This window comes from Vigna umbellata, chromosome 1, assembly GCF_029865625.1.
Source record: "Vigna umbellata cultivar VRB3 chromosome 1, Vumbellata_1.0, whole genome shotgun sequence".
Classification (NCBI taxonomy): Eukaryota; Viridiplantae; Streptophyta; class Magnoliopsida; order Fabales; family Fabaceae; genus Vigna; species Vigna umbellata.
The window spans coordinates 70336753-70408841 of NC_142165.1; the positions used below are offsets into that span (position 1 = coordinate 70336753).

Genomic DNA, 72089 nt, shown 5'->3' on the forward strand with positions numbered 1-72089 from the left:
TATATATGCATTTTGATAATTTTTTTAGTTTATAAATTTATCTTGTTTTCTACCACAATTTTATCTTATGGTTTTTTCACATTTTTATGTCATATATACTTCAACTCATCTCTCTTTCTTAATAAAAAGCAAATAAAAATGACAAAAATATATAAAACTTTAAAAAATATATAATAATATAAATAACAGTATGAGTACTCGTGCGATTGTACGCATCAGCCTAATGCTTATTACGCAAAACAATAAAAATAAACAAAAAAAAGTTGTATGAGTACTCGTGTGATCATACGTATCAACCTAGTGCTCACTACGCAAAATAATAAATTAAACAAAAATAATTGTATGAGTACTCGTGCGATCGTACGCATCAGCCTAGTGCTCATTACACAAAATCTAAACATTATATCAAAATACCAAAATAATGTAAAATCTCCAAAAAACTAAAAAATATCAAATTTTCATGCATTTAATCTATGCTAGAACTAAGTGATCCTTGATTCTCCATCAAGAGTGGAGATACATAGGAGCAAGGTCAATTCTTGTCAGGTTCACCCCCCAGAAATCCAAAGTTCACTTCCCTAAAAATCCAAAATAATCTACCAAACAATTTTCTAAAAAATTTCTCAATTAAACTTTCCAAACATAATTTTCAAAAGAACTACGTACCCCTGATTTCTCACACGAGAATACGTAGGAGCAAGGTCAATCCTTGTCAGGCTTCCTAAAAATAAAAAATATTTTTCTTTGATTTGTATTGTCTTACATTGTTATTTTCGGGGAAAAATGACATTTTGAAAACCACATCAACTTTCCACATTTGATTAAAGGTACTGCCTTGGGGCAGGCGTTGTAGGGTTCTAATACCTTCCCTACGCGTAACCGACTCCCGAACTCAAATCTCTTATTTCGTAGACCATGTCTTTATTTTATGGTTTTTCCGTAGTTCTCTAGAATAAACTATGGTGGTAACTCCAAACTCTAACTTTCAAAGATTAATTATTTTTAAAAGTCTCGCCATCACCCCGTCACGATCCTGGTTGCGACAGACGGCGACTCCACTAGGGACCCATTTTTAAGAGAGTTAGGCCATTTAATTATATATGCAAAATTTATTTGGTTTTTCATTATGTTTTTCTTTCCCCCTTTCTTTTTGGGTATGTATATTATGCCTGAAATAATTGCATGTGTGTCTTTACTTTATTTTGATATTTGAAATTCTTGTATGTGAATATTTTTGCTTATATTTTATATGTGACTGGATATTGAACCCTAAGGTAGATAACATGTTATATATCTGCTTGTTTGTGTTTATTTTGAGGGTGTTGTTTTTGTTATGCATTATAATCTCTCTTCACACACGTATTATGCATATCATGAGTGAGGCCTTATACCCGAGTTTGAGCACAAATTAGAATTAGAGAGGTTGTATAATAGTGTCACTCTGGGATGTACTTCCTGTTTGGCTATCGTTAGAGCTCCAGCCAGAGTCTGTTCTCGTCATTTGTGTCTTCACACCTAGTTAATTACTCTGACTGTTGTGAAGATGCAGTGAAGGGAGCCATAACTCTGGTGGTCTTAATATTTAAGTATTAGGGAACCATCCTTGTGAGTGCATGTACATGACCTTAGAACTTTAAGTGCTTAACCTTTGTTAAGGTATAAAAGGGAGCCCGTTTTATCGTTCATTTTTCATCTTTTCTTTGTACATAACAAATAGTTGTATCGTGATGTTATTATTAAAAAATAATAAAATATGTATCATGTTCTAATTCACGTGTATTTGTTTAACATTTAGCTTGTTATCAAGTTCATGGAATCATTCTAAAAAAATAATAATTTTTTTTATAAAAATAATAATTTTGAAGCAAAATAAATATTGTTTGGTCCAATCACTTAATTAAATAAAAAGAAATAAATTATTTTATCATTATTTTGAAATATTTATTTGACTTTCATGATATGAAAATGTTCAAGATCATCACTTTTACATTGACTTCCATCGCCCAGTTCCGTCTATAAAAGAAAAATGATCATACAAGGGGCATTACTCTTAAATGATCGCAAGCAAGTGTCTCTAAAAAAAATATAGATGTCTACTCAATAGTCCAATCAAATAACAAGCGATTTCGCTTGATTAGCCATCCGGCTTTATAGTGCCTTTGCTCAACATGGTAAAAAGTTCTAAAAAGAACTCCCACTAGTCACCACTCGGCCTAGAATACGCCGTTCGGACCAGAGAAGAACAACGACTTAAAGCACATTGAAAATAAGCTCCCCAATACAACAAGGACGGCCTCTCTCAAGCTCATATAAGTCCTATAGTTAACCTTGGCTAAAGCCGAACGGTTAACTCGGACTTGGGGGGCATATGTATGGTATATAGTATAGGCCGAACGGTTAACACTCAGGACCGTTCGATCCATCCGCTACATCAACAATGTTAGGACATAATTGGGCCAATGTTTAAGTTATTATTGGGCTAATACTCCAACAGACGATAAAATAATCAAAGATATCTGATTAAAGATATTGATAAGCCGTTTATGAGTAATTAACCGAATCTAAAGGTAAGTTTGTTTTTATTTTATTGTATCTGTGCTAGTTTAGGATCCATGAGACGACTTATAAATATAAGGTCAAGGCCAAAAGCCAGGTACGTTCGACTAAATCCAAAATACTCAATTGTGGTAAATAATTCACTAAACTACGCCTAACTTGAGCGTTAGAGTGTCTTTTGCAGGTACCACTGGTCAAGAGTGTAAACAAGCGGAGCAGGAGACTCAAGATTGGAAGATAGGAAGATTACGTTAGAAAGGTACATATCTCAGCCTTACACATATCCATACAAAAACAACCTTCATTCTCACAAGTATTCTTTGTATTTCAAGATATAACAAAAACCATAAAGAAACGCAAAACAACCCACCAACACATCACATAGAAAAGTTATTCACAAAATAAAAACTTAAAATGGAACAATCGTAAGAGACAAACTTTTCTAACTACAGATCTCAAATTAAAGACCCTAATAGTCAAAACGAAGAATCATATTTGTATGACCTATTGTCAAAGTTTCAGATCGGTTTGATGATTAACGAAATGAAAATCCAAATTTTTTTGAGATGACTTAAAGTAGGAAAACATAACAAATCATTCAAGAAAACCTCTCTACCAAAATCAACTTTGACACCCATTCAATGAGCTATTTGCTCGCCGAATGAGTTTGTATGACGCATAAACTCAAATTTTGCAATTGGATGGTTTTCAACACAACATAAAACTTCCTCACATGTTTGAATTCGTTTATCAACACTCCAAAGATAATTAAAATCCCTAGTACTAGTTATAACAAGTCAAAATCACAGATTTTACAAAATAGAATTCCAACATTTTGAATATTTATACCATGGAGTATTTATTACCAGTAAAAAGTTAAAATTAAAATTTAATTTATATTTTATTAAGTTAAATTTATTTTAAATCAAATTTTATTTTATATTTTATTAAGTTAAATTTAATTAAAATTAAAAATTTAATTTATATTTAATTTAATTTATATTATGTTTTATATTTTTATTTATATTTTATTTTAAAATTTTATAAAATATTTTTTTAAATAGGTAAGAAATATGTACTATTCATATGTACTATTCATATTTAATCCGTTGCCCTCCCTAATTCGAATAGGCAAGGGAATTTCTTTATTGTTGGTGCAAAACGAAAATATAGAGGTGTAGGAAAAAAAACTTTCTGTTTTTTTAACCAACTAGTTTCTTGTGATTTCATTGTATATAAATAGGCCCTTTCTTTTTGTACCCCAAAAGTTTGAAAATACTAATATTAATTTAGGCAATGAATGGTTTTGCTGTGTATTGTGGTGGTAGTTGTAGGTGGCTGGTGGTGGTTGGCCTTGTAAATGCATTTTCAATGAGTCTCTTAGGTTTTTGTTTTTCAGTTAAGGACTGGACAATTAAAAACCTTAAATTAAATTTTTTATTCCAACCATGACTACAGCAAAAACACATTAAAATCTTAAATTATACATATATATTTTGGTGTCTATTGAAAAGATGACGAAAAAGAAGAAGGAAGCATCCTTTCTTGCCTTCTTAAATGAGAGGATCCAAATTGACGTAGCAAAATAGCGTTGGTTAAGTAAAATAATAATCAACCACCCACCATGTTTGAATTTTTAAACCTTCAAGGAACGGGTCACGGATCCTTGGAAAACCATACGAAAACTCGTCTTTGACATATCGTGTCTTATGAAATTTTTAAGGGTGTGAAGTTGGTACTTAGTCTTTATAAATTTTAAAATATCTCAAAACATTTAATTAAACTAAGACAAATATTAGGAATAAAATAATATTTTTTGAGGGTGTAATATTATTTAGTGAATTTTGTTATGGTGCGAAGGGGAATTTAGCAGACCCCGAGAGAATTTAGCGCTAAAAGGAAAACAAAATAGAACAGAAGGGTAAAACCGTCAAAAGGCGAATTTGAGGGTTGAATCTCTTGGCTTCAGCGTCGTTTGGAAGAAGCACCAAGTAGCGTTTGCGCCCGAGAGAAATTTTCATTGGTTCGTTCATTCGTGTTTAAAAGCAATTGGTTGACAGAGAAAGAGAAGAAGAAGAAGAAGAAGAGGAAGCGATTGCATGAAAAATTGAAGGATGAAGGGATGGGATGGGATTCAATCTTCTTTATCTTCTCGATCGAGTTCCACGTTGGGCCATCAAGCTTCCTCTCGGTTGGGCCACCAACCTTCCTCTCGATCTGTTCGACTCGGCCGAGTTCAGCCTCAGGCTCCGACTCACCGGACCATCTTCTGCAACGATCGCGAGGCCAATTTTCCTATTCGATTCAAGGTTCAACCGTTTTCCTCTCCGGTTTATTATTTGTTCTTTCATTTCGTGTTTGTGTTTTTGTGGTTGGTTGATGCTTTTGCCTGATTCTGTAGTGGTTGAGGATGCTTGTTCAGTGTTTGCTTGAGTGAGTTTCTTGATTGCTTTTTTTTTTGTTAATATTTAGTTTAGTCAAATATCGAGGGTTGGTTCAGCTTGAGCTTTGGTGAATTGATGTTTCTGTGCATTTGACTATTGAGTTTTGTTTGATCTTTGAAATGGTTTTAAGAGTTTATCCGTGTTAGTGCTTTCTTGGACTTCGAAACTCTCAGATTAACTTATATTTTGTTTTTACGGGATCTATCCCACGAAAGAAGAGGTTCTAATAAAACCTTTAGGGTTTTCTTGAGGATGCCTATTCACTCAGTAAGAGTCAGTAAAATGAAATACATCCACATGGGCGTTTGAAATTTCAAATTGCAATCAAATGGAATCACGAGAAACAGGAATAGGGACTACTTGGTCTTGGCATTTTACTTTTCTTTGAAGGAGATGTTTAATTGAATGTTTCGATCATGAGGTGATGTGAGATTCGAGTGGCTGCATCAATGTTCGAAAGCAAGTTGTGGTAGCTCCTACTGTAAAATTGAGATGATGGTAGGACCTTCCTTAGGTGGTTTGAGCATGTATAGAGAATACCTGTGGAAGCCCAGGTAAAGAAACAGATCCGATGGAGGTTACTCCTAATTCTAGAAGCTTAATATAAGTGAAACAATTACGACAGATTCAGTAGCTAATGTTCATTTATAGACATGCTTTGCATCTGAACTCTTTGGTGTCTTTTGATTCATATAATTAATTCCACCAAAGTTGTCATCGTGATGTGTGCTAAAGTGGCACTATCCTGTTGCATCACGTCTGTACACTGCTCAATTGAAGCAATCACATCACAGATTGTGGTCATGTTTGGAGTGGTGCAAGTTGCAGCCACGTTTGTGTATATTTTGTGGCATTTTACTTACAGTGACTTTGGTTTATGGTTGAAAACCCTACTCTGCTCCTACAATACTATGTTATCCAAGGTTTATTTTTGGGAATAATTTTGTGATTTTGCTTCACTTATTTGGGGTTCGGAATTGAAGCCCTTTTGTAAAACAATCGTGTACCCTTTTGTTTCTGCAACATGACTTATTATTCATTGGCGCAGTCTCCTATTTTCTGATGTTTTCAGCACCTTCCTCATGTTGCTGACCTGCATTACCTGGCACTGATCTGACATTTTGTTCTGTGGTTTTTATTTAGTTCTCTCTCTCACTGTTCCCTGTTCTCTCTTAGAGATTGTTCTAATCTTTTGTTTTAAATTCAGAGTCTCTTTTCTTCTTCCCTCTTATTTCTCGTTGCCTACACTTTCAGAATAATCAAGCCAGCTGGGAGCACGCGGTGCTACCTTATGTTCTTTGCCACCTTTATTGCTGGTGGTTAGATCCAGCCCTCTTGTTTGAAACCTTCTCTTGGCTTGACTGTTTTCTTACTTGATAATTGTATTTGCTTTCCTCATCCATCTCTATCAAATGTTGTTTGAACCTTATCTTTGTCCCAGATGAAGTCTTGTTCAATCTATGGTCAGGTGCAGTTTGGTTTTTATATTTGTCCCAGGTGCAGTCTCCCTCCCATCTTTATCTTATTGCAGTCTGGACTCTGTATTCACTTCTTAAGTCCCATATGCTTTGTCCTTTTCCTCTGCCACTATAATAATTGCGGAATATTTCCTTTTAGAGTGCTTGATTCTGATCAACAAGCTTTAAAGATTAGTAAAGTTTAGCTTGAGGGTTAGTGTTAGAATATTTAGAAAATACATCATAAAATCTTTTTATATATTTTAGAATATTTTAGGTTTTTGTAACTTTTGTTTTTAATTAGAAAATGCAAATTACTTTAATTTTGTGTTGTTTTTTAAGGTTTGTATAGTAAATATAAAAAACATAAAAAAAGTTGTTTTCTCACCGTTCCTTACAGAAACTTTTGAAGATAAGGAATAATGTTTACTTTTAATAATTTAAATTGGAAACAGAAACATTTTTCGAACCAAATATGCCCATTGCTGAACTCTTGGGAGTGTTTTCCTTATTTCATTATATTTCCTAGTTAATTAGAATTCGGAATCTGGTATTTAGAATAAATAGGGATCAATGCTCTTTGTATTTTGCAACACATCATTAGATGAACTATATCAATATAATACTCTATTATTTAGAGTGTTCTCTCTATTTCATGCATTACTTAAATCCCTACAATTCAATTGGAAGGAATGGCATTTGACGTTTTGAAGATTGTTACATTTTCATTCATTGAGTCTGTATGGAAAAACTTTTCTAAAAACACTTATAGGAGAAAAAAGCAAGAAGAAAAAGCTAAATAAACTTGTCCGTAAGCTAAAATTAGCATATGCACAATTTAAAAATCAAAATTTATAGAAACTACGAGAGAACCTCTATTTATTATTTTTAAATAAGCCACTTTTAACTTCTAGAGAAACTTATTTCACTTTCCTTATTCTTCTGTTGTTAAAGTGTTTATTTTTCATGAATGAATTTAGTTTTCATGGGAAAGGGCATAAAAATCAGGATTTTACCTTATCTGAGAAGTGTGAAATGAACTCAGCAATAGAGAAAACTTTATAACAAACTGAATTGTATGAATTCTTCACCACTGAAATAAGAAGCTTACAAGAATATTTATGGGTAACCGCATGCAACAAAAGATATGCATACAAAACAGTAATAACCAACAGCTCTAACAGAGTACATGCATGAAAACAAAATATAGCTTTAGTAATAGCTAATAGCTCTAACTGAGTGCACACAATTTTTTCGTACCCTCCCTTAAACTCAAGGAGAAGATTTTTCAGAAGAAAAACACTTCACATCAATCTCCATATGTTTACTGCAATCGTGAAACACCACATTTTGAGCAATAGATGGCGCTTTGGTTATCACAAAGAAGAACCGAAGTAGTAAATGAAACTTGCAATTCAGTGAGAAAAGTACAAATCCATGTTAATTCAATAGATGTTTGAGCCAAACTTTTGTTTTTGGCTTCAATACTATAACAAGCAGTAACTCTCTGCTTGTGAGACCACCAAAATATTCAATTGGAACCAAGAAAGATGGCTGCTCTGGAAGTATAGTGTCTATCATCAATATTAGAGACCCAATCAGGATCACAAAAAAGGCTTTCAGTGACAAAGGTTGTGTAATTGACACTTGCTGGAAATGTAGTCCTTGGAACAAAGTACCTTTTAGATGCTCTAGTTTGTGTTTAATGAAAACCCATTGAGAGTCTAGTGGTCTGGACATAAATTGCCAGACGTTGTTAATAGCAAGCTGATTTCTTCTATAGTAAGAGGGATATATTGCAAAACACCTATCACTGAACAATAAAAAGTAGAATTTAAAAATTATTTGGCCCCGAGCTTTGATAATTTGCAATTTTAAACCTTAGGGGAAAAATTGGAACGAGCTTCTGCCATGTGTTTTGTGAAGCAAGTCTCAAATATATTTGCTTTGAGTCTTAAGAACAAATTTATTGGGTAAATATTTAATTTCAAGGTCAAGAACATTGTTAGAATAATTACTGTTATATATCATCATGAAGGCTTGTCTGCTAGACCATTAATGAATTGTACCTAGTTCTGTACCTAGAGGTCTAATGTAGACTCTTGATGTTCCATGAACTCTTGTAATTTCAATATATATAGAAGATAATGAGAGGGATCAAGCCCTCAAGAATATATTTTATCAGTTTTAATCTCAAGTTGGTATCAGAGCAGGACCTGCTCTAGTTTCTGTCCTGGGTTGTCCACCAGCATTGTCATTGCTGTTCGCATCTGTCTGGTGCCCTTTGTCGTTGTCCGCGGTTGTCTTGTCACTATTTGCAGCTATCAATTGTAGTTTGAAGCTCTTCAACTTGGTTCTCTGCCATCTTGCATCTGTCCGCTGTCTGTCGCTGTCCGCCACCGTCCGCCGCCGTTCGCCATCACTGTTCCGTCTGGCGACTATTGGATCTGGTTCGTCTCTTCACGCGACAACCACCCTCATTGGTTGTTGGAGTCTGATTCTCCTCTACGCTCCGCCACACGCAACTTCTTTGTGCGCTGCGAACAGATGCATATTGTTCACGCGTTGCCCTTTGCTTGTCGGAAAGTCACCGTGACACTTCCATAGCTGTCGCCTGAGCCTCCTCTCTCTGTTCTGACCCTCAAAACCTTACTTTAGTGAAGTTTAGAAGCTCCCCTTGAAGAAAACCCTAAGAAACCCTCTAGGGTTTTCTGGTTCCTCACTGTCGCGCTTTTCCTTCTCCTATTTTTATCAAGAATGGCGTCTGGAAGTGTTCTTTCTTTCTCTGGAAGTCCCTCAATTACTTCCGAAAAGCTAAACGAAAAGAATTATCTGTCTTGGTTTGCTGCCGTGGAAATGTGGTTCCTCGGTCAAGGACATTATGACCACCTTGAGCAGGATGGAAGCCAAGTACCTTCTAAAAAAGCTTAACAATGGAAACAAGCAGATTTCCAATTGAGTGCCCTATTGTGGCAATCTGTGGAACCCCAACTTTTGATATCTCTTAGAGCCTTCAAAACATGCCACTCTTTTTGGAAGAAAGCTCAAAGCATTTATGCTAATGATATTCAACGTCTCTATGATACAACAAACTTGGGGATTGAGATGATTGTGCCAAGCTGTTAGACTTTAATCGCAGATACTCTTGATACTCTTCCTCAGTGAACTTGGAGTTGGAAGTGGGAGTTTCAACCTTAGAGACATTGGCTGTTTTTGAAGGAAAACCATGCAAGGAGTAGCAATTTTCTTGGGTGTGACCCACCCTCTTACCGTAAGTGCACTGTGGACGTCCCTAACCTCCACGTCCTCCTCCTCTAGTGCCACGTCCTCCTCTTCCTCGCGTGGCAACTATGGCAGATGGTTCCTGAGATTGAGGCACTGGAACACGAAGAAGACGTGTGGTCAAGGCTTCCAAGGAAGGGACCTCATGATTGTCAGAAGTTGATCTCTGATATGATTCAAATCTGGATGTGAAGCACGGAGGATCATCACCATATAATACTTGTCAAGCTTCTTCTTGATGTCTTCCAAAGATTCCACTTCCAAGAACATTCTCAACTCTTTCACAATTGCTTGGGCTTCAGTCATGAAGGAGACCATATCATGATCTGTCATTTTGAGACATGCAAGCTTGTTTGTTGTATCATAGAGACGTTGAATATCATTAGCATAAATGCTTTGAGCTCTCTTCCAAAAAGAGTGACATGTTTTGAAGGCTCTAAGAGATATCAAAAGTCGGGGTTCCACAAATTGCCACAATAGGGCACACAATTGGAAATCTGCTTGTTTCCATTGTTTAGCTTTTTCAGAAGGTACTTGGCGTCCATCTTGCTCAAGGTGGTCATAATGTCCTTGACCGAGAAACCACATTTCCACGGCAGCAGACCAAGAGAGGTAATTCTTTCCATTTAGCTTTTCGGAAGTAATTGAGGGACTTCTAGAGAAAGAAAGAACACTTCTAGACGCCATTGTTGATAAAAATAAGAGAGGAACCAAAAAGGAGCCAGAAAACCGAGAGGAACTAGAAAACCCTAGGGTTTTCTTCAAGGGGAGCTTCTGGACCTCACTGAAGCAGGGTTTTGAGCGGCAGAGCAGAGAGAGGAGGTCCAGGCAACGACTATGAAGGTGTCGCGGTGACTTTCCTACGGCCAGAGGGCGGCGTGTGAGCTGAACGCGCCTGTTCGCTGCGCACAAAGAAGCGGCGCGTGGGGAAGAATCAGACGTCGGCACCGATGGGGTTGGTCGTCGTGTGAAGAGGCGAACCAGATCCAGTGGTCGCCGGATGGAACAGTGACGGCGGACGGCGTTGGAGGGCGGCAGACAAATGCGAGATGGCAGAGAACCAAGTTGAAGAGCTTCAAACTGCAGTTGACAGCTGCTGACAATGGCAAGACAACCGCAGACGGCGACAATGGGCATCGGACAGATGCAAACAACAATGACAATGCTGGTCGACCACTTTAGGACAGAAACCAGAGCAGGATGAACCTACTCTGATACCAACTTGAGATAAAAATATGTTCTTGAGGGCTTGAAAGACACCTCTCATGTTTTGTTATTTATATAGATAAAGAGTTGATACAATAGAGAGATAGAAGGTCAAGTCATTGTCCTAGACTGTTAGGTACAATGATTAGAGATAACCCAACACACTACCCCCTATTTTAGTCCTACTGACTACACTAACAAGTAGACTTAGTAATTATTCTAACATGAAGAAAAAGGAAGCCTTTAGGTATCAAGATATTGTGATGCCGATTGGGCAGGTTCTCCTATTGATAGATGATCTACTACTGGATATTGTGTTTTCCTTGGAGGAAACATTATCTCATGGAAAAGTAAGAAACAAAATGTAGTGGCTCGATCAACAGCTGAAGCTGAATATAGGGCAATGACGTCACTAACATGTGAACTTATATGGGTGAAGTAGTTCCTTCAAGAGCTTAGCTTCTGTGACATCCAGAGTATGAAGATGTATTGTGATAACCAAGCTGCTCTTCACATTGCATCAAATCCAGTGTTTCACCAGAGAACTAAACATATAGAAATTGATTGTCATTTTGTTCGGGAAAAGTTACTGTTATATATCATCATTAAGGCTTGTCTGCTAGACCATTAATGAGTCGTACGTACTTCTGTACCTAGAGGTCTAGTGCAGACTCTTGATGTTCCATGTACTCTTGTGTTTTCAATATATATAGAAGATAATGAGAGGGATTTGTTAAGCCCTCAAGAATATATTTTATCAGTTTTAATCTCAAGTAAAATAATCTAGATGACGAAGTTATATAAGAGAAAATGTAGCATGAGATTTTGTTTGAAGACCAAAGTATTCATGAATCTTCTCCCAAACCTCTAGGAGTGACTCGTGACAAAACCAACATAGAGGGAGTAGATTGAAACCAAACAAGTAATGTTTGGTCTTGAATTTCCCAGGCTTGATACGTCAGATTAATGTGATGAAGTGTACAATCATCTTCAGTGAGATAGCATGGGTTGAAACAACAGGATTCACGTAAAATATTTTGCTCTAGATACCATGTGAAACGAACTGCATGCTAGCAAATTTATGACAAAACTGTATTCGTTCTTTACTGTTGAAATTAGAAGCTTACAAGAGACTTATAGATAACCACTCGCAATAAAATATATATCCTATAAAACAGTAATAGCTAACAGAGTACACATACAAAACAAGAGATATAGCTGTATAATAGCTAACAGCTCTAAAGACAACACGTACAAATTTTTCGTACACAATATAAGTATACCCTTTTATAGGAGGGGAGGTAAAGATGGCTTCAACTTTACAAATTTTATAATTCATATTAATGATCCATATAAATGTCAAGTGATCTTTTATTGAGTCAACCTGTAATGCTGTAAGAAACTTAACAATTCCAAAATTAGCACATACAGCATATACATTTCATTATAAGGCATAAAACATAAATGCCAAAAGCTAATTATAGTATACCAATCTTAGAATGTAGATGTCTAATTAAAAAAATGTGCTACTTTGTGAAGAATGGTGTGTGACTGTGGGTTCAAACAAGAATGTGAGTTGGCTTGGACTTCAAACAAGCAAGAAAGCCATGCCAAAAAGTGAAAATACCCACCCTTGTACAGCAAATTTGAAGACCAAAGTTTTCAAATTGACATCGTAAATCATTTATTTTTGAGTCTTTAATTGTTATTTTGTATCGAATCATATGATTCAGGTACAATGAGAAATTACTTCAAATATACCATATAGAAGATATATAGTTCTCAATGCAAACACTTCAAAGTAGAAATAGATAGAATGGCTTAAGCATTGGCCTAAACGAAATTTTTAGTCATATCTAAGTTTATGAAGTCTTTATTTTAGAAGAATGAAAAGACAACAACTAAATACTTAAGTAGAGTACATGCATGGAATAAGTGAAACAGTTAAATAGCTAAATAGAGTACATCCACTGAATAAGTGAGTGACAAATAAAAGTGGAATAATCAAATAGGATAAGTTGACAAGTGCTTTTGGAATTTCCTTTTCATCTACAATTTTTTGCTTGACTTTATTATTTTTGGGAATTGGTTACAGAGTAAAAACCTATTGTGAATCTTATTGGGGATACGAAAGTTCATAGATTCATTCATGTATAGTAAGATACAAAGTCATTTAAGATTTATCTTGTGATAGAAATTGGTAGGTAGCCAAAATGTATTGTATCAAAATATTCAAATTGTGAATCACATAATATTGTGATAACTATAAAACAAACTAATTGATCTAGCATGGGTTTAACTACAATTGATTGCACTATTCCATTTTTCTTGACGTTTAACATTGAACTAGGGTGCAAATAGCGGTTGGCAGCAGTTTAGAAAATTTTGTAGTGTTTTTTTTGGATAACAGGCATAAGTATTTGTTGAAGTCCCACATCGACTAGAGATAAGGTCAATTTATAGTTTATAAGTGGGTGCAAACCTCACCCTACAAGCCGGTTTTGTGGGGTTGAGTTAGGCTTAAAGTCCACTTCTAACATGGTATCAGAGCCATGGTTAGAGCCTATCCTAGCGATAATTTGTTGTTTGTTGGGCATATTGTTTCACCCGCTATCGGACCGCTATCGGACCACCCATGAAAAATGTCTAATCTCACGCTCGATATGTATATATTTCGGCATGAGGGGAGTGTGTTGGAAGTCCCACATCGACTAAAGATAAGGCCAATTCATAGTTTATAAGTAGGTGCAAAACTCACCCTACAAGCCGGTTTTGTGGGGTTGAGTTAGGCTTAAAGCCACTTCTAACAGTATTTTTTTTACTATGGAGAAGAGTAATGTAATCTCATTTATAGGAAATAAAATGCAAAAAAAATGTATTATATTGAATCAAAAAGGTGGTTAGGACTCGTAGTATAATCATTGAATTGTATAATTAGATATGTGATATGGTCGTTATATTCATTTGAAATCTCTTTAATTGATATGAAGGAAGTCAAACTCTTGTGAAGCATAAAAAAGGATATTGGTAAGTGGATTTTTATTTCCAAGGCAATGTTGTTTCTACCAATCTGGGACTTTTAGATTATCTGGGATGGAAGAATTCACGTAAAAAGCTTGTGATGTATAAGATTGCCCATTATTATTGGCCAGACATTTGAAAATAATAATTCTATGAAACTTATCTACTTTTTTCTAGTTTCTTTAAACATGTATATCAACTGAAATTCAGTCAATAAAGTCAGCGCAGTTTGCCTATTTAATTGATCATTGTGAAATCAAATCGATTCTAGTTTCTGTTTCTTGTAATTTCAACTATTTCTTGTAATTTCAACTATTTCTTGTTTGTATTATAATGTATATTTCACATACCCATTTTTAGTAATTTTGATTAGTTAATTTCCACTGTGACAGGGGAATTCTATATCAACTACCAAATATAACTTCTTCACCTTTTTGCCAAAAGGACTATTTGAGCAGGTAAGTTACTCCAAGCTTCTGATTTTAAAGAGCATTTGAGACGCAATTGATTTCCAGTGTTCAAACAATGAAAAGTCTTTTACGTACATGAGTTGTTAGTTACATTTTCTGGAAACTATTATCTTTAGTATTTTATGAAAGTATATATTGCAACTCTTTTAGTTGGCACATTTTTGCAAATATGATTAATTACCAGTGTTGTTAAAATCAAGAGTAAGATCGTAAAATTGCACGATCCTGCGAGTTTGGAGCACCAAGCGAGTTGACATAGAGGGCGGATTGTAAGTGGTGTGGATCTGAACGACTATGCAAGGATACTTGCTTAATGGGGGGATCATGGGCCATGTTAATCCTTTTTGTCCTGTGATTGACCCAATTCATGAGAAGCCCAACACTCTTACCTTTTTCAGCTAGGGTTGCGTTCATCGGCACATGCCGCTCTGAGTCGCTGGCACTCGCTGCTCGTGGAGTTGTCGGCGCCCGCTTTCTTGGAGTTGCTGACACTTTCCACCCTTGCACGCGCCTGCTGCTGTCAGCAATCAGTGATGCTTTGCCTCTGTTTCTCTACTCTTTACTTTGCTCTCGACCTCTGTTTATTTTAGGGCTTCTTTTAGTGATGTAGTTGCCTTGGTTGTTCTGCGGGGAGCTTGAGTGGTTGTTCTGCTGGCATCCACACTCATTGGTTGTTTTTATCCACGACTTATGTACTAAATTTTCTTCTTAAACTTTTAATAAACTGATAGGTACCAAAAGATTACAAGACCGGGACTGATCTGATCTGTTTCAAAGAGATATGAAATCTGATAAAAAGAAAAATGCAGATGAAATTACAAAACGGAAAAATATAATACTGGACAAAGAGTGTCTAATCACTCTTGAAAATCCTTGCCCACCTTTTTCCTCCTTTTTCTTGCAGTTTACCAAACATCTTCATAATCTGCTAGAACAAATTAGTTCGGTTGCAGAGGGGCTGACTTCTGCTCTGCAAAGTGCAGCTGCTACACTAGTACCCAATTCCATGATTTGATAGAGCCTTCCATGCTGTCTTTCAAGAAGTGAGTTTTACGAAGGGATGGATCCCCTTTTATGACCTTCTCACCTCTTTCCATCCTTTTTCAGATTGAGATTTATTAAATTTGCTTCTATATCCCCCAGACTGGCCAGCCAATCCATTATTATATCCACTTCTGTTCCCCCAAGATTGAATGAGAAGTTTTGCAGCATAGTGATTGGTTGTACGTCAAGTTTAATTTCTTTTATATTTATTTCTCTCAGGAAAGCATTAAGTTTTCATAAGAAATTAGCTTTAAGAAAGGAGAAAGCAAAGCACAAACCATGGGGGACGCCACCTAACCCATGAAATCAAGCAAACCTAAACCTGTGATAGCCTGTATTGAATTAGAAGAAAAAAAAAACTTGTGAAAAGAGCAGTAGTTTATACCAAACAATAAAAACTATATTGAAATGTAATGTTTCTTTATTATTATTATTTATGTATGGGAACCCAACTTTTAGGTTAGGGTTCAAGGAAGTGCCTTGACCTTTTGTATTATGCTCCTTTGTACTCTAAATACAGGAGTAAAATTGTAACAGTGTAGTAAGTCTGTTTTACTTCATTCAAGTTCTTCAAGTAACTATACCCATATAAGCATTCCACATAGGCTATTCCTCCAAAATTCTAATACGGACATTTGAACTGCATGATTATTTGTTTTCATATCTTCGAGTATAGTGTATAACCAGATCTTTCTTCTTAAGGGACCTTCCTAAGTTCTTTTTTACCACAGCTTGAGGTGAAATTTCTTGCTTAGCTGAATCAAGTTCCTCCTCTTTTTCAACTGTCACCTCAAAATTTTGATGGTATTCTGAATATTAGGTTGTTTCTCTGAAGATTATAAATTCTGAGTTTGCTGTCCTCTCTCAGATTCTGAACCAGATAGACTTCCTTCAATATCATCATGTTTTCTTTGATGTTCCTCTAGTCCCAAAATCCTGCAGAGCAACCTTATCCTCATCTTCTAAACCTGAAATATCTGGCACAAGACTGATGGTCTTGTGATCATGTCTACAATCATTTGTGTTATTATTTCCTGAGTTATGTATAGATATTGATTCCTTCACACAACAATTTGCTTCTCGTATCGACGAATTAGAAGAGATGTCAACCGGCAACCGTATCTGGAAACAACGATTAGTGGATATTGGTACTGTCACTGCACAGCAAGCAAAGGATTGGGGATTCAGTGGTGTAATGTTAAGAGGTCGTGCGACATGAAGACATTGATAGCAATACCTGCATCAGAAAGCTGTCCATCCTACATTTCCTTCTCTGGTTTAATACTATGAAGCCTTCTGTCTTCCCACAATTCCATTCCTAGAGATTCCATGCGATGATTAGTCATGCTATGCTCTTAATCACCAGTTTGTAAACCCTGCTTCTTAGATTCAGTGTTGTCTACACCCTTACCCATATACATCAAATTATGTCTTTTGAACAAACATCTGTTTTCCTTTTGACTATATGCCATGGTTTTATTCCTTCTACAATTTTGTGAAGAATGTTCAACATTTGACATGAGTGACAAAATTCTGGAACTCTTTCATATTCGAGATCAAAACTACCAAGGCAAAGCATTTTCTCTCCAGCATAATTTGCAATGGCAGATCATATTGAAGATCCACATCTACCATAATTCCTACAAAAAATTATCTTGATCTGGCTTAGCATACAATCGTGCAAAGAAGTGTTCTAGTTCTTTTGGCATTTTAGAATAATGTTCTAGGTTTTTTGGTATTCCATGGGTAACTTTGTTAGTTTCATCTAACACTAAGCTTTTGTTATTTTCACCATAGCTGGGATGAAGTCCTTTGTCCGGGTAAAACCCCTCAACATTCCAAGTGAAAGACTCCAAGGTCTTGTTGCCAGGAGACACCTCATATCGTCCAAAAGTGCCCTTTCCACATAGGGACACATTCCACTGTCTCGCATTCTCACACTTGCACTACATATTCTGTTGCAAAGTGATACAAGATCTGATCAAAGGAAAACTGAAGACTGAAATACAGAAGGGAAAAGTATAATACTGGACTGTTAAACCGTGCCTGTTCTATCCTGAAAATCCTTGTCCACTTTTTACCTCCCTTTTCTGATAGTTTCCCACCTTATATATCCATTACCCAGGATCCCACTCTTTCATAAGCAACTTAATCTATATTCTACACCATTAATGAAGGGGATTCTCTTTGTAATTGTTTTTTTTGCTGTTCATATTTTCTTACAATTTTACTTGTTATGGTTTGATAATTGTTTTTTATCATGATAACTGTTCTAATAATTGAATTTTTTAATTGTATTAACTGTTTTCTATAATCATAATAAATGTGGACACAGGCCTGATAATGCATGTATTTCCATGAGTAACTGATTATAGGCTTTCTCTCTATCCTCATCTTCCTTGGAATATTTCCCATTTTTCTTATATAATATTTACAAATTTTCCTTTCTATTTGAACCTCAGACAGATTTCTATTTTGGGTCTGATCATGAACATTTAATATGTCTGGTTGGTATGTTTATATTGATGTTTGTATGTAGGACCAACCTCAAGACATATGAGGCATTCTTTACACTGCTGCTGATTATATTTTTCAATCATTCTATTTCTTCCTATATCAGCTTTCTCACCATTAGTGTACGTTACAAATTCATGTGGCTGCAATCAAATTTCCTTTTTGATTTATTTGCTCATAAAGAAAAATGAGATGGTTCTTGTGCTCTACAATATGTGTGATGACAACTTTTGCTCAAATTAATATGGCATAATCAGTTGTGTAATTTTGTATATCATTGACTGATGTTAAATGATGTTTGTAAGTGTGTATCCTTTGTCACATTATCAATATTTTTATGTTACATAGAAGATAACAGTTCCTGTTTGTCCTGCAGTTCAGACGAGTGGCTAATCTCTACTTTCTTACAATCTCAATTTTGTCAACCACACCTATTAGGTATGTATTTGCTAGTCAACTTAACAGTGAGGTTATGTTGCAACTTGTGAGCATTATTGAGATAAGTGAGCTATCAATACTCACTTGAGTAGTGCAGTTCCATCTTAATTTTTCATGAAAAATTGTTCAGTTGTTTGTTATTTGTATGGTGAAGTTGGTAGTAGTTCCTAATTATTTAGGTACATTTTAGTATTTGTATAAGATATACTGTGGCTGCATTGTATCTTAATCTTCCTGATTGATCTTGATATGGGAATTTGTTTTGGCATGTGTGGTTGATATGATTGGATGGCGAACGGTTTAGGATTTAATGGGTTCTTCTTTGGATTTTCTTTGGTTCATTCATTATAGAAACTGGTGCTTTGAAGGATAATCAGGTAATATGAGGATTAGGGTACTTTATAAGGCACTGGGCCTACTTGTGAAAAATACAGAGCAATTAGAGTGAATTTGAGAGTGTATCTCTCCCTCTCTTAGGGTTTCGTATGTGTAATAGTTTGGGATACATCAGATACAATATCAGATAGAATGCATGAGAGGAAATAGAAGAGAATTCTAAAAGATAATTCTAGGAACTAGGTCCAATACAAAGTACATAACACCTACCAATAAATCCTATTAAAGATTATTTATTCTTACACTATCCCTCAATCTAAAGCATACAAATTGTATGTATCAAGTTAGAAACAAATACATTTGATCTGGAGACCTGTCAAGTATTTTGTGAATACATCTGCAAGTTGATCATTTGATCCGACAAACTCGGTGCATGTTTCTTTGGACAACAACTTTCCTCGATTAAAATGGCAATAAATTTCAAAGTCTTTAGTTCTCTCATAGATCATTGGATTGGAAGCAATGTGGACCTGGTTATCACAATAAATCTTCATTGCTTAAATGTTACAAAAATCTAATTCTTATAAGAACATTTTTATCCGTATAAGCTCAGGCAAGATATACCATTGCTTTATACTTAGCTTCATAAAAAGATGGGGCAACAACGATTTGCTTCGTACTTTTCAAAGAGACTATTTCCTCCAAGCAAAAACATAATATCCTGTAGTAGAGTGTCTATCCACAGGTGAACTAGCTTAATCAGTGTCACAATATCCAAAAATTTGGGTATTGCCTTATCTTCATAAAGTAGTCGTTATCTTGGGGGCACTTGAAAGCATTAATATGAAAGAAAGAAGATTTTATTCAATTGATTCATTTGAAACAGTACATCAACTTCTATATATGGAGAACTCAAATCCTTAAGTAATAATTACATGAGATCTCTAGAACCTTCTAATAACTCACGGTGGTAGAAGTTGTTGTCAATGCACATATTGTAAATTAATGGACCACACTCAAGAAAATTGTTACTCATTACATGGCTTTCCTGACAATACAGCCAATATTTCCAAATCAGAAGGATTCATGTAAAAGTTCTCTAATGAAGAATATCAGGAATACTTAAGGTTGAAATCCAACTACCTAGCCCAATCATCTACAACTTCTAATTTGTCAACATTGTGCATTTCACAATCTATGGAGATTCAATCCATGGATTGTTGACTTAAGTGCATCTGATCATATTTATGGTAATATCTCTTTGGCTTTTTCTCTCTTCTATCCTAAAACAAAAGCAACCTAACCTAAGAACCACACCAATCATCTGACCCAGAGGTATGTGCTCCTTCTTCTGACACAGTTGAACCTTTGGAAAATTCCTTGAATATTAACTGTGAACCTAGCCTTGATGACTTGGCCATTGTTTTGAGCAAAAAAACTCGGTCTTGTACCAAGTATCGTATTTCTCACTCTATGACCACTAAAAACCTATCTATGCAACTCCAGAGTTTCCTCTCTACCATTGATGCAATTAGAGTCCCTACTTCAGTTCAAGCATTGAAGGATGAGAATTGGGTTCGGGCCTTGAATGAAGAGATGAGTGCCTTCGAAAAGAACCAAACGTGGGAAATTGTTAACAGGCCACTGGATAAAAAGGTAGTAGGATGCATTTTATAATGTAAAGTATAAATCTATTGGCACATTACAACATTACAAAGCAAGATTAGTTGCTAAAGGATTTACTCAGACTTATCGTGATGATTATGAGGAGACATTTGCTCCAATGGCAAAGATGAATACAATTAGAATCATTCTCTCATTGACAACTTATTTTGGTTGGGAATTGCAACAATTTGATGTGAAAGATGTTTTCTTGAAATAGACAATTAGAGGAAGAAGTCTATATGGAAATTCCACCAGGTTTTAGGCCTATTGAAGAAGGGAATAAAGTATGTATGTTGAGGAAAGCTTTGTATGGGCTCAAGCAGTCACCTCGTGCTTGGTTAGGTAGACTCAGTCAGGTTATGATCTCCATGGGGTATTGGTAGAGTCAAGGTGACCATCCCTTATTCATCATCAAGAATTCCCCAAAAGGTAAACTTACACTACTCTTGGTGTTTGTTAATCATATGATTGTTGCAGGAGATGATGAACATGAGATACAAGTCTTGAAAGAAAAGCTTACCACCCAATTTGAAATGAAGTATCTAGGAAAATTGAAGTACTTCCTTGGGATAGAAGTAGGTTACTCGACAAATGGCAGCTTTATCTCCCATAAAAAGTATGTTATTGATCTTCGTAAAGAAACAAGTATGATTGATTGCAAGACCACTGGAGTTTATATAGTTGAAAACCATAGAATAGGAAGCGATGAAGGCAATTCTACTGTAAATAAAGGCCAATATCAAAGACTTGTTGGGAAGCTCGTTTACTTAGTTCACACTAGACTAGACATAGCCTATATTGACCACTGGAGTTTATATAGTTGAAAACCATAGAATAGGAAGCGATGAAGGCAATTCTACTGTAAATAAAGGCCAATATCAAAGACTTGTTGGGAAGCTCGTTTACTTAGTTCACACTAGACTAGACATAGCCTATATTGTGAGTGTTGTTAGTCTGTTCATCCATGATCCAAGGGAGAGACATTTACTAACGGTAAACAAAATCCTTCCATATTTGAAGACAAGTCTAGGAAGGGGATTATTGTTTAAGAGAGATGAAATATTAAAAATGGAAGTGTATATTGATGCAGATTATGCATGTTCTTGGGTGGAAATTTGGTGAAATGGAGAAGTAAGAAACAAAATGTTTTTGCAAGGTCTAGTGCAGAGTCTGAATGGGTGTGTGAATTGTTATGGATGAGAATTATTCTAAATAATCTTAAAGTGGCATGTGAAGAACCAATGATCCTTTGTTGTGATAAAAAGTTAGCTATTAGCATTGCTCATAATCCAGTTCAGCATGATAGGACCAAACACATAGAGATAGATCGACACTTTATTATAGAGGAACTGGATAATGACCTTATCACTACATCCTACATCACATCTGGACTTCAGTTAGCAGATCTATTTACAAAAGGTCTTCCCACTAAGCAATTTCATGATCTCACATGCAAGTTGAAAATGATAGATATCCATTCACTAGCATGAGGGGGAGTGTTGTTAGTTGGATATTAAAAGCAATAATGAAAGTTGTTGGAAGGATATTTAATGTATTACTAGCTTGGGATACATCAGATATAATGAATGAGAGGAAATAGAAGATAATTCTAAAAGATACTTCTAGGTACTAGCTCCAGCAGAAAGTACACAACACCTAAAAGTAAATCCTATTAAAGATTATTTATTCTAACACACATGAATAATGAATAAGGGTCCGATTCGTGGCTATTATAAAGTTATGAAGAATACTTGTGAGACTATGACACTGAAATTTGAGCTTGGGGAAAATTAAGCTAGAAACGGCTACAATTTTGGTGCTTTAGTTTCTGTTTTTTCTCATTAATGGAATATTCTCTGCTTTGCTTGAGTATTTTGATTGATAAAGTAAATTAAGTTGGGATTATTGAAATGCTCTCTCGAAGAGATATTTTATGTTTGAAATTTCAAACAAAGGAATTATATTTATTTTGCTGGGATGTAATTTTCCCATTCAATATTATTGTTCTATGGATGTCATTATGGTTGCTATGCTATATCTATTTGTTACTTTATTCATACATCATAACAAAACAAACAATAGAAGATAGAAATCAATGGTATTTGGGGTGAGAAAGAAAATCTGGAATTCAATGGGAACAGTAATATCAAACATAGACAACAAAGTTACAGTTTATAGCCACTTTGAAGAAGCAAACCTTCAAAGGGAACCAACCTACTAGGTTTAGCTTGACTGACTTGATAACCTGGCATTCTATTAGTGCAGTCCCACTCTAAGCCTAACAATTTTTATATGAATTCATTAATTGGTTAATTACTCTCAGTATTACAATGAACTTATAATCAAATTGGTATGATATCATTTATTGTGTTTTTCTTAGATTTTGCATTATATCATTACTTTTTGCTTTGTATTAATCTGTAAAAACATAATGGTGTTATCCCTGTTTTGGTCTCCACTTTTTACTGGACTCCTTTGCTCTTCAACTGCGAAGCAAAATGTATTTTTGAAAGAACTGAGAATAATTTTAAGCCCCTCCCCCTGCTAGTATTTTGAAGATTATTGTCAGTAGTATGTACTTCATTCATGCCGAATGCTTTTCATATATATTTTTCGTCTAATTTTATATATCATTGAAAAGAAGTAATGGCAAGTCTCACTATGAATTTTCTGATGTTGTAGTCCGGTGTCTCCAATAACAAATGTGCTTCCTCTGTCTCTGGTGCTTCTTGTCTCTCTTATCAAGGAAGCTTTTGAAGATTGGGTACGAGTATTTTTTTTGCTGTCATTAATACATTGCTTTTTTAACACACTTTACTTAGGCTGTTTAGGTTTAGGTGGTTACCATTTAGCCTTTCAGACAGAAATTTTATGGAAAATTCTGGCAGGGGAGGCTATAGAAAAATGTTGAATATATATATATATATATATATATATATATATATATATATATATTTCTTTTTGCAGAATGTAGAAATAAGCATTTTATCAGTATGTGCTTACAAGTTCGTGAATTACTATACATATTTTGTTAACTCCTCGTTTTATCTTTATTTCTATTTCTCTTGTTGGAATCCTTAGTTGGAAATTCTTCAGATTTTCTCACATATTAGATTATGCTTATAGATTTGTGTATTCTACTTCCTAATTTCTTTTTCCATCTTTTATATTTTGTATAACAGAAGCGTTTTCAAAATGACATGTCCATAAATAACAATGGTATAGACGTTTTGCAAGATCAAAAGTGGCAGTCTATATCCTGGAAGAAGTTGCAGGTTGGAGACATTGTGAAGGTGAGTGTGCTATGCATTTCTGTTCTAGTTTATTTTGACATGTCTATATTTTGAACTAGTACGTATTGAAGTAAAAACAGATCAGTAAGCTCTCGATACCTTATTGAGGTAAAAACTGAGATTAATAGAAATAAGTACATTGATATATGTATGTAGCAATGGGTCTCTAACATTGACTATGAGATTAATATAAATAAGTACATTGACTATATGCCCTTGTCGTCAAGGTTGAAGTCTAGCAACGGGTCCTCAAGGTTGAAGTCTAGCAATGGGTCTCTAACACTTACTATGAGTTATGTTCTGTTGCAGGTTAAACAGGATGGATTCTTTCCTGCAGATCTGCTTTTCTTGGCAAGCACCAACGCAGATGGTGTCTGCTACATTGAGGTTTATTGTTTATATTTTTCAATCTGGTAGGAGTGTTTTCTCAAAGCTCTTTAAACAGTGTTTGACTTTAATTAACATTGGGTTTGAGTGGCAGACTGCTAACTTGGATGGGGAAACCAATTTGAAGATTAGGAAAGCATTGGAAAAGACTTGGGATTATGTGACTCCAGAGAAGGCATCTGAGTTTAAAGGTTTCATTTTTTTCATTGTTTTATCTACATATTATAGTTTTATACAGTTCTTCTAACGTTTATTTAATTTGCTTAAGAGTTATTTTACATTACTGCACTTGGTTGTTTAAGTTCTAGGAAACATGATGACAACATCTCAGCAATTTTTTTTTTTTTAATTTTAAGCTTTAGAATATAATAAGTTTTGTGCATTATCATAATTTTGGTTCATTTATCTGCGTAATGATAATAATGATTAACATTTACTCATTCCATTGTATTTTGTTTTCATGAACCAGTTACATGTGTTTGTTTCTTAAGATGTGATTCCTTATTTAATAAGTTAGATGACTACAGAAATGTAAATGATGTTTTCAATTGGCTTTATTTTCTGTTTATGGATGAAGTTGTGTATTATTAGCATCTTAAATATATATTGCAGTTACTTGAAAATGCCCTTACTGTGGATATCTGTTTTTTTTCTCCAATTTTCTTGTGTTTCCACGTCCCTGAAAGTTGCTATAAATTTATGATATAGTTCTCGGGCTGTTTATTCAGATAACATTCTTTATTCTCCAGCGTTAGATCCGTTGATCATTCAGGCTGAGTAAAAGTATTGTATAATTTAGTAATTAATCATGTCATATCTCATGCTCCAAATAAATGGAAGTGTTCAATTTGGGGATCTCAACAGGAGAAGTAGGAAGATACCAAGAGCATGTAACATTTCAGCTGTTTTAGTAAAAAGAAAATTATGTTTCAGCTGTCTTATCTTAAAAACTATGTTTAGCAAACATACCCAACAGAAAATCAGACGTTGATTATAATTGACCGTACATATACTTGATTATTGAAATAATCTAATTTGTACAGCTGTCCCAAATACATCCTAAGAAAGCAGCATTCTTGGGAAAGCTTTCTTTTTTTCCTTCAATAAGATGGTTTTTTATGAAAAGTAAGCTGGATGTTTGGAAATCAGATGGAATTTAGTAAACACGTTTTTATTTTATTTTTTCCTGAAAATCATGCTGTGTTTATGAATATGAATTTTTGTTGCTTATGTTATTTTCGTTTAGATTTCTCCCATTTCCGATTCGTACACACTTTTTCTTGTGTAAAAGCTGATACTATTTGTTGACTCATACAAAATTATGTTAGAATCACTTTTCAGCAAACTTGTCCAAACAGAATCTGATTGTTATTATAATTGATTATTGAAATAACATAATTTTGGTGTTCTCTCAACAAACTCTAAACTTATGTTCAGGGTATAGAGTTTTATTAAAATAATCTGTTAAATTGATGTATTTCATGTGGTTAACTGTTCCTCAACTGGTGGAATTATTATTTTTTAAATAAAAACTCTTAATAAATTGTTCTTCATAGAACATTTTATGGCTCTTTGAAACGTTTGTCTTTAATTTCATATTTTTAGGGAATATTATTCTGAAGTCTGTGCAAGACTTATTTATTACCAGGTTTATGAATGTCAATTCCAATCAATATGCTAAATTTGATCTCTTATTTGTTTCAAATTCTTACAAGTTTTCAAACTATTTGCAGGTGAAATTCAATGTGAACAACCAAACAATTCATTGTATACCTTTACTGGAAATCTTATAACCCAAAAGCAAACATTGCCTCTCAGTCCAAATCAAATTTTATTGCGGGTTTGTTGCCCCTCCCCATCTGTTTTTATCTGCCGAACTGTGTTTATTCATGAACTAGAGTTCTCTTTTTGTTGTATTGGTATTTGGATTTTGACAGATAGAAGGGAAGTTGAAAAAATATTTTGTACTTCTGATAAGAGTCTATTGTACAGTGGAAGCTTCTGCTTACATTTGTAAATTTATAAGGCAGAAGCTTTAGATCCTAACAGATGCCTGCTGTGATAATTATAACAGTCTTACAACAGAATTACATTACAGAAACTGAATATAACTAGTCTAAAACAACTATATGCTCTGTACCATGTGCTGATATTTTGTTTACTTAGTTTGTAAAACTTAAATTGACTTGGAGCATCTTGACTTTTCAGGGTTGCAGTCTCAGGAATACAGAGTATATTGTTGGGGTTGTTATATTTACTGGACATGAAACAAAGGTTGGCTGTATAAAATGATGCCTAATGATAAACTGATAATACTCTCAATATCACGGCCCTTGGTCTTGCTTTTTTTATAAAGACGTTTAATATGCTTGTAATGAATTGATTGTTAAGATGTTGCTAGAGACAAAATGGTACTGTTTTTGCTGTTGTTATGTATTCATAATTATAATTATTCATTAGTATCTTGCATATTTAACTGATATAATTCCAAACAATTATCCTTGGGGTCTAGAGATATGGAAAAAGAAGAAAATAACTGAACATAAGTTTTATTTTAATGACTATGAATTTATTTATTTATTTTTGGAAAATAACAATCCACAGTAAATGAAAATGAAAATGAAAACAAAAACAAACCAAACATACTTTAAGAATGTAATATATAACCTTGACGTGTGGGTTTATTTCATTTTCTTTTCCATTCATTTTTGAAAGTATAAATTAAGTTCGTCTTGTGTTTGGCTTTGATTTTCCTACTGTGACTGTTCATGGATTGTGTTTTAGTGATGTTTGAAAAACATTGCAGGTGATGATGAATACAATGAATGTTCCTTCCAAAAGAAGTACATTGGAGAGAAAGCTTGACAAGCTCATACTAACTTTATTTGCAACTCTCTTCATGATGTGTTTCATTGGAGCCATAGGCAGGTGAGTTAAACAATTGCTGGACCCCTTGTAGTCTCTTGCTAACTTTTACTGGGCTTTAATGTTCAAGTACACTGTTATATGAAAATGGGATTGATTTTATTGAAACTAGCATTAGATTTAGTGTATTTATTATTGTTATCAATATCAATACTAGGGTTCTGATTGGCACTACGTGTCACACAAGCTTTAGATTATGTGTATAAAGTTTTATTAAAATAATGTAAATTCTGAGATAGTTCTATAAAAGCAAATAATCATTAATAAAAAATTTGTTCTAGTGTGGGAAATTTAGGACTTTTTTTTATGTCTTTTTTAATTAAATCGCTACAGTATGATGGAAAAATAAAAGTAACAGGTATCCCTTATTGTGTAAAAGTTTATTTCTAAATGACATTATTATATTTGTTTAAACTGCAGTGCTATCTTCGTAAATAAAAAATATTTTTACTTACATCTTGATTCATCAGAAGAGGGCTCGGCACAGTTCAACCCCAGAAATAGATTCTTGGTACTGTTAACTTTCTCCATTAAGATAAATATCCATCCTCCTTTTTTCTTTATTTCTCTGTTAAATTATTGTTGTTAATTCTATTTTTGTGCTGTCAGGTTTTTATTCTGACAATGTTTACCCTAATAACACTATACTCAACAATCATTCCCATTTCACTTTATGTGTCCATAGAGGTTTGTGTCTCACTCCTTTATTCCCTATAAATGCCAATGTTTTGTTTCTAAATAGAAAATATAATTTATTTTTGTTATTGTACCAGATGATAAAATTTATTCAATCAACTCAATTTATCAACAAAGACTTGTCCATGTACCATGCTGAAACAAATACACCTGCATTAGCCAGAACTTCAAATTTGAATGAAGAACTTGGGCAGGTAAGTTGGGTCCTCACTTTTCCTTGAATGAACTTATAACTAATAGATTAGAAAGGAAGTGAAACAATATACAAACTATGTTCAAAATGGGAATGAAAAAAATCTAAGTAGAAGAAACAAGAAATTTTAACTCTAACTTTTATTTTCTGATGAGTAGGTGGAATACATTTTCTCTGATAAAACTGGAACTCTAACAAGAAATTTAATGGAGTTCTTCAAGTGTTCGATTGGAGGAGAGGTCTATGGCAATGGTGTGACTGAAATTGAGAGAGGATTAGCAGAGCGCAATGGAATGAAGATTGAGGTAAAATATTTATGCATTGTTTAAAACTAATTTGTCTATAAGAAGGGATTGCAGCTATATAGTATTTTCTCCACAGGAAAATATTTCTTCCAAAGCAGTGCAAGAGAGAGGTTTTAATTTTGATGATGATAGGCTTATGAGGGGAGCTTGGAGGAATGAGCCTAATCCTGACGTTTGCAAGGTAAACATGACTCTGCTGATGCACAGTATATGTTCATTCTCTCAATTCAATTCTGGGTGTTTGCTTTATATAAAGAAACAACTATTTTCTATATAAGCTTGAGTGGTTATTCCACCAAGCAAAATGGATTTATTTATATATTCCAGATTATTACAAAGGTAGGTGATGCCATATAGTTTATAAGAGAACATTTAAGACAACATGGAAAAATAAGCATTGAAGAAGTTCTTATCTTCTAAAATTTCTATTTTCAACAAAAAGTTTGATTCTTGCTAACTAAAAAGTTTATAATATATATATATATATATATATATATATATATATATATATATATATATATATATATATATTCTTTTTAACATATTTCATTTATAATGCATGTTAGTTGGCTTAAATCTTAGCTTGTATTATGTTGATATTAAATTTTATGCTTGAAATGTGTCCTGGAAAGTAGTATTTAGAAGCTATATAAGAAATCTTAACCCTAACCATCTCTCATGAGTTTCGTGCAACATCTTGGTGATGCTTTTGGATTGCTAGAAGTCTGTTACTTCTTCGAAATGTATGTATTCCAATTTTATGTGTTCTACTATAGCTGTGCTGTGACCTATACTTGTTAAAACTTTGTATTATGATATATCATATTGATGTATAAATATCCTGCATCGTGGCCATGCTTCCTAGGTAATAATCAGATCTTAATTAATGAACCTAACTTTCATGTACAGTTGGTGTAGTGTAGATTCTTCAATTTGGAAGAGAAGTATATTCAGATTGTTTATCCTTGTTTCTCTTTTTCTAAATGTTGTTTATCAGTTAGGTGCTCGAGTTGCTTTCTTTACATTATGGTCATAGCATACATGGTTTTGTATGTTATGTAAGGCAAAGTAATATTACCTTATTTATTGCTTTGTAGGAATTCTTCAGATGCCTTGCTATATGCCATACTGTGCTGCCAGAGGGTGATGAATCCCCTGAAAAGATCAGATATCAAGCTGCATCACCTGATGAGGCTGCTTTGGTTATTGCTGCAAAACACTTTGGTTTCTTTTTCTACAGGTTCGATGTTCAAACTTCTTGATCATGTTCTATTTATCTGCACAAGCATCCAGCCATCTGTCTAGGGGCTGGACTGGAACAAGGTGAAGTATTGAACCTTCAACGTTAACTAGGGCCAACTTTTAAAGAATTAGAATTGTGTCAATTGAACTACAACCTCTTTGGTGGTACCCCCCCATCATTAGGATGAAGATCTTCTGTCCAGCTTTTCAGAAGAAACTCCCCTATGACTAGATCTGCATGATGTTTTTGAGTTGCAGTTGTCCAGTAATGTCAGCAATGAGGCTTCAAATTCTTGTACTTTTATACTTCAGATGAGACATTGTTGGCAATAAGATTTTATTGATACTATTGTAAATGATTGGCTTTCAAAATTGTAGAGTCCTTTTACTTATTGTTAACTGACCCAATAGGAGCAGAATCAGAGAGAGAAAAGCAGATAAAGCTGCAAATGAGCCTTTGGACTCATGCTGGTTGGCTTGATGTTGAGAAATATGTGGCATCATTAATTGCTCATTAATGCTTGGTTACAAACAAAACGAGGATTGTATGCATATGTAAGTGTGTAGCAAACGTAATTTGATGGGAACAGCGCATGAATGTTGATGCCTGCTCTCAGTGAAAAAATCTTTATATATTATGGTCGTTTGCTTAAGAAGCTATATAAGAAGACTTGTTACAGAGTGAGTACATTGAGCACCAAGAGACAGTTTGAAGACCTGAATCTGCTTCTCTTTAGTTGGGGAAAATGGTTGGAAAAAGTAATAAAGAATTTCATAGAATGCGAGGTGTTCTTTTGGTTAAGTTTACTGAACGTCCTTTATATGATATATCATATAATCTAACTTTCTCAATGTGTTGTTTGTAAGTTTAAGATCGTAAGCTCGGAGCATATTAGGAGGACAGAATGTGTACTGATCTTAAAATGTAAAAACTCAATGCAATAGTCGAGAGCAAGCTACTTGTAGATAGTTCAACAGCTAGGTGAACTTTATTCAGTAAGTTATGCTAATAGATCAATCTAGAAGATATTAAAAGGTGTAATTCACAGGAATTAGGCAATTATATACTCTAATAGCACAGGTTGGGTTGTATGTGAAAGGAAAACTCCATAGTTGGACTTTGCATGGTACTCATATGCTATTAATTATTGGTAGTGGATATATGAGAACATATAATTCGGAGTAGGTAGAGCGCAGGCGTGCTACTATGTATTGATACATAGTAGGAATATAGGATAACATATAATTCAGAGTACTGTTGAACTTTTTTGTACATCTGAGTTTCTTGTGTACTGCTATTAATTGGTAGTAGGCATATTGGATAACATATAATTCAGAGTGGGTAGAGGGCATGCGTGCTATTAATTGATACTTAATTTGGAATATAAAAGAGAAGTTCTTGTGTAGAACAGGTTTTCTGTTGAATATTTGTACTATATATCTAGGAAATGTAGTTAGTTTGACCAATACTGCATTGTGGGACTCAAATTTTGTCAGTGTTATACCTTCTTGTTTAGTTATTTTTCTGCGAAACAAACATAATGATTCAATTTGTAGTGTTATCAACAATTATGCATGGAATGAATCTGAATAGGCTTGTTATTGAAGAAATGAAATTAACACTCCATGATATTTTGCATTTTTCTGTTAGATTTGTTCTTTTATTAGAGTACATCTTAGCTTCTTTCATCTCTGTAAGCCTCAATTTTTTTAAAATAATAAAATTTCTACTATCATTAAAGACAAGTGTGGATATTTCTATCTCATACTATAATAAGACAAAGTGGCAATTTTTCTACTATCATTAGAGACAAAGTGGCAATAGGAATGCATGAATCCTTAACAAAGCCAAATATGTCATTCTTTTGTAGCTTCTGTTACTGATTTTTTTTATTGGAAGTGCTAAATTTAAGATTATTTCAGTTTGAGTTGATGTGAATACTTTGATTTTTTGTTAGACGCACACCTACAATGATATATGTTCGTGAATCTCATGTTGAGAAAATGGGCAAAATTCAAGACGTGTCTTATGAGATTTTAAACGTGCTTGAGTTTAATAGGTAACTATCATCCCTATGGGTACAATTTTAACTTCAGGTATTAAGTTTTAACATCTTCTGAGCATACTTGTAATCTTTTTTCCATTAATAGTACAAGGAAGCGTCAGTCTGTTGTATGCCGTTATCCTGATGGAAGGCTTGTCCTATACTGTAAGGTAATAGAAGCTAGTCTGCTTCCCCACAGTAGAACAATTTTGTTTGGATTTGGGTAAAATGACATCTTCCATGCATCTTGCTCTTCGCAGGGTGCTGATACTGTAATCTATGAGAGACTGGCTAATATTAGTAATAGTATCAAGAAAGTCACCAGGGAGCATTTGGAACAATTTGGATCTGCCGGACTTCGCACATTATGCTTAGCCTACAAAGAATTACATCCTGATGTTTATGAAAGCTGGAATGAGAAGTTTATCCAGGCCAAGTCTTCTCTAAATGATCGTGAAAAGAAATTGGATGAGGTTCAGTTTATCCTACTATCATTGGCAGCTTTTATGTGAATATTTAGCATCAAGCAATTTATACTTTTTTAGATTAGATTATCTCAGTTGAGATAAATAGAAGAGACTATATTTGAGGGAGCTTCATCACTCCTCTCATATGTTCTCATACTTATATTGATAGAATTCTAATGCAGTAAGTATAGGGAGAGAAAACATCAAAAGCAAAACAGTCCTAGGTACAGAGATAGGTATGACTCAGGTACAACATATAGCAATTTTCTTATACAACTACTTACTACCTATATGTAATACTACCTATTCTAATACTCCCCTCATGCTCGAGTACACAAATTGTATGGAACAAGTTTGGAACAAATAAATTCAACTTGATGTCCCCTTAAGGACTTTGTTAACATGTGCAAGTTGATCATTGGATTCAAGAAACTTGGTAAAAATTTCCTTGGACAAAACTTTTCTCGAATAAAATGACTGTTTATTTCTGTGTTTAGTCCACTTATGGAATATTAGATTGGTAGCAATGCAGAGAACAACTTGATTATCACAACACATCTTCGTTTGTTGAATTTTTTTGAAGTTAAGGTCATGTAGGAATTGGTTCACCCATACAAGTTCACTAGTAAGAGAAGTCATTGCCATATATTCAGCTTCACTGGTTGATTAAAAAACCACGTTTGTGTTTCTTACTTTCCAAGAAACAATATTTCTTCCAAGAAACACATAATATTTTGTAGTAGTGTCTATGATAGAGGAATAAAAGTGTATGTTAGGAGAAATAAAGGCGGGAAAGGAAGTTAAGAGGGAAAGTCTGTTAGAAGTTTGTTAGAGGGGCAAGATAGTATAAATAGTAGTAGAATAAGTGGAGAGGGGTTTTTTTTATGAGATATTTTACTCTTGGGAAATTAGACTGGACATTTTCCAGTGGAGGAAGGGAGGCTTCCTTGGGATTCTTACTTGTCATTCTGTTTGACATACTTTACAGAATTAATGAAATACTCATACATTTAATTTCTTGGTTATTGTTTGAGTGTTGTGAGAAGGGAGAATTATCTGTTACGGCTCTTTGCCTAAAAGAACCTAACAGATTTGGTCCGACCTGCCGGATCCAGATCGGAGGAGTTGCGCGATGGAGAACAAGATGAATGCACTGGAGGAAAGGTGGGAAGGAAAGTTCGAGTCCATGGAAGCCATGTTGGAAGAGATTCGAGAGGAGATGAGAGGAAGGGCTCGAGACGGGAATCGCGACCGTGGAAGACGATTGGGGAAACATGAGAGAAGAAGGAACCAGGGAAGGAGTTCGGAGGGCAGTCATTCGGTTAATGGAAGTCGAGAGACGGAGGAGGACGAATCGGAGGATGAATCGGAGGAAGAAAGGGCGGATGTACAGAAGAGTTGGATGAAGAGAGTGGAATTACCCACTTTCGAAGGGATCGATCCGACGGGATGGATTGCGAGAGCAGAGAAGTTTTTTGAAATACAGAGTGTAACTGAAAAGGAGAAGATGAAACTGGTGTACATTTGCATGGAGGGAGAAGCGAACTACTGGTTTCGTTTTTGGCGGAAGAAAGTTAAGAAACATACCTGGGCGACGTTAACGGAGGCGATGGTCAGGAGATTTGGAGGTAGACACCGGGGAACGATCTTCGAAAAATTAGCGGCAGTGAGACAACGAGAATCGGTGGCGGAATATGTTCGGGAGTTCGAAATCCTGGTGGCTCAAGCGGATGGCGTGACGGAGGAACAGTTGCTGGGGTATTTCTTTGCGGGACTCCAAGAGGAATTAAGGGATCTTGTCCGACCATACGACCCTCGCGATTTATTAACCGCAATGGAGAGGGCACGAGACGTAGAACAATCGGGGCTGATATCGAGGGTGATCAAAGGAGGCGCGGGGAGTAAAGGAGGACCAACGTGGGGAAAATACGCTGTCAGTGGGGGAACAGTGGCTAGCACGGAGATCTATCGGGGGCCATCGGAGGGACGCACAAGCAGCAATGGAGGTATGGGTCAGAAGAAAGAGGCAACGACCAGAACCGCCGGTTCGAAAGTCGAAAGTACGTCCGGTGGTGGCGGGTCGAATCGCGGAGTGCGAACACTGCCATATTCGGAATATCTCAAAAGGAGGGAGGAGGGCCGTTGCTTTCACTGTGGCGGACCGTATAGTCCCGGGCATCGCTGCGCAGAGAGGAGTTTTAAGGTGATGATTATGGGAGCCGATGACGACGAGGAAGATGCGGAGACGATGGAAGAAGCAGAACAGTGTTGCATGGAGCTGTCGGTCTATTCAGCCGGGGGGGTGACGCAATCCAACACCATGAAGATGGCTGGATGGGTTCGAGAGCGGAGGATCATCGTATTAATCGACAGCGGGGCGAGTCATAATTTTATCTCAGCTCACTTGGTCGACGAACTGAGGTTAGAGAAAGAGGAGACGCCACCCTATCGGGTATGTTTGGGAGATGGCCAGAGAAAGGAGACACAAGGGTGTTGCAAAGGGCTGTCGGTGGCGTTGGAGGGAGCGGAAGTGCGAGAGGATTTCTACATATTTGATTTAGGTGGAGTGGATGTAGTGTTGGGAGTGGCGTGGTTAGCAAAATTGGGAGAGATAAGGGTGGATTGGAAGAAGATGACATTGAAGTATGGGTCAGCAGATGCTGAGGTGGTGTTAAGGGGGGACAGCACATTAATGAAAAAATTAATTACCCCTGAAATGTTGCAAAAGGAAGCTGAGATAGAGACAGTGGCGGTGGTATGGAGTATGTATAAAGCTGAAACAGCAGAGGGACAGCTAAGGGAAGAAGACTTAACCATCATGCAAAAACAAAATTTAGAGGAAATTTTGCAGGAATTCGAGGTAGTGTTCGAGGAAGTGCAGGGACTTCCTCCTGTCAGGCGGGTTGATCACCAGATAACCCTTAAAGAAGGCACCGAACCTGTAAACGTAAGACCGTATAGATACCCTCATCTGATGAAAGCTGAAATAGAAAAACAGGTACAGGAGATGATGGGCTTGGGCATTATCAGGCCCAGTAACAGCCCATATTCTAGCCCGGTTATTTTAGTTAAAAAAAAAGATGGGAGCTGGCGTTTCTGTATTGATTACAGAGCTTTAAACAAAGTTACCATCCCAAACAAATACCCCATACCCGTGATTGAAGAATTATTAGATGAACTTCATGGAGCAGATTTTTTTTCCAAGGTGGACCTTAAATCGGGGTACCATCAAATACGGATGAAGGAAGACGATGTCCCAAAAACAGCGTTTCGGACTCATGTGGGACATTACGAATTCCTCGTAATGCCCTTCGGCCTCACAAACGCTCCGGCCACTTTCCAGGATATGATGAATTCACTGTTGAGACCTTTCTTGAGGAAGAGTGTGTTGGTCTTTTTTGACGACATCCTTGTGTACAGCAAATCGTGGGAAGCTCATGAAGATCACCTCAGACAAGTGATGGAGGTGCTGCGGCAACATAGGCTATTTGCAAACAAGAAAAAATGCGAATTTGGTAAGAGACAGATTCGCTATTTGGGTCATCTGATATCAAAGCAAGGAGTTGAGATGGATGGTGAGAAGGTGTCAGCGGTGACTGATTGGCCAGCGCCCAGATGTATCAAAGAGCTGAGAGGTTTCTTAGGACTCACCGGTTACTATAGAAGATTTGTAAAAGATTATGGGAAGATCGCGAGACCTCTCACAGATCTCTTAAAAAAGGGGAAGTTTGAGTGGACGGAAATGGGGGAGGCAGCCATGCAAGCATTGAAGAAGGCAGTCACTACTGCTCCTGTACTAGCTCTGCCTGATTTTTCACAGGCGTTTCAAGTGGAATGTGATGCTTCCGGGAAAGGAATAGGAGCGGTATTGTCACAAAACAAGAAGCCCATAGCTTATTACAGCAAGGCATTGTCAGAAGGCTCATTGGGCAAGTCGGTGTATGAGAAGGAGTTGATGGCACTGGTGCTAGCCATTCAACACTGGCGTCCGTATTTACTGGGAAGACGTTTCAGTGTATTTACAGACCAGAAAAGCCTGAAACATTTGTTGGAGCAACGCATAACCACTCAAAACCAGCAGAACTGGTTAGCAAAACTCATGGGGTATGAGTTTGATATCTATTATAGAACGGGAGCTTCAAACAGAGTGGCCGATGGATTATCTAGAAAAGGTGAAGATGGGGGAGAAGGGGATAAGATGCTGCAAGGTATATCCAGGCCATATTGGCCTGATTTTCAAGAGCTTTTGGAGGAAGTAGAGAATGATGAAGGACTGAAAAAAATAATGGAAGAGATAAAACAAGATCCTGACTCCCATCCCGCTTACACCATGGAGAACGAGAGATTACATTTTAAAGGACGGCTCGTGCTTTCAGAGAAGTCTGAATGGATACCCAAGCTTTTAGCAGAATTCCATGATTCGACTATAGGGGGCCATTCAGGGGTATATCGAACATATAGGAGACTCGCTCAGGCTTTTCACTGGAGGGGTATGAAGAAGAGGGTGACCGATTATGTAGCTGCTTGTTTGATCTGTCAGCAACACAAATATATGGCATCATCTCCCCAGGGGCTTCTACAACCATTGCCAATCCCCAAGGCAATATGGGAAGAAGTAAGTATGGATTTTGTGGTTAAATTGCCAAAATCTCAGGGGTTCGACACGATACTGGTGGTGGTGGACAGGTTGAGCAAATATGGGCACTTTATCCCCATCAAGCATCCTTATACAGCAAAGGTAATTGCAGAAATTTTCGTAAGAGAGGTGGTGCGATTGCACGGGATACCCGTATCAATTGTTAGTGACCGGGATCCTCTCTTCATTAGCATTTTTTGGAAGGAGCTGTTTCGAATTCAGGGCACCAAATTGAGAATGAGTACTGCCTACCATCCGGAAACGGATGGCCAAACTGAGGTATTGAATAGGATATTGGAGACCTATTTACGGTGTTTCTGTTCAGAACAACCGAAGGCATGGAACACCGTGTTAGCATGGGCTGAATACTGGTATAATACCAGCTATCAAGGAGCAGCAAAATGCACTCCTTTTGAGACGGTTTATGGCAGAGCCCCACCTACACTAAACAGATTCATTCCAGGAGAAACGGTGGTAGAAGCGGTGGCACAGGACTTACAAACGAGAGATGAAGCTCTCAAGCAATTGCAACATCATTTGGCTAGAGCGCAAGAACGGATGGTGCAGTATGCGAATAGAAAGAGGAAGGAGTCTAGTGTGAAAGAAGGAGATTGGGTCTTCCTTAAGATAAGGCCCCATAGACAAGTGTCAATGCCAACCAAGTTGCATCCCAAACTGTCTGCTCGTTATTACGGACCTTTCTTGGTTGAAAAACAAGTGGGTCCAGTGGCTTTTAAATTGCAGCTGCCAGAAACAGCCAGAATACACCCGATCTTTCATGTGTCACAATTGAAGAAAGCTGTAGGGGAGAATAAGGTGGAAGGAGAATTGCCGGAAGAATTACAGGTGCAAGGTCCATTATACAGACCTTTGAAGGTATTGCAGAGGCGAGACAAAGATCAACAAGGAGAAAAGGTGTCCCAAGTTCTGATCCAGTGGCAGGAGGGTGGAGTAGAAGGAGCAACTTGGGAAGAGGAACGGTACATCAAGCACCAGTTTCCGGATTTCAACCTTGAGGACAAGGTTGCTGAGATGGAGGGGGGTATTGATAGAGGAATAAAAGTGTATGTTAGGAGAAATAAAGGCGGGAAAGGAAGTTAAGAGGGAAAGTCTGTTAGAAGTTTGTTAGAGGGGCAAGATAGTATAAATAGTAGTAGAATAAGTGGAGAGGGGTTTTTTTTATGAGATATTTTACTCTTGGGAAATTAGACTGGACATTTTCCAGTGGAGGAAGGGAGGCTTCCTTGGGATTCTTACTTGTCATTCTGTTTGACATACTTTACAGAATTAATGAAATACTCATACATTTAATTTCTTGGTTATTGTTTGAGTGTTGTGAGAAGGGAGAATTATCTGTTACGGCTCTTTGCCTAAAAGAACCTAACAGTCTATCAGTGGGGGATCTTGCCTAGTCAATATCATGTCTTTCTCGAATCAGTCACCTGGTACCATGTTCTTGTATATCAAAGTAATTGATATTAAAGGTTACTGAACAATATTAAGACTTGGTTAATTGACTCGAAGAAATAAGATTGAAATGACAAGTAAGAACAAAAAGAACAAATTTTAGATTTAAGGGAGAAGAATAGGAACTTAGCCGACTCCCTGGGAGGAAATTTAGAATCATTGGCTAAAGTTATGAAATGAGCTTTTTGGAAGGGAAAGGGATGAGATCAAAGAGGTATTACCCTAAATATGATCAAAAGCTCTTGGATCAATTATCCATGGGCTTTGACTTTCCACGGATTGTGAGATGCAAGTTGTTGGGATTTGCATATCATTGTGCTATTATTAGATTTCAACCTCAAATATTCTTAGTATTCATTAGAGAATTTGGGTTCAACAATTTCAGCTTTAGAGATATTGGGTATCTTATCTGGAAAGTTGTGCAAAAGGAAACAATTCTCTTGAATGTGACCAATTCCTTTACCATATGTGATGTCCCATACCATCACGTTCTCCTCTAACATTGTGTCCTCTTTGACGTGTGGAAACCATGACAAAAGATTTTGCTTATTCTTGAACATTCTTGCTTTGAAGTGTTTGAGCCGAAGGAGTCGTATTGTCAAGCTTTATATGGATGGGACTTCATGATATGTTAAAAGTTGATCTCTAACATTTTCAAAGTCTGGATGTGATAGGATATAATATGATAGGTTATAATGGGTAATAGGTGTGCAGGAGAGAGAAAACAGTTGAAGAATTAATTGTTCAGTTTAGGAATTAATTGTTGTTGGGTAGTTAGAAGTGGGTTGCCTTTATAAGAAGGCAAGGGGGGTCTGGTAGAGGGGAGAGTTTTTGATATCAATTGTATAGACAGGAACCTTGATCCTGTGGAGGGGGATTATGCTCCCAGTTACTGGTTGTACATGACATTGGTTGATGTGAATACATATTTATCCATTATAACCTATCATATTATATCCTATCAGGATGTATGGCACAGAGGATAATCACCATATATAATTTGTCCAGCTTCTTCTTGATCTTCTCTAATGACAGCCTCCAAGAACATCTTTAATTCTTCAACAATAAATTGGGCTTCACATATAAAAGACATGTTTAAGAGAGGCAAGCCTATTGATAGCAAATATATTTCGAGTCCTTTTTCAAAAAGGGTTGCATGTTTTAAACGATCTAAGATTACCCAATAATTTGGATTCCACATATTGCCACAGTAAAGCACAAAGCTTAAAATCAAACCAAGTTCATTTCAGGCAGATTAAGAGAGATAATGTTTCCTATTCAGTTTTTCAGATGTAATCGTAGGAGTTCTAGAGAAGGGGACAATAGGTTGAAAAGACATTTTCATTGACAGAAGAAAACAGCCAATAAGAAACAAAAGGAGAAGCCTAGGTTTGACCTTCAACTACAGTGGAAATGAATAACCAGCAGTTAAAATTGAGAGGAGGAGGTTTGGTGAGCCCCATGGAGGAGGCAAGGCATCGCTATGATGAAAGGAAGGCTCCGATGAGAGGAAGGCAACGTGTGGATGTTAGCTGCCTAGCAGCAGCAAACAAGAGTGTGTGTGTGGTGGTGCGTGGAGCAGTTTTAACTTTTGAGGCTGGCAGGGTTGACTGTCTCCTGGAGAGATACTCTCCATATCCGGTGGTTACAGGAAAAAATGGCCATGGCAGACAACGGGTATTTTGCCAAAGACTGAAACCAGCAAAGTAGGATTAACTCATTGATACGAAGTTGAGATAAATGAAGGAGAGGATATAGATAGAGCTTAATCACTCCTCTCATATGTTCTCATTTGTATTGATACAATCATAATATAATGAGTAGAGGGAAGAGGAAAGAAAGATCCACCACCCAAACTAGAGTCCTAAGTACAAAAATAAGTACAACTTAGAGTTACAAGGTATAGCAATTTTCCAATGCAACTAATTACTACCTATATTTTTAATACCTTTCTAACAACCCCAAAGGGTAGCAATTTTGTTACTGTTTCCTATATTGAGCAGCATAATGCACTTTTCTTATTGATTTTAGTTCAATACCTGTCCTTGCAACAAAACTTCGTTGTAGCAAAAATATTAGAAAGAAACAACTAATCCCGTAGCATTACTCTTAAACTTTGACAGTGAATACGTTTGATATTTCCCATCAGTTGCTAATTTTGGTTCGGTAAAGGGAAAATGGCCCTGTGGTTCTTCAAGGCACTTCTTGAGCTAGTTTTTAACTACCAATAAATGTTGCACTTTCCACATGCACTCTGTTCAAAAACTACAAAACGCTAAACCACAACTGTCTGAAAATTTAGGAACACATCTCTTCCATCTCAACTTATCTTCAATTCCCGTATTTTTCTGAAGTGATAAATGATAATTTGATGCTTATCATTGCTTGATAAGTTAAATGCTGCAATGAGAGTTGAATCCTGATATGATGATTAGGAAAACAATTATGCTATTTTTATTATTCTTAGATCCACAATTCGCTACCTTATTGCAACGAGTTTGTTTGAAGCTGCATAGAGCATGTTTGGCTGTGTTTTATTTTCAGGATCATATTCCGATTCATAGTAAGTAAATGTTAGTGCAATTCAAAGGTGTTTAATAGTTTAAATTGCAGTCCTATATTGTAATCTTAACAAAGAAAAAGGGGATTTTATGATAAACAACATATTTTGAAAATTTGGATTAGAAAAGCTAGAATATTTTTCAGTGAACTTCCTTTCTTCTCTTTTATCCATGACAATTGATTAGTTTATATACAAAATTAACTATTACAAATGTCTACATAAACTTTTTGTACTTCATCTACAAAAAGGCAATGAAAAAGATTGTCTTTGAAAACTAGTTTTTACATAACAATTAATGTGACAGTCAATTATGATTTATAACAGCTATTGATTATTTAAGTCTACAAAAACGATCTAATAATTACATTGCTAGAAACGAGAATTAATTGGTAGCACAAAACTTGAGTAATGAATGTTTGAATTTCATTTTGCAAAGATAGTAATGTGAATTATTATACTCTTATGCATCTTGAAATGATACAGGTGGCAGAACTTATCGAAAATGATCTCATTTTAATTGGTAGCACAGCCATAGAAGACAAGCTTCAAGAGGGTGTACCTGCTTGCATAGAGACTCTTCAAAGAGCTGGTATTAAAATTTGGGTTCTTACAGGGGACAAGATTGAAACAGCTATAAACATAGCCTATGGTGAGACTGTTTAGAAGTCGACCAGTATTTTTCTTTGTCTTCTTGTTATGCTTTTGTTAGTCTGAGTTCATATTATATGATGCTTCCACCCTTGTGCTGCAGCATGCAACTTGATAAACAATGAGATGAAGCAATTTGTGATTAGTTCAGAAACTGATGCAATCAGAGAAGTTGAAGACAGGGTACTGGCCCTTCTTGCTACCATGTTGTGTTCACAGTTCTTAGTGTTTCTGACTGTAATAATTACATTATTTGTATTTTTTTTAGGGTGACCAAGTGGAGATTGCACGGTTTATCAAAGAAGAAGTGAAAAAAGAGCTGAAGAAATGCCTTGAGGAAGCACAGAACTATTTTCACTCCCTATCTGGACCAAAATTAGCTCTTGTAATTGATGGAAAATGTCTAATGTATGCATTGGATCCAAGTTTAAGAGTGATGCTGCTCAACATTAGTTTGAATTGTCATTCTGTTGTTTGCTGTCGAGTTTCTCCTTTACAAAAAGCACAGGTAAAGCTTATATCGTGTCAATAACTTAATTACTTATTTCTGTAATTCATCTTGATTCGTAGAGTTTATATTGTGTGGGAAGTTAATCTTTTATTTAATTTTTGGCTTAGTGGGTAGAAGGGCTTAAAGTAACTCTGCCTAGTGTAATTTGAGAGTTGTTTAGCTTATGAAAAATTTTCCATTATTTTTTCACTATACCTCCTTACAGGTCACAAGTATGGTTAAGAAAGGTGCTCACAAAATAACACTTAGTATTGGTGATGGAGCCAATGATGTTAGCATGATTCAAGCTGCTCATGTTGGTGTTGGCATAAGTGGGTTGGAGGGAATGCAAGCTGTGATGGCCAGCGATTTTGCCATTGCACAGTTTCGTTACCTTGCTGACTTGCTTCTTGTTCATGGCAGATGGTCTTATTTGCGAGTTTGCAAGGTATTATGTTTTCTAAACTGCAATGTATACTGTCCTATATACTTGTTTTTCATGTTGTAACACTTGAAAATCGGCTATTGCAGGTTGTCTTATACTTCTTTTACAAGAATCTCACTTTCACTCTTACTCAGTTCTGGTTTACGTTTCAAACTGGATTTTCTGGTCAGAGATTCTATGATGATTGGTTTCAGTCACTATATAATGTTATCTTCACAGCGCTACCTGTAATCATTGTTGGATTATTTGACAAGGTGGAATATTCTTTGACAGCTGTCTTGTGCAGTTGTGCCTCACTTATGCTTGCAGTTTTTCTTTAATGATGGCATGTTCTGATTAGTTACTTGTGCCTTTGCCAGGATGTCAGTTCATCTCTATCCAAGAAGTATCCTGAACTATACATGGAAGGAATAAGAAATGTTTTCTTTAAATGGAAAGTTGTGGCAATATGGGCATTCTTTTCTATTTACCAATCTCTAATATTCTTCTATTTTGTGAGTACAACAAATTTAAGTGCTAAAAACTCAGCAGGCAAGATCTTTGGATTATGGGATGTCAGTACAATGGCCTTCACTTGTGTTGTAATAACCGTCAACTTGCGACTGCTTATGATTTGTAATTCCATCACTAGATGGCACTATATTAGTGTTGGTGGAAGTATATTAGCCTGGTTTATTTTTATTTTTATATATTCAGGGATTAGCACTCCTTATGATCGTCAGGTGAATTCCTTTTCTACTCTGGGCGTGTGTGTCAAGACACTTAGGAAATTTCCTTATGACCCATCGTTAAGAACTCTGTTAACTTGAGTTCTGTTTCATTTTCTGCAGGAAAATATTTATTTCGTCATTTATGTCATAATGACTACGTTTTACTTCTACGTCATGCTACTTCTAGTTCCTGTTGCTGCACTTTTCTGTGACTTTGTTTACCAAGGGTAAGGTTCTGATTTAAAGAAATTTTGCATTTTTGTCCGGGATTCTATAGTTTAGTTGCAGAACTTTACGATATTTAAACAGTGATAAATATTAGAGTCAAGACATGCACTGGAGTTCTAGTTGCTAATGCAGGAAAGGAGTCTGGGTTTCAAGAGATGATAATCCTTTATAATGTTTCATTGGATAAAAGTGGCTGGCACATCCATTCTCATGCTAATCTGTATTTTTGCATTACAATATAATGGAAAGAGTCTTTTGTATGTGAGATATAGCTTTGGAGGATGTGAAAAACTGGACATGTAAAAAATTGGTGACCACTTTATTGCTGCAGCCTTGCTCATTTTTTATTCATTTGTTTCAGGGTTCAAAGATGGTTCTCCCCCTATGATTATCAGATTATTCAAGAAATGCATAGAGATGAGCTAGATAACACTGGTAGGGCGCAGTTGTTGGAGATAGGGAACCAGCTCACACCAGCTGAGGCAAGGAGTTATGCAATATCTCAACTCCCACGTGAGATATCAAAGCACACCGGGTTCGCCTTTGATTCACCTGGGTATGAATCCTTTTTTGCCGCACAGCTTGGTGTATATGCCCCACCCAAGGCATGGGATGTTGCTAGACGAGCCAGTATGAGAACCAAGCCCAAGATTGGCCAGCAGAAGTAATTTGGTGTAGGATGCTTGTACATTACTTAGTTTCGGTTTTCCACCTTGAGAGCCAGCCTAGGAATTGTGTAAAATTAGAATGTGTCATATTAAATATAGTCGTTTTCAATAGGATATATTCTGTTTCTTTTTGTGTTTTTCTTGGGTCGGGGATTAGAGCAGATTTTCAGGATTCATCTTTTGTACATTCCAGGATATTCAGCAATTAGTCTCTACTCAATTTTGTGAAATTTAGAAATTGTGCCATTCTTTTAGTTGATTCCTGGAATTCAGCTCTTTTCTTTGTATTGGATTTATATTACTCGTTTTTGGATATCTCCAATTTTGGATTGTTGATCTTTGAAATTCAGGCCCACAGTAATGTTTCTGATAGCCTTTCTTTCTGTGCTATAAAATGCATTCGTTAACACTGTACTAATTTAAAAGTAGGGATGTGACCTCGCGTTAGTGTTATCGGGCAGGCACATCAATTTGGACAAGAGCGAAGCCTATGATTACAGCAATTTAGCTCACGACGGCATGGGGGTAAACTTTAAATACTCGGGTTAATCGTAATAACAATTCTGGAAATAATGTTCACACGAGAGCAATGTTGACGAAGTCTAATTCTCAACCAATTGGAAATATTTCTTGGATTCTAGAATCTGATGTAAGTTTTTATGATTGGTGAATCTCAACATATGTAACAACTTAATCATATGATGATGGTCTTGATTAAATATTTATATGCAACCGTGAATGTTTTTAAAATGTGGTGGTGGCTGTGTCACCTCATGACTTACATATCAGTTTTTAACAAAACAATTTGTTATATGTTCCTTCTATTACTTAAACCTTGTTACATGACAGTCAATTTGTTAAGGATAGTTATGTTTTCTTTGAAATCCTTTGTGATAAGTGTGTTGTCTTTTAACAGCAAAGTTCTATAACAGTGCCTGTAATTTACTTGGTTCAGTCTCAGATTGCCTAGTTCTGTCCTGTTTCTCTGTGTTTTTGCTCACAGTTCTTGTTTTCAGTTGTTCAGTGTTTGCATATTCTTAGCATCTTAGGTTTTCTAATCTTGATTGTCTAGGAGTGCAAAAGTTAAGTGTGGGGATATTTGATAATTCAATTTCTATACTCTCATAATATCTAGAGTTATTACAATCCCTTAGGATTCTCATTTCTTTTATTCTACATGATTAGTGTATTTTCTGCACTTTTTAGGAAATTAAATCCAAACCTGAAGTGGTGCAAAAGTTGAGTCTTGATGCTGAAAATTTCATCCTGACAGTTCCGATCCTTGCTAATTATTTTGTGCATAACATTTTCCATAGGTGTTCAATTGCGTTGAGGTTAGTTGAATTGGATTCTAGACTCAAAGAACTTTAATTTGAGTAGTAAAACATAACTTTTGGATTGCAGTTCATATTGGAAGATGAAGGCAATTTGCAAAGGTCATGTCAGCGTAACTCAGAGATGTTGGCTACTTGGATCATAATATTTTTCTCCATATCTCTAATTGGCTAATTCTTATTGCATTGCATCCTTAAACTCAAAGAATTTCAATTTGAGTATTAGAACATTTTCTTTAGAGCTCTGGACGAAATGTGGTTTAATTTGGAAGTTGAAGATAGTTACTTGAGCAAAGACAATTTTAACCCTTCTTGGAAAACTGGTGCAATTAACAATGTTGGGGCAGGAGTCCTCTCCATCTGACGTGCTATTGGACTACACATGGAATGGCCCAAATGAAGCTTGGACTGTCTACTGCCACATAAGGAGGAGACAAAATAGAAACCAAATTTGTTATTGGCAGCAACACACTCTCACTGAAAAACAACTCTTTGGCAAATTGACAACAACCTTTTCAGCACCTTTGAGATTTCTGTTAGGAAGGTTTCATCTGGAGTTTTGAGGGAAAATATACCGAAGTAGAGGATGTAATAGGGAGAGACAACTGTTTTAACTTTTTTTAATGTTGGGGAGGAGCAAGAGGATGTCTCCAGCTTCTCTATGGATCCATAATATTTTCAATTTAACAATCATATAATCTTGGTTTGTGGTTGGTTTTTGGTTTAAACCTTCAAATGTTCTTCATATTTGTTGAGAAATTTCAAGTAGGTCATTTTGTTGATAACGGTCTCAATTGGATCATAAATTTGAAAACTCGTAACAATTAAGCTCTTTCCATTAACTAGTGACAGACAACGTCAATAGATGTTGAGCTATAATGTTTTTAGAAGACGTGTCATTGTGTATTAAATTTACTAGCTGATATGTTTTATAATCATGATTTTCACGTGGAGGCTGAAATTGTTATGGTTGCCTTAACATTTAAAGGGGTCCTTCATGTAGAATTTGTCATTGTTCTTCGTCTTAGGAAAGAAGAGGTTGTGGAAGGCAGAACTACAACACTGTTTAGCTGAGCAATGTCTCATTCGTCTTCGTCTTGCACATGCAACAGTTAGGGCATTCAACACAGTAGTGGCGGAAATGTGAGTTTTCTTTTTTGGATTTTGACGAAGCAGTAGATGTGTGTTGTTGTTGTGTTGTTGAACAGGGTAGGAGTGAAGATTTGGTTGGCTGCAACTTCTTTCAGTGGTACAGTGAAAAAGGAATTGAAGAAAGTGGTAAAGATATATGTGGAAATATGCTGAATGTGGAAGAAAGGAGTCAAAGTGCGAAAAATGAAGAAATGGTTAGAACTTTGATGAAGATGGAACAAAGAGATATGAAAAAGATGAAAATAGCTTGTTTAGAGAAATGTGTTTTTATGTTGAAAAAGTGGTTGAAGGTGTTAATGGGGATGATGTTTGTTATATGTGTTTTTAATGTAATTGTAATATCAATGTTAATGAAACTTGGTTGATTTGTTATAAGAAGTTTATGTAATGTAATTGAGTATTTGTAATGTTAATGTGTATTTTAATTATAAAGGTTATTGATTAGTGTTTAAAAAAGTGTGCAAGGCAAATAAAAAATGGTGTCTGTCTAGAAGCAAATATAGTTTACTCATTACATGAAAAATTGTAGTCAATAAGCAAGAAGGGATATTCAACAATGGTCATTAATAAATACACCAAAAGAAACCTGATAATATACTTTAACATAATCCCAAAGTTATTAAAATACATGACATCCTCTTTCACAAAGCATATACATGCTTTGCATTAGGAATAAAAGAAAGGGTTGTCCAGGGATTACATCAAATATAAAACATTGTCTTCAATATTAAACATTACATCAAACATTGTCTTCAAAATAAAAGTCCTAACATTGTTTACTAATTAAACATCAGTTGATTGCTTAATAGGAAGCAGATATGTTGGTGGAGATATTATTACTTCAGTTTGTTGTGGTGCAAAGATTGTTGATTCAGTGTGTTGTATTGGTGATAATGCTAATTCTTACCATTATTTAAGCATCATTTTAGTAGCAAAATCAACTCTTTTCTAGCTTGTAACTTGCTTAATCATCTCTTTTATTTTAGTTTTATGAATAATTGTATTTTGGACTACTTTGATGTAATTTCATCTATAATTCATTTATTTTGTAGCTAATAATGTGCTTGGAAGAATCTCCAACAATGTAAAGAATTGAAACAGCCACAAAAACAAGCATATCTGCACAAAAATGAGAAAAAGAAGCAGTGCAGCAGAACCGCGCCCGGGCCCCCTTTTTCCATGGGCGCGAGCGCTAGTGCACCACAACTGATGCACGCTCGGGCGCCGACCATCTAGGGGGTGCTTGAGCGCCATTTTTGTTGACATGACATATTTGCTCTATTTAACTCAGAAACACGAAGAGCTTTAGGTCTTTGGTTCTTTGGAGGTGCGATTTCACTACTGGAGCTCATGAAGGCCGTGAGGAGCTTGTAGGAACATCTCATCCTCTTCCTTTGGCTTTCCTTGTTCTTCCATCCATGTTTGTAAGCTCTAGGGTTCTCCATGGAAGTGGAGAACCAAATCCATCTTGTTAGGGTTAGATGTAATCTCTGAATTCTTGTGTAATGGATGATTGATTTGAATATATATATATATATATATATATATATATATATATATATATATATATATATATATATATATGCCCTTTCTATCAATTGCTAGTATTCTTGTTTCTGATCATAAAGCTTGCATATAATAGGAATGTTCATGACTTGATTTTGGGGTTTCATGGATTATGGGGACGTAAGATGGAACCTTGAACTGAAACAAGAGTCCTTGTGGTCATTGGTTCTAAGGATGGAAGATGATTCACATGTTTTCTTAAGATCCTAGCTCATTAATGCGGGTTTGCTTGTTAGATTTTCCAAGTGATTGGAGTTTAATAGGGAAAACCTAGGCTCTTTCACCTAAGGGATTAGGGCTAGAAGTTTTTGTGGATTGACTTTAGTAAATTGATGGAGAGGAGATAAAATTGGGTAAGCACAAGAGTGAAATAGGTGGAAACTAACCTTAGCTATGTCATTTCACACCATTTCCAGTCTAGTCCATATCAAAGTGTCTTCAAAAACAAAAGTCCAACCTTGTATATTTGTGAATTTAACTTGTTGCACATATTTGTAAATGATGTTATGTTCTATTAAATCTAGATGAGTTGTTAATCGCACAATTCTCTAGTATTACGAGTCTCTTGGAAAAACGATAATTGGTCTTATCATTTTATATTACTTGAAACGATTCGGTGCACTTGCCGAATCACAGTCAACAATTGGAGGTCTTTGTGAGCAAGATTTTTTGTTGTATCTAAGTTCTTGCAGACACCACATCTTTTTCTGGTCTCACCCTTTCTTAATTCACTTTCATTCTTCTTCATCTCCGTTGCCTTTAGTATTCACTTCTTCTTAGGCCTTCCTGGCATTGTTTTTCTCTTTGGGGTTAATATATCTAGATATGACGTAATTTTCCACATATGTTGACCATTGATAGGATAAATGATTGAGTTATAGGTCTCTTCATATGTTGACTTCCTAAACCAATGCTTAACGTATTTTTCTCCTTTTAAATTCATAAATTTCATTGCAACCATAATAATTTCAGCCTCTACGTGAAAATCATGATTATAAAACACATCAACCAATGAATTTAATATACAATGACACGTCCTCTAAAAAAATTACAACTCAATATCTGTTGACGTCGTCTGTCACCACTTAACAGAAATGACTTAATTGTTACTATTTTTCAAAATTTAGGACCCAATTGAAACCATTTTTAACATGAGGACCCACTTGAGATTCTTTAACAAATATGAGATGATCCGAGGGTATAAACCTTAGTTTTTATTCCATATGTTTTTAGTTTTTTTTATTGTTCCATTGCCTTAAGTATATGTTAATTTCTAACTTGTTTTGATAACTTAAATTAGTGCTATGACTAGTGTAGCTTATTTTTCCTACTAGTTGTGTTGCTTAAGCACCATCCGTAATAATTTTCTAGTTAATCTAATGCTGCTAGCTTCTTTGTTAAACTCGTTTTTCCTGTTTTAAATCCATGTAAAATATGTTTTTCTCAAGCTCAAAAATCTCTTTTCTACCAAATTTGTGTTAAGTTTAATTGGTTTTGTTCACTTCAGTGTAGGTACTCCTTTGCATTTCTTAGGTTAGCTTAGCTTTAGTCTTTAGTTAATATGGTGGTTTATTGCTTTGATTGTTGTCTAAGTTGTTAATTTCATTCAGTTGCATAGTTTTTGACATATCTTAACCTAGGATTTTTGCTCTTTGCAGAAGTATTGTGTTATGTTTAATTCTTGTACATTTAGTGCTAGTCTGATTTCAGATTTTGGTTCATCTTATTATCACACCTTATCTCTTGATATGTGCTCCCTGGTTTGTTCAAATAAGCTCTAGCTGGTGCTAAATTTTCAGAGATCTTAAACTCAAAGTTTTCGTTACTAGCTATGCATTGTTCCATCATGGCTAAATATTGGTTCATTGTTTTCTCAAGCACCAACTAGAGCTTTTAGTGTTTAGTTCCATTTCCATTTTAACACTTGTTTTAGTTCTTAGTTAAGCATGCATTTCACTCAGTTTGTACTGCATTTCACATTTTCAGTTTTGCATCATATTAATTTTCTGTTTCTTTGAAGTCCCTGCATAGCCCTTCTTTTCTGCATAATTCTTCATTCTTAGCCTTGCAATATGTTAATTTTGTTGTTGTACATTGTTATGGTTAACTACCTTTAGCTTTCTTAATTGCATTTTACTTGCTGTTTTCATTAAACGCCGCCGCCCCCTCCCTCTCTTTGTCCTTGGATGGACTAACCTAACTTAGATCCTATACTAGTAAGAGAAAAACATAGTTTTTGTTTGATGAAGTTTGGTCATTATCAATACAAGGTTTGGAGGAAAGGAGGGAGATGAATAGTACTTGGTATTCGTATGGTAATGGAATAGGGAGCATAACTTATGATATGGTCTGTAGCAGAATGGATCTAGCACATGCTATTAGTGTGGTTAATAGATTAATAGCAGATCCTAGACGTGCTCATTGAGAGGCTTTGAAGTGGGTTTTGAGACATCTGAGAGGAACAATAGTGTATAGCAGTGTACCCATGATAGAGGGGTTTGTAAATGTTGTATGCAATAAATGTTGATACCAGAAAGTCACTTTTTAGGTATAATTTTACGTTGTTTGGTACTGCAATTTGCTAGAAATCAGTTGTGGTTGTGATTGTTGACTATGACAGTGAAAGTGTCATTAATCTAGTTGATCATCAAATTTACCACAGGAAGACAAAACACACAAACATTAGATTGCATTTCATGAGAGACCTTATTAAGTTTGGAGAGGCCAAAATCTTCAGAGGAGAATCTGCAAATGTATTTATAAATTCGTTGCCAAGATCAAGATTCAGACAATGTTTGGAGCGAATTAGTTTTTTTGTTTGAGAAGGAAGGAAGATGTTGATGAGAGATCTTACATGATTGGAATCAAGGTGGAGAATTGTAATTATCAACTTTAAATAATGAGCAATAGAGAATGTATTACAGAGTTGAGTCATACTCTGTTAGATCGTATGATGGAAAGGTATGATAGAAGGGGCAATAGAGATAATTTAGTAGTGCTTGAACAGATAGTCTAGTGCAGCATTTATTAACCACGTCTGTCTTAAGAGTTATCTGTTATTTCTTTGCCTTAGATTATATATATATATATATATATATATATATATATATGTAAGACTATCTATGCATAAAATCTTTCAATATCAAAAATTACTTTCTTTCAATCTCGTTGATTGTGTTTTCTTTTTCTTTAATTATTATTGTTAATAACCAAATTAATATTTAATAGAATAATAGTAGGTGATTGTGCAAGTGAAAAAAACCTAAGATTTTGTATGTGACTTGTAAGTATTTTTATCAATATTTTTATATATTGAAGATTTCTCTAATTTTGACTAATAAACAACTCTTCCCGGAAATTGGATATACACAAGTGAAAAATTGGATTAATCATATAAATTTAATTTTTTTTAATTTTGGTTAAACTTTCGTTAGAATGTAAGAAATTAGAAGAATTACATAACTATTATTTTAAATTATATTAGGTTAGGTAAAAAAGAATATAATTAGTCCATTTTAATGGATTAGAAGTTCAATCCATTTAATGAAAATTCAATTCATCTATTAACATTTTTTCACGGAAGGCCATATCTATCCATATAGAAGCAACATTATGATATATTTATTATTCACTCTTAACTTTGGAAAAGAAGAATGAGATAAGTTTAATGAGTCTCATTAAAGGTGAAAAAAATTGATAAAAGAAGTTAAAACTATGACTTTTTTTATCGAGGTTCTTATTTATATATTTTTTTAAATGATTAATCTATTTTCTATACCTACATTAACTACTAAACATCTAAATATCTTCTCATATATACCTATATACATCAAAATATTTATACATATAATTATTTTAAAAACATATATATTAATTATAAAATATAATATTGATGAGATTATCTTGAGTAACATCATCTACATTCATGTAGATGCAACTGACTATCACAAATGGAAAAATAACACAATCACACAAAATAGGATACGTTAGAGTTTTAAAAATTTGCATACATGTATATATTAAATCATACACATATTATAATCACATATAATCCATATATTAATTGTAAGAAATATAATTTCAATTCATCTATTAAATATATGTCATAATCAAGTTTCTAACTTTCATCTATTGAATACCTCTCATGTCATAAGTTATTGACGTCATCATAACTTTTTAACTTTACTTTGGAAAAACTTGCGTTAAATTAGACTCAAAGATGTGTATCTCTTAAGCTATTTTCACTAAGTTTCACAAGAATAAAGCTACATAATAGGAACTTTGTCCACTCATATGACAAGGTAAATCTCTATAATCTAACAGAGAGTTCTTTCTCACCCTTCAACAATATCTATAAAGTCAAAATTCATCTTCAAAATCTCAAATTCAATTCAAAATCTAAATGTCGCAACATAGTACTTCCTCTCGAAAAATAACTATGTTCACAACACACCACATGTTTTCTTCTTCAATGTTAGTTGAGGAATGTATTTGAAACCTCAAAGAAATTTAACAAAATTGGATTAAAATTACTAAATTAACGTAGTTTTAATGAGGAGGGACTAAATTAGTCAAATATTTCAAAGAGAGACTAATTCTAATTTTCACTAAAAGTTTAGATACCAAACACATATTTAATCCAATATAATAATATGGTGAAAGGGAAACAAATATTAAAAATTAGAAACATTTAAAATGTTTTTTTCAAGTTTAGAAAACACTCTCTCACTTAACTATCACTTCGCTCATCCAAAGAAAAATGCCCACCCACTGAATTAAACACATGTTAAAATTCACTCAATTAGACGTGTTAGCACTCCTAACAACTTTTAGTCACCCCACAAACAAAGTGTTTGCTAAACAAACTAGGGCATTTTCATAAAAAAACATATTGTCCAACAAGAATTAATTCGCCTAGAGATAAAACCACTAGGAATTATTATTTAAACACTTCGTCCAGCAACAAAAATTCTTAAATTTTGAATTAAACTAAGAGAGAGATTTGCTCTCCCACTTACTACATAATTCATGCAATATATAACAGGTGATCCAATTGGTTCAAACTAGAATTTTTATTCTTAACATGAATAATTTTGTTTCAAAATAATAAAAATTTGAACTAATTTAACTCGAGTGAAATATTCTTATTTTTACCACTTAACATACAACAAATATCTCATTTTGAATTCATTCATTTAAATTAAACAATTTATCTCAAAATAAAGAACATTCAAGCAATACACAATTCATGCATAAAATCAATTATGACAATATGACCTTCAAATCTAGATCAACTATCCTAAGATACTATCAAAATTTAACTAGCTTCCTTAACCTGTTAAGGCTTATTTGATCAAGCTTAAGTTCTTAAATCCACTATTGTCACATGAAAATTAAACTTGTACACAAAAATTCTAATCAATGATTTTAACATACCTTTATGATCCTCGACTGATGAAGATTCATCTTTAAACGATAAATCTTTAAATGATAAACAACACATGCAAGCCTTATACCTAGGCATGTAACCATTTCCATAAAACCATCTCAATAGAAAAGGGTAAAGAGAAACTCACTGAAAAACGATTTCTGATCAGGCATAAATGTTGTACTCTCTCTAAAGTGGACTTTGATTTACAAAAGATGAACAAATCTTTTATAATTTAAAAAAGAAGACAAAATGTGATTTTAGAGGTGGTGGTTTTTAACAAATGAAGTTTGAATAATTAACTTTTTTTATTTATAAATTGTTTAGCTTAAATAATAAAATATTCATACTTTATCTTCTTTAAACTAGTTCTACTCTTAAATACATAAACTGAGTCCTTACAATTACATTCATCAAATGCCTTTGTGATGTGTTTGGATGAGAAGGTTTTGAACAATAAATACTTTGTATAAAGAATTTAAAATACTTTATAGATATTTATAATAATTCATTTTGACATTTAAGAGGAGTAATGCTCGAAAGTAATGGAAATTTTAAAAGGACAATTTCTATTTTATCAAACAATGACATGCCCCACATCAAGAGAGATTACATGCCTGGCTTCATTGATGTTCAAGCAAATGTACAAACAAGAACAATTCTTCCACTAAAAGGCAGTCATAATCTCAGCGGAACTATGTATCAATCTTTTCTCACCAAACCCAACTCATATCACAAAGAAAAGAGTAGACCAATCAGAATAATGGAGTTGCGTTTAAGTGTAGTAAGAAAATAAGCTTCTCATGTTCCAGCATGTCCAATTCCATTGACACTCACCTGATCACCACCTTCACGAGTGCTGAAAAAATTGGCCAATTTTTCTGAGACAGATTGTAGGCCTGTGTCCAATGATTCTTCCCCTCCATCATAATCATCATCTCCTTCAAAGATTAAATAGACCCCACATTTTCTTAACTCCAACCCCGTATCAAAAGGTGGATTTCTCTTGCTCACAGAAAATTTATCAGCATCTTTTAGAAAGGCTACCAGCTGATGGTAATCATGGAACCTACACAAGTGCATGTGTTCTTCATCTGTTCGAGGCACCCCACAGATGTTTAACACAGTCTTAAACAGAGTTCTTCCCCCTTTGAGAACATTTGCTTCAACATCAATCAAGCCTGGCATATCATCTCTCTTCATGTTGGGTATGTCAATGCTGTGGTTGATTGAAATAATAACACCAACAAGTACACTCTTTAGCTCAAGATTTTTACGCTTGGAAAAGCTCACAGTTTGCCCAGAAAACCATTCAGGTAATTTGCTTCCAGGCATGCTTAAGTTCTGTAAATTCCTCAGTGCAACCTGTCACATAAATACTCGTTGTTTAGAAGCTATAAGAAGCAATAGGAAATTATTTAGTCCTTATTTTTCAATTTATGTATATTTTGCAATTAGTCCATGTACATTTTCTATTCCTTTGACTAATTTACTTTTTAGAAATTAAGAAAAGAAAATATATTTTATTCTATTCCATTTTAGTCGGGATAGTGACAATCTAAGGTCACATTTTGTTTTATTCAAAGGGGACTAAAACCAAAATGTATCATATTTCTACTGTTCAATTTTTGTAAGCATATATTTATCCATCGATCCAAGGTTGATGAATAGGAAAGGGATGAACAACCTTCGAAAGTCTCTTTTGTATTTGTGAGGAGCATGCAATGCAACCACTCATGTACAACCTTCTCAAGGACTTCAAGCTTTCAAGACCCGGAATATCCCCCACTTTTACACAGTTTGTGAGATTCAACTCCTGCAGGCTCTCTAAATTTGACATGTCATGGATAGTTTCTAATGAAGAACAGTTTTGAACATTCAGCTTAATCAGGTTTGAAGGAAGTGAGGGGAGAGAGCTCAGCTGAGTGCAGTTTGACAGTGAAAGGACCTTGAGGATAGAAAGGCCCTTCAAACTGGAAGGCAGGCTGTGAAAATCATTCCTGTCTAATTTCAAAGTCTCCAATAGTGACAACTTCTCAAATTCATCAGGAATTTTCCCAGATATTTTCCATGCACGGGCATCAAGCTCAGTTAGCAAGGTCAGATTGCAGAAGGAAGATGTTAGTACAAAAGGGCTATGGTTCTCTTCAGGTTCTGCAAGGAAGCTACTTTCATTGGTATCTAATTCAGGCCTCTTTGCCATTTTCAATGTTCTCAAGCTTGACAGCATCCCAAAGCTTTCAGGTAAGCTTGACACAGTTGTTTCCTCCATGAAAATGTGATACAGAGATTTCAAATCTCCTATAGAAGCTGGAAGCTTTCTGAGCATTCTGCATTTGTTCAATCTTAAGTTGACAAGATTTTCCAGCTGCCCAATGGATTCTGGCAATTCTTTGATATTACCATTGACCGTGTTCAATGTAGTAAGAGATGCTAGGTGGCCAATAGATTCCGGTAAGTATTCAAGATTTTTACAATTCATCAACTTAAGTACCCTCAGTAGCTTCATCTCTCCAATCTCATCTGGCAAATTTGTGATGGCTGTTCCATCTAACTGAAGTTCCACAACTGAGGCCAACGTTTTAACTGAATTTGGCAATTGGGTGAGAAGTTTACAGTTTCCAACTGATAATTCCCTCAGGTAAGATAAAGAACCAACAGTTGTAGGGAGTTCCTTAATTGCAGTTCTATCAACCAGAAGTTCTGTCAATGACATGAGATTCCCTACAGAATCAGGAATAACAGTGAGAGATTCACACCCCATCAAATTGAGTGTCTCCAGGTTATTTAACGATCCCACAGACTCAGGTAATTCTTCCAACCCAGAGTGATATAGAGATAATACTTGCAAAGAACACAGGTGTCCTAGAGAATTAGGTAGCCTTCTCAAATATTGGCAACGTTCTAAAACAAGCTGCTCAAGCTTCGTGAGGCGAAAAATGGACTGGGGCAACTCTGCTATTGCAGTGTCATTAGCATGAAGTGCTTTCAAGGATTTCAGGATTCCAATATTTTCTGGCAACGATTTTAACTTGGAGCAGCCAGAAAGAAAAAGACTCTCCAGTTGTTTTAGCCCCGAGACATCAATGGGAAGGTTGATAAGGCTTGAACAACGCGTTAAATTTAAACTACGCAAGGTACTCAAACAGCCAATTGATTCATGAATCTTAGTTAGATTAATGCAGTTCTCCAAATCAATCTTCTCTAGACATTGACACCCAGATAAGTCAGGTATAGCAGTGAGTTGGATGCAGTTGGAGAGGTTCAAGACCATTAACTTCTGTGGCACCTGCTAAGCATTGTCATGTTGCACCATGTTATTTATATGTATAGTGAAGCAAAAGAAAGGGAAACACGTCTACAATAGTTTCGAAAGAATCTTATGATGTATGTATAATGATAACCAAATTAGATAAATACTCCATGACCACTTCAATTTTAGGCAGGTGTTTTTATAATAAGAATCTTTAAAATAGATTTTTGAAAATAATGTTTCATTAAGTGGTTTGACATGTGTAATTCTCTTCTTATCATAAAGGATTATAAGAATTGTGTAAAGAAAATAAGTGTCAAGAACCTCATCATTATATCATATAATACCATGTCTTTGGTATTCATACTACACAAGATAGCTAAAGCACACCTTGTTGTGACCATTCCATCCCCACAAAGTTTCCATTTTCTTGCTGTTTTTGAGATCAAGGACAGCCAGCTCTCCTGGCCAAGATTTCAAAGGCATGCGTTCTAAAGGGCACCCTTGCCATTGTAACCACTTCAGTTCAGATGGAAGAAACTTGCCCTGTAATTTCAGATTGTTGATCTGAAGTTGTCTCAGATTAACCATTGGTTCAAAGGATTTCGTGTGAAGTACAAACTCTGTGTTTTCCTCTGCTTGAGGTTCAGGATGATTCTTAAGGCATTGTTTGATGTAACATGATATATTTCTTAAACTTGGTCTCCATTGAAACTTCTTCGGAAAAACTGATCCGAACTTTCCCTTATAAAACCTTTCTTCCTCAAAATCAAGTACAATACCTTGAACGCATCTAGTTCCCTGCATTAAAATATAGGATATTAAAAGATCAAACCTTTAATCAAATTAACGTATTGAAATGTTCCAATCAACAAATACCATGCACACCAAACATTATTCATTTATTAGTCAAACAAGGACGCGAAGGTATTACATAAAATACATCAAAGGATGCAAATCTGAGTTCTATAACCTCAAACATCAAAATTGACACATTATTAGACAATGTTTTTTGTTTTGGTAGGTCATGAATAGACAATGTGTGTTATATGTATCTCTCACTTTGTTGTATTACATGCATCTTTAAAAAATATTCTACAAAATCAAAGGAAACAAATCGTAAAGGTGTCGAACAAAAGATCATATTTTTTTATAATCAACCAGCATCTCATTACTGAGAAAGCCCATTTGTCTATTTGTACTATGTCTTCTGTTTATATTTATTTGTCTTGCCCTTTCTCCAGTCACCTTTTGAATAAAGAATGAAAAATGATTTTGGACTCTGCTAGTTTAAAGCTTTCTATATTTATGCAAATATTTTAGTACTGTGGCACTTCGTCGTACAAATAGAATATAGTTTCTAGACATTAATCAAACAAAGTCGTGTGAGACAAGGTGTAATGCAATATAATTATCATTACCTTGTGACCCTTCAACACAGTCATGATTTGAGCTCGATCCCACAGTCTACTACGCGAACCAGGATCCACAAAGCTTTCATCCATAACAATTTGCCTTCCCATGTCTCTAATTTGATCATGCATCCACACAGTATTATCCGGAGTGATTTTCATCAAGCACTTCTGCACTAGTACTGTGATAGCAATCTCACCCCTGAAACCACAACCTCTTAACACATCAATCACACCATCACGCTTCATTTTCTTTTGTACAAACAAACAAGCAATATCAAGGAATATACACTTCTCTTCTTCATCTAAACAATCGTAACTTATCTTCAACACATCCTGAAGATGGTGAGGGCGAATTAGCCTTAGCTTCTTCACAGCATCCTCCCATTCCTCCTCCCTCCTCTTACCAAACAAAAACGAACCAAACACTTCCAGAGCCAAAGGCATTTTTCCCGTCAGGGATATTATCTCCTCTGATAAACTCAGAAGATTTTCTGGTGGTGCACTTCTTCTCAGTGCATGATAACTGAATAACTCTCGAGCTTCAGAAGCATACAACTCTCTAACTTCATACGACACAGTTACATGATTCTGAGTTAGAACTTCTGTATCCCGTGTTGTGATTATCACACAGCTTCCATCGTAAAACCATTCCCTCTTACCAATCAAAGCATCAAGCTGCTTCACTTCATCGACATCATCCAAGACTAGTAAAACTCGATTCTCACTAACTCGACCTTTGATAGCAGAAATACCAACATTGACATCACCGATGGAGGGAGACCCTGCTCCAGGAAAAAGGTCTTTAATGATTTTGCTTTGAAGGGAAACCAAACCATCGTGTTTTGATGAAACTTGTCTCACGTCGGAAATGAAGCAACGGTGCTCAAAACGGTTAACAAGGGCATTGAAAAGGGCCTTGGCCAGGGTTGTCTTACCAACCCCACCCATCCCATACAACCCCAAAACCTTGACACCATTGGATTGAACTTGCAAAACTTCCATCACCTTCTCAACACGTTCGTCAAGCCCCACTGCAAACTCAGGCACGCCCATAGGAGTGTTACTCAACTCTTTCAACACCCTTCGTACCAAACGCTGAATCAGATCATTTTCCTCACTGTCACAAATCAATAACTACACAGCATTCACATCACAAGAAGGAATAATTCCATGTTCTAATTAAATTGTTTCATATTATTATAGAAACCAAATTATCCCGAGACTCCTCATGTTTAGTCAAATTTCCCTTTATTTTTCTGTTTATTACATTAACCTTCTTAATATATTATTTGAAAACCGCAACACACTCTATTTTCAACATGGGTCAATTAAATTTTCATAAAATTTAAATTTTTTCCTTGCAAAAGTCATTCTTTCAGTTCTTGTACACGACGGCAAGGTGTTCCCGCAGTCAATCTTTTCATTAGCAAAAATTAGAAACAAATTTGGAAAACGTTGAACGGCATGTAAAATCATGTATCTCACTACTTTCAATATAAAAAAAAAAAGTTTTTTTAGCGTAATTGCATTTAAAAAGAAAGGGCAACGCAAAAAAATTGAAAAAGAGAGCAACGCGAGACACCTGTGATTAAAAACCCAACCAGCAATTCCACCAACTTTCTTCAACGCTTCCTTCCATTTTGAAACCGTATTTTTCTCAAACCTTTTTTCATGCGATTCGAAACCCGATCCGAAGGGACCCGATACGTGTCGGACCTGCGACGGGTCAACCCGGTAGAAAACGGGCAAGAGGAGTCTACCGGTGTCGCAAATCTTGGTGAGTTCCTCAAGACACCAGTGTGAAGAAGCGTAGTTTTCAGATAAGATGACGATGAACGCTGCAGAGTCATCAATTCCCTTCATCAGCCCATTCGCTACCGCTTCCCCACGCTCCAACCCCTCGTCGTCCAGGAACACGCGAACCCCACGCGTCTGCAGACTCTTGTACAGACCTTTCGTGATAGTGCCGCGCGTGTCGGTGCCTCTGAAGCTCAGGAACACGTCCCACCGCAGCCGGAACGCTCCCGGCGTCGCCAATATGACGTCTCTTTCCGGTGACATCTGTGGTATGATCGTTCCAATCTTACACTTCCTTACTCTACCCAGAATTTGTCATACTATTCTTAAGAACTTATTTGCTGGCCAAATCCCATTATACAACTGTAACTTCTCATAAATTTCTGAAAATCTCATAAGATCTCTAAAAGAAGTATAAAAATAAATCTAAAATATTTTTAGAAAAGAAAAAGAAAAAAACTAAGAGAAAAGAATGAGAGAAGAGTAATTTCTGATGATGTTTAGTGGAAGAAAGGCTCTATTTATAACACAATTATCCATGTTTTGGCGTTGAATATTATGCTGCCGTGTCTGCATGTCTCTAATTTCTTCAGTCATAATGCATATTTCTTCTACTCAAGCGTAAATAATTGAATTTGGTGGATATACGTAGTTTTAGTGGGGTTGTGATGTTGAAAAAGAATTTGTGAAAAAGACAGCACTGATAATTAACTTGTAAGCGGTGCAACTTTTTTTCTTCTACTTTAACCTGCGTTCGCTGTCAAGTGACCCAAATTCAAACGCATGTTAAGTTCGAATCTTTAAGATGTTATTGGTAATTAAATTACGGATTTACTATGTGTTTGCATAATCGTTTGTACATGTTTTTAAGCATTAAAAGTGAGTGTGAAGTAAAAAGTTTTTATGTTGAACGAGTGGGAGGAAACGAATGTGTTCCTTCATTGTTGATTCTCATTACTTTCCCTTATCTTATTCTTTTCTTTTTAAAAAGACAGAAATTCACTTTATAATGTCACCCTATCGTTACTCAAGACGAAATTGAGGTGAGAGAGATAATGAAGATAGGCATCAAAAACCAAAACCCGTTTAGAAGGAAATGGCCTTTATTGTGGTTCATATCAGCCAAGCTCACTCAAGGAATGTTTCCCAGATATATCGTTAACATCTGTTTCATCCACAGATCGGTGCTGGGCTTATAGATTTAATGAATATTGAGCTTCCTACCACACGACCCCTTCAATACTAAACGAGTCTTTTCTGAGAATTAACATAATCAATCTTGGGTCTACCATCATACAGCTCCTTGGATCATTATTAAATAATAATACAGCTCCTTAGATCATTATTAAATAATAATATTCTGTACAAAATTTTAATATTTTTTTTAAAATAAAAATATTTTTTATTAATGAGAGCATATGTATGCATAAATACGTTCTTATTTCCACATCACAAGTTTGTTGTTAATATTCACTATAATCTGTTAAATGTCTATTCCTCAACCCTCACTTCCTCTACCACCTCCATGTGACTTCATCTTTCCGCCGCCTCCCAGCAGCTTAATCCTTGATTCCTCGGCGGATTGTTGACCATATGTAACATTGAAGTTTCTGTGCTTCTGTGCCCACTAAAACATTATTTTTGTGGGTTGAATTAGAATAGTTTATGATTGGTCATCTTTTTGTGGTATTTTAGACTACAAGTTGCAATCTATTTTACCAATAAATATTACTGGGAGTCACGATTCACTCATATGCGACAAAACTGATGCCACATGGGAGAAAAAGACATTTTCCTCCATGTCAATATCAATTATCAAGCTCCAAATTACACTCTTTAAATAATTTGTTAAGAAACACTATTCACCATTTTTTTATTCACTTAAACAAAACTTTCAATTGTGGCTAAATTTGATAGTTTATATCATATTTTATCATGGGTTAAGTTTAGGTTTTTCAATTTCAATGTGTTTCTGCATATAATTTAAGGGTTAAGAGACACACCTTTCTGTTGTCGTCTTACTTATTCTCTTACCTTTGAACCTTCTATTTCAACTTCTTTCAGTCCGAGCCGAGTAGGAGGGTACCTCACGCTCAAGTCAATGACTTTATCCTTGCGGCTTAGCCTTCTATTTATAAGTTATTTCATGGATCCTAAACTAGCATAGGTTCAATAAAACGAACTTACCTTTAAATTCAGTATGTTACTCATAAACAACTTCCTTATCCTACAATCAGTTATCAATATCATTAATCAATATCTTTAATCAATCTGTTATTAACTTATTAGTTGTTTATTTACCCAAACCATTGGTCCAATAACAATATCCTGAACGCTGGTCCAATTATGGCCCAACATCAATAACTTAAGCGTTAACCCAACATTTAATATGCTTAATTGTTGATCCAAGGAATAGACCGACGGTTACGAATGATAATCGCTCGTTCTATCCTATATACCACACATATGCTATTTTAGGATTCTTATCCCTTACCTTTATGTTTCTCGCATCTATTCTATTCAATTTAATTTTTTGCTATTTGTGGTTAAAGCTGTAATTCTGAGTCAGATGAGCATAGAATTGAATGATTGAATGAGAATTATCACTGTAAGTTCTATGAACTAAAGAGACCTCAAAGAGGGCTTGACTTTACAGAATGTCTTTTTGAGAGTAATTGAGATTCTTTGTCCAGCCTAATGCACATTTACCCCAGAATTTTGCTTTTACCTAATGTTCTTAGTTTTGTTTCCATTTGAATTTCTTTGTATCACTGTTGAGTAGATCTTAGGTTAGTTTGAATGTTGATATCCCTTGTTTCCTTTTAATTGGTTATGTTATATGAATTTTTATATTTGTTAAATTGAGCTCTTTTGATTTCCAGATCATGTATATAGATAGTGTGCATTTAGCATTTATGTTCTGTTTGCATCTATTCCTAGTTTTCCATTTTAGTTTCTTTTGCTTATTTTAGTGATTCATAGATTTAGGTTCTGTTTCACCATAATCATTGCTTCATTGGCATTGCATTTTAATTGATACACATATTATTCCTTCGTTCCAGCTTAGGTTCATATTTGCATTATGCATCAATCTATATTAAGTATCATGCATTGCATAGTCTTTAAGTTTCTTTCTTTAGATTTAATTTTTCTTTCCCCACCTAGTTTTAGTTTTATTTTTAAATAATTAGGCTATAATTCTACATTTCTAAACTTAATAAGTACCAAGTCCACGGATTGATACCCTAGGTTGTCCCTATACTACATTAGTGGGGAATTTAGGTTTGTTGAGATTTTAGGCGACAAAAATCTGTTCAACAAAGGTAAAATATTACTGAGTTGCACAACATAACGAACAACAAAAGACCAGAAAATTATGGGCAAATGGGATTGAAACATTAAAGATCTAGCAACATTGAGAATGTGTTGATGTTTTCTCTCAATGACTCCATTTTTGTTGAGGTGTTTCAAAACAAGATAATTGATGTTGTATCCCTTTTTGTCTATAAAAATCTGTCATTGCAAACTCATTACCATTATCTGATCTAACAACTTTTACATCAATGCCAAATTGTGTTTTTATATAAGAAACAAAGCCAATAAGTTGTGATCTTGTATTTGCTTTACTTGCCATTAATTTAATCCATATGTATCTAGACATATCATCCACTATAGTTAAGAAATATTTGAAACCATCAACAGAAGAAGTACTATAGAACCCCCAAATATCAACATGAATTAAATCAAAAGGAGCTTTTGAAACAGTAGTACTTAATTGAAAAGACAATTTTCATGCTTAGAATAATGACAAGCATCACAATGAGTGTATTTTGTATCGGGTAAAGTGACATACATGTTGCGTAATTTGGTATAACAAGAAAAAGAAGGATGCCCTATTCTATAGTGCCAAATATCTCTAGAGTTATGTCTTATTGTAGAACAAGCAATAGAATTCTCAGAAGTAACAGTAGCTGATGAACCAAGGGGTGTGGGTGCAGGAACTATCATGACATACAACCCATCTCTTTCTTCAGCTTTCCCAATCATCTACAGGGTTGACTTGTCCTATATTTCACAGTAAAATTCAGAAATGTTAAGTTTACAAGATAGATATTTAGTTAACTTTGTGACTGAAATAAGATTGACAGAAAAATTAGGAATAAACAAGATATTATGTAAAGTAAGGTGTGGGCTAAGTGAAACTGTGCCAGAAAAATGAGCAAATGAAGAGTTCTTATTGGGTAGTGATATTGTAATTGGTGAGATTCTATGATAAGAAATAAAATGAGACAAAGAATTGGATATATGATCAGTAGCACCTGTGTCTAGAATCCATTGGGAATAAATATTACCTTGAGCCTGAGAAGAAGTGGAAGCATTATGAGAGCTCACTAGATTGGTAGAATGTGGAACTGTGGGATTAGATTGAAGAAGAAGTGCCAATAAACCATGAATTTTCTCTTGAGAAAGTCCCAGAGTTGAGGAATGTGACTGTGTCGGAGAATTATTATAAGAAGGAACTACTGTAGAAGAATCTGTGGTAACATTGTGGACTCTTTTGGATTTGAGATCAGGTGGTAATTCATGTATTAGAAAGTAAGTATCAATGGTGTGGTTTGTCCTGCCACAGTGAGTGCATTGTCGAGGTGCACCAAACCTTCCCCCTGAGGAACGAGCCTGAGAACCTTGATATGAAGATCTTCCCTGGCCATAATCATTGGCAGGATAGGGTTTACCTCTACCATTGAAGGTAGAAAAAGAAGGTTTAGATTGAGAAACTTGTGACGCCATGACTGGAGGTTGAGAAAGAATTCCTGATTGTAATTGTCGCTCATGTTGAATTATCATAAAAAAAAATTTGGGTAAAGAAGACAAGGGATCCATGAGAAGGATCTGAGAGCGAACAACAGAGTAATTATCATTCAAGCCTCTAAGAAAACAAAGAACACAATCATTTTCACGATATTCTTTCATTGTCTTAGAAACAACACAACAAGAAGCAGAAGATTGACATTCAGGAATTGGGAGAAAATTGCAAAGTTTGTCCCAGAGAATCTTCATTTTCGTGTAATATGCAGTAACACTTAGGTCAAATTGATGCATTGAATAAAGATCTTGATGCAATTGTGAAATTCGAACAGAATCACCTTGGGAGAAACGATCTTTGAGATCCTTCCATGCTACAGCGGTAGAGTCAATCCAGATAATACTTGTAGCATTCTCATGAGAAACAGAATGATTGATCCAAGATAAAACCAGATTATTGCAATGCTTCCATGCTGGAACCATGGGATCTGTATTAGCTGGACAAGGAATGGAACCATCAACAAAGCCAAATTTATTCTTCATTTGTAGTGCCATGGACATCGAGCAAGCCCATCCATGATAATTATGACCTTCAAGAATTGGGGAAACAAGCACCAGTGAAAGATTCTCGTAGGGTGAATGTATCTTGCAATGATGCGAGAGTAATAGAGTGAGTAGTCATAGAAGGAGAAGAAAAAGTCAGGAAAGCCAAGAACGAAAGGTAGAAGATGAAGATCTGAACAGGAAAAGAATTGGTTGTGGAAGAACGTAATAAATAATTAATTTTCTTCTGATACCATGTTATGAGAAAAGAAAGAATGGAAATTGTATTTCTTATTCCATAATCAGGAGGGAGTATAATTTACACACACAATTTTTATATATATATATATATATATATATATATATATATATATATATAACTGTTTGAAAGAATATATAAATGAAATATAAATATAAAAATAGAATATAAATACATACATATGAACATTCATACGAACATCCTCGCAAATAGAAACTACATCCACACTATGCAAATGTATACCAAAAATATATAAAAATATATATACCAAAAATTCTAAATAAATTTATTAATTTTATTTTATAATATTTTTATAAAGATTCGTAAATGAACTAATCTACTCATTTAAATTCTCAAGGTTACATTTTCAATTACGATAAATCAAATTATTCAATAGTGACCTGTAAGAATAAATTAGTTAAATATATTCATTTAAATTCCTAATGTTACACTTCCAATTACAATAAGTTAAATTATTTAGTAGTAATTAATTAGAATAAATGAGCTAATATGTATTCATTTAAATATTCAAGATTACACCTTCAACTTTAATAAATAAAAATTTTAATATATATATATATATATATATATATATATATATATATATATATATATGTATATATACATATGTGGATATATACATGGATATATACATATGTGTATATATATATGGGTTTGCTCACTTATATAACCTATTAAAGTACACCAAATTTTAGTTGACAAAGAAATTTCTATTGATAAAAAAAGACATACTTTAAACATAAGATATTTTAATAATTTTTATTTTTGATTTAAAATAAAAAATAAAAAAAATCAGAAATTATTCAAATATTCTTAATCTTAAAACTTATAATCCATAATATATGAGAGTATTTTTGTCAACTAAAATTTGGTACTCTTTTAGAGGTTACATAAGTTAGCAAACCCCATATATATATATATATATATATATATATATATATATATATATATATATATATATATATATAACTGTATGGTATGGAAGATAGGCCGAGCGGTTAATATTCGTAATCGTTCGGTCTATTCCTTGTCTCAATAGTCAGGCAGATAAAGAGTCAACACTTAAGTCATTGATGTGGGGCCAAAGCTTAAGTTGTTAATACTAGGCCATGATTGGGCTAACACTCAAGATATTGATATTGTTATTGGGCCAATAAATTGTAAATAAATTAATAACGAAACGATTAAAGATATTGATAACTGATTGCAAGTTAAGGAAGTTGTTTATGGGCAACTGATCGAATTTAAAGGTAAGTTTGTTTTGTTAGACCTATGCCATTCTAGGGTCCATGAAATAACCTATTGTTAATATATCGACAAGTGTACCGAATCATATGAAGTAATAAAATTGTAAGACCAAGTATCGTTTCCCAAAGGACTCACGACACTGAACAGTTATGTGATTACCCAACTAATTAAGACTTTTGAAGAACAATTTAAATATTTTGAATGCAAATGTTATAAAGTAAACATGAATACAATTTTGACCAATTGAAAGAAAAACACAAAGGTGAATGGATGGTGTTGAAAATATGAGATGAGTATGTTGTTGGGGTTAGATTTCACCATGTTTCCTCTCATGCATATATGAATTCATCTTCTTCATTAATGTTAATATCACCTTCTAAATTACTTAAAACCCGATGTCTCGGAGAAAAAAGCCTATCCTTAACTACTAGTTTACAATGTCTTGTCTCCCTAGCAATTAATTCTGCATTACATACGCACAAAAGCTTAAGATAACCAAAACTCATATCCCTATGTTAGGCAATACTACTTTTTGGAGCAATTCTCCAAATCTAGGTTTCCCCGTATGTGTCCATATCACGAAAATCAATAATCATGCCATGAATGAGTTAAACATAACAAGCATTGAGCAAAGAAGAATAACCCTAACAATTAATGAAAGAAGCATAAATAAATAAGAATCAATTCAAATACATGAGAGTTCACAAGGTTACATCATCCCCCAACAACAAAGAATGTTTAGTTCCCTATCGTCATGGAGAAACTAGATGAACAATGGAATGAAAAAGATAGAAAAACCTTAAAAACTAAAGAGGAGAGCTTCCACATCCACTTTTGCCTTCAGAGAGTTGGAGAAAATCTGAATTTGTGTCAATTCTGTCAAGAGATACCCTCTCTAGGTCGAGCTAATCCTTAAATAGCGTTGAATTGGGCCATAGGCCAACGTTGCCACTGCTCAGCGCCCCTACTTAGGGCGCTCAGTCGTGCTTGCGAGATAATGGCACTCAACCTTAAATGGAGGGCGTTCAGGCGTGAAACGTTGCAGGAAAGATGGCGCTCAGTGCCCCAAAAAGGGTGTTCGGGCGTGACTGTGAAGCTCTAGTGCTGAGGGTCATGAAAAGGGCCCTCAAGCGTGAGTGCGACCTTCTGCAACCTTCTCTTCTGGTGCTCTTTCTGTCCTTTATGAGTTCCAACTTCTTGGCAACTTAACTCCTCTTCCAATTCATTTCAATTTCCTACAAAACCAAGGGGATTTAGTGATAAAATCTTCAAGTTAACCTCAACTCTCTTATTTCCCAAAATAAACCAAAATCAAGAGAACAAACAAGTTTCTAAGTCAAAAATGGTTCATTTGATATCAAAATTTACTCTTAAATAACGGTGAAATCAATCGTTAGCACAACCCCGAACTTGAAACTTTGCTTGTCCTCAAGCAAAACAAAATGTAACTCAGCCTAAACAACAATTCAATGGTTCAACATATCACAAAACACTTTTTTCCAAGACAAGTAATCACCCATAACTGCTTATCATACAAATCTCAGTCAAGATATATGGATGCATGGGTCAATCAACTTCACTATGGTGCTCATATCATCACAACATACAACAGATGCACTCTCATGAATGATCAATAGCCAAACAAGAATGTTATCTTATAATGCATGGAACTAATCCTCTCGAAAGACAGTGTTTCACTTAAGCACTCAAAAGTGTATAGTGAGCTAACACTCTTTCACTCTACTATCACCATGTCACATGAATCAACCTTGCCTTTCATTTAACCATAATCAAACACACTCACAAGCAAGTTATCATCACAAGGACCTTTTCAAGGCTTGTAATGTAGCTGGGCTAAGAAGAAAATTTGGTTTTTCTGGACAACAAAGTTCCTTGAGTTAAGAGAGTGCACAATTCATTCAATAACAATTCATCTCTCTTTTACTTTTTATGTGAGAAACCAAATTTTTAATTTATTCTCAACTTCACTTTCATTGAGCTCATTCTTTCTTCTTTTATTTTTACATTTGCTCAATGCTCTTTCATGAATTTCACAAAGTTCTTTTCGGTTTCTCACCACCCTAAACTTGAACCATTATCCATTACCACATACCCATACTCTACTTAACTCAAGCTAAGGATTTCAAAAAGGGTTTTTTTCCAACTTTCAAAATTGGGCTCAAGGTGCAAAGGATAGAGAAAAACATTGATCTTTGTTAAGTTCACCTATAGGCATTGGCTCTAAGGGAGAAAAAAACATGGCCTTGATCATTTGTAACAAGCAAGCAAGTGGTTTAATCATAGAAACTTAGGAAAAATCAATCATGCTTCTGAAGCAATAGCATTCAATCAATCAAAAACTCTATAGCCCAACCTCTCACAGGTTAACTCAAGTTCCACAATTTGATAAACATCCTGCCCAACACATTAATCACAATTAACATCATGCATCAGTTTCTAACAATCATGAGCAACCACCTGCATATAAGACTTGACCATGCATCATCTCAATATCAATCACACAATAAAGCAGAACAAGATAACAATTACTCATCACACACATATTATAGCCAAGCCATCCAAACATATATCATTAAGCTGAGTACATATTAACAAAATTCAATAACCTCTAAAGAGATAAGTTCAGAAAGCTGGCTTGCCTCCTAGTAAGCGCTTCTTTAACGTCACTAGCTTGACACTATTATGCTCAAGGATCCACCAGCTTCATAACTGTGGAAAGACGCTCAATCTCTCCACCCAGATAATGCTTAAGGCGTTGCCCATTAACTACCCAGCTTCTTTGTGGATCACTAACAGCCGGATCTACCAACTCAATTGCTCCATGTGGTTTGACATCCTTAATCACGAACGCCCCAGACCACTTAGACTTCAATTTTCAAGGGAAAAGCTTCAAGCGTGAGTTAAATAATAACACCTGTTGTCCTGGATTTAAAATCTTCTTTATCAGCTTCCTGACATGATAAAATTTGACCTTTTCTTTGTAATTTATGGAAGAATCATAAGCATGCAAACACATCTCTTCAAGCTTAAGAACTTACCTTCTTCTTCTATTAGTAGTGTCAAAAGGATCAAAATTCAATAACTTTAATGCCCATAAAGCTCGATGCTCCATCTTTACTAGCAAATGACATGCTTTACCATAGACTAACTGAAAATGAGATAGCTATAATGTCTTCATTGCAGTCCTGTATGCCCAAAGCGCATCATCCAACTTCTGAGACCAATACTTCCTTGATGAAGCAACTGTCTTTTCCAAACTCTTCTTTATCTCCCTGTTAGAAACCTCAGCTTGCCCGTTGGTCTGTGGATGATAAGTTACAGCCACTTTATGTCTCACACCATAATGCTTGAGTACTTTTGCAAGTTGAGCATTGCAAAAATGAGATCCTCCATCACTAATGAGCACTTTGGGAACCCCAAACCTGGAAAAAAATTGCCTTTTAAGAAATTTAATGATAGTACTGGCATCATTCCTAGGACAATCAACTGCTTCCACCCACTTACTCACATAATCAATAGCCACCAAAATATATTCATGATTAGAAGATGGTGGAAAAGGTCCAACAAAATCTATCCCCTAGCAATCAAAGACTTCAACCTCCAAGATGCTTTGTAATGGAATTTCATGTCTTCTCGAGATGCTTCCAGTTCTCTGACATTTATCACAATTTCTAGCATGGTTATGAGCATCTTTAAACAAAGTAGGCCAATAAAATCCTGATTGGAGAACCTTTGCAGTCGTTCTCTCTCCATTAAAATAACGTCCATAAGGTGAATCATGACAATGTCAAAGAATTCCTTCTGCTTCATCATGAGTAACACAACGTCTCAAAAGATTGTTTGCTCCAATCTTAAATAAAAATGGATCATCCCAGATGAACTATTTTGCACCATGCAAAAACTTTCTCTTCTGTTGTCAATTCAAATCTTCTGGAATTACTCCAACAACTTTAAAATTAGCCATATCAGCAAACCATGGCCTCTGTTGAATATACATAACTGTTTCATCTGAAAAAGACTCCCAAATTTCTTTCTCCTTGCTTGTGACATCACCATTTACTAGTCGAGATAAATGATCAGTAATCACATTCTCACTACCTTTCTTGTTACGGATTTCCACATCAAACTCTTGTAATAACATTACCCATCTAATCAAGTGTGGTTTAGAATCTGGCTTGGCTAGTAAATACTTTATAGCTGCATGATCCGTGTAAATGATCACCTTAGACCCAATGAGATAAGGTCTAAATTTCTCCAAGGCATATACTATAACAAGAAATCCTTTTTCTGTAGTAGCATAATGCAACTGGGCTTCATTCAAAACTTTGCTTGCATAATAAATAGCTTGAAAACCTTCTATCTTCGCTGGCCAAGCACAACACCTATAGCATAATCACTAGCATCACACATCAACTCAAAATCTTGATTCCAATTGGAAGCTACAATTACTAGCGCAGTCATCAACTTCTTCTTCAAAATATCAAAAGCCTTCATGCATTCATCATCCATCACAAAAGGTGCATCTTTGACAAGGAGATTGCTTAAAGGTTTGGTAATCTTAGAAATCTTTAATGAATCTTCTATAAAACCCAACATGCCCCAGAAAACTCCTGATTCCTTTCACATTAGTAGGTGGTGGAAGTTTCTCAATTACTTCCACTTTTGCTTTCCCAACCTCAATTCCTTTGAAAGAAATTTTATGTCCCAAAACAATACCTTCAGTCACCATAAAATGACACTTCTCCCAGTTAAGAACAAGATTTGTCTGCATACATCTTTTAAGAACCATATCTAGATTAGACAAGCAAAGTTGAAAGGAGTCACCAAATACAGAAAAATCATCCATGAAGACTTATATGCATTTTTCTATCATGTCTGCAATGATTGCCTGCATACATCTTTGAAACGTGGCTGGAACATTACACAAACCAACGGTCATTTTTCTATAAGCAAAAATAACAAACGGACATGTAAAAGCTGTCTTTTCTTGGTCTTTTGGATCCACCACAATTTGATTGTACCCTGAATAACCAACCAAAAAGTAATAGAAAGCTTGTCCCGCCAATCTCTCCAACATTTGATCCATGAAAGTAAGAGGAAAGTGATCCTTTCTTGTAGCTTTATTCTACTTTCTATAAGAAATACACATCCTCCACCCAGTAACTGCCCTAGTAGGTATGAGCTCATTCTTATTATTATATATAACTGTCATCCCACCTTTCTTTGGCACTACTTGCACCGGGCTTACCCATGCATTATCAGAAATAGGGTATATAATACCAGCCTCTAGAAGATTAAATACTTCTATTCTCACGTCCTCTTTCATCACAGGATTTAGCCTTCTTTGTGGTTGAGCAACTAGTCTATACTCATCTTCCATGAAAATTTTGTGCATACAATAAGTT

The 72089-nt window shown here is 35.2% G+C and overlaps 3 protein-coding genes across 6 annotated transcripts; 1 reads left to right on the forward strand and 2 right to left on the reverse strand.

Moving 5' to 3' along the window:
• Nucleotides 1-4444: 4444 nt before the first annotated feature.
• On the forward strand, nt 4445-44186 carry ALA3 (aminophospholipid ATPase 3). 3 transcript variants are annotated; one of them, XM_088104128.1, is made up of 29 exons: nt 4445-4865; nt 6255-6319; nt 6442-6497; nt 14359-14424; nt 18371-18432; nt 23116-23197; nt 23616-23726; nt 24036-24113; nt 24208-24304; nt 25847-25953; nt 26322-26387; nt 26920-27041; nt 27459-27549; nt 27648-27725; nt 27812-27928; nt 28086-28232; nt 28309-28413; nt 29330-29472; nt 31433-31534; nt 31626-31689; nt 31780-31992; nt 41136-41301; nt 41404-41483; nt 41569-41808; nt 42017-42238; nt 42322-42489; nt 42595-42957; nt 43066-43172; nt 43535-44186. In XM_088104128.1, exons 1-29 carry the CDS (start codon nt 4684-4686, stop codon nt 43839-43841), a joined length of 3807 nt encoding a protein of 1268 aa, XP_087960254.1. In that variant the 5' UTR covers nt 4445-4683; the 3' UTR covers nt 43842-44186. The 3 variants fall into 3 exon arrangements, with proteins under 3 accessions (XP_087960254.1, XP_047158811.1, XP_087960252.1); XM_047302855.2 differs by lacking the exons at nt 6255-6319; nt 6442-6497 and having other exon boundaries at nt 4447-4865; XM_088104126.1 differs by lacking the exons at nt 6255-6319; nt 6442-6497; nt 14359-14424 and having other exon boundaries at nt 4447-4865.
• A 9681-nt stretch (nt 44187-53867) lies between these two features.
• LOC124829359 (uncharacterized) lies at nt 53868-60376 on the reverse strand. Of its 2 annotated transcripts, none has more exons than XM_047302854.2 (5): nt 59572-60376; nt 57996-59106; nt 56965-57375; nt 55009-56610; nt 53868-54686 (listed from the first exon to the last, which is right to left on the reverse strand). In XM_047302854.2, exons 1-5 carry the CDS (start codon nt 60048-60050, stop codon nt 54123-54125), a joined length of 4167 nt encoding a protein of 1388 aa, XP_047158810.1. In that variant the 5' UTR covers nt 60051-60376; the 3' UTR covers nt 53868-54122. The 2 variants fall into 2 exon arrangements, with proteins under 2 accessions (XP_047158810.1, XP_087960255.1); XM_088104129.1 differs by having other exon boundaries at nt 57996-59123; nt 59572-59710.
• A 3440-nt stretch (nt 60377-63816) lies between these two features.
• LOC148206186 (uncharacterized) lies at nt 63817-65147 on the reverse strand. Its single transcript, XM_088107107.1, has 2 exons — nt 64139-65147; nt 63817-63851 (listed from the first exon to the last, which is right to left on the reverse strand). The coding sequence occupies exons 1-2, from the start codon at nt 65145-65147 to the stop codon at nt 63817-63819; spliced, it is 1044 nt and encodes a 347-aa protein (XP_087963233.1).
• Nucleotides 65148-72089: the final 6942 nt, after the last annotated feature.

What these genes read in the sequence shown, in the direction of transcription:
- ALA3 (XM_088104128.1), top strand. Translation starts at nt 4,684, where the DNA reads ATGGGATTCAATCTTCTTTATCTTCTCGATCGAGTTCCACGTTGGGCC. An exon ending in GTGAAAAGAAATTGGATGAG is followed by an intron (nt 31,993 to 41,135) that starts GTTCAGTTTATC and finishes GAAATGATACAG; the next exon opens with GTGGCAGAACTTATCGAAAA. An exon ending in TTGTTGGATTATTTGACAAG is followed by an intron (nt 42,490 to 42,594) that starts GTGGAATATTCT and finishes TGCCTTTGCCAG; the next exon opens with GATGTCAGTTCATCTCTATC.
- LOC124829359 (XM_047302854.2), bottom strand. Translation starts at nt 60,050, where the DNA reads ATGTCACCGGAAAGAGACGTCATATTGGCGACGCCGGGAGCGTTCCGG. An exon ending in GGTTGGGTTTTTAATCACAG is followed by an intron (nt 59,107 to 59,571) that starts GTGTCTCGCGTT and finishes GATTTGTGACAG; the next exon opens with TGAGGAAAATGATCTGATTC. An exon ending in CTGTGTTGAAGGGTCACAAG is followed by an intron (nt 57,376 to 57,995) that starts GTAATGATAATT and finishes ATTTTAATGCAG; the next exon opens with GGAACTAGATGCGTTCAAGG.
- LOC148206186 (XM_088107107.1), bottom strand. Translation starts at nt 65,147, where the DNA reads ATGGCACTACAAATGAAGAATAAATTTGGCTTTGTTGATGGTTCCATT. An exon ending in CACTTCTTCTCAGGCTCAAG is followed by an intron (nt 63,852 to 64,138) that starts GTAATATTTATT and finishes TGTGAAATATAG; the next exon opens with GACAAGTCAACCCTGTAGAT.